Genomic DNA, 51,299 nt, shown 5'->3' on the forward strand with positions numbered 1-51,299 from the left:
TATCTTTTAATTTTTATAGTTTAAAAGTGATTTTTAATCTCTATAATTTATATTTTAATTACTTTTTAGTCTTTATTAAAAAAATATATAAAAATAATTAGTTACAAATTAATTATAAATTATTAACTTTTTTATTACAAATTATTTTACAATAAATTAGTTATGGATTACGTGTCAGAATTCTTGTAGTTAATTGTAATTAATAATATTTTTCATATTTTGATGATAAGCAATAAAAGAAGATTGAAATATAAAGTATATATAGACTAAAAAAATCACTTTCAAATTATAACGACTAAAAGAGAATTAAAATATAAATTATAAGGATAAAAAAATCACTTTTAAATTATAGGGACTAAAATAGAATTAAAATCTAAACATATTAAAAAATCACTTTTAAACTTGTTTAGAGACCAAAAATTAGGAACAATAAACTATAGAAATTAAAAGAATATTTTAATGTTTTTTTAATATGATTATTTGAGTCCCAATGCTAAAATTAAACGTAAATAGTGGCGACTATCACCGCCGTCACCTCTCTATTCTGCCGGACCAAGGCCTTCGCATCTCCACTCACCCCTTTCGTAAGTCCACAGGATCTTTCGCTGTACTGCAAAGAGGGTGTCAAGGGCAAATCGGGAAAGACGATTATCTAATGGAGGAAGAAAATGATAAAATATATCAGCCATCGATTCATATTTTTGAAAATCTAACGGTTGAAAAATTTCTTCTGACGGTGCGAAAGGAGTTTGGCTTGTGCACCGTAGACACCGTCATACAATCCCTAAGCCCCTTCTTCTTCCCGCGCCTTTCTTCTTCCCATCACTCTCGCTTCTTCGCCGTTTTTTTTTCTGTTAGAAGAAAATGGTTACAGAGCACGGCATCAAATTCGGCGTCCACCTGATCACCAAGCACTTCGGCAAGATCGTTGCTGTATGTAACTCTTAATCTTCACGGATTTTATTGGCATTCAATTCATTAACGTTGAATTTTTGTGCAGAAAGTATGCGAAAAGCTATTTAGCCATGGACCCCTCACTTTGGATCAGTTGGTTCGCTACACTGACTTTACTAAGGACCAAGTCAGAAACTCCCTACTTGTCTTAGTTCAACACAATTGTGCCCAAGCATTTGTTTCTGCTCCTCAAGATGATGGTAACATACATAGCCCTATTATTTTCTCTATTATTGTTATCTACATGCAACAAACATGTTGCAGTAAAATAAAATTAATAAAAAAACGAATTCCTAACTTTAGTGGTTTTGATGCCGTGTCTTGATTTCATAAATTCATGTAATGTAATGCAATGAAATACTGCTCCATTACTTGGTAAAGTGACACGATGATGATGTTCTGAATAAATATAAATGCAGATGATGATGCAGACAGACTGAGAGTTAGAACTCAGTACTTGGTGTTGTTTGATAACATAATCCATCGGCTGAGGTTTCCCAAATTCTTGGACATTGTGTCGCGGAAGCTTGATGAAGAAGTCAGCTTGATCCTTATTATGTTTCTTTGAAGCTTTTTGACTGTGGCTTGAAATGCTGAAACTATTTTCCACTTGTTTTGCAGTGTGTGAAGCTGCTTGTCGGATTGCTTCGTGATGGTAGGCTTACCCTCAAACAAATGGTTGACAGAGAAAGCCAAGGAAAAGGCAAGTGTTTTGTGATGCATGTAATAGGTTGAGCACGGTTTTGCTTATATTAATTGATTTAATTCTTAAAAAAGGTATGTTTTACACAAATTAAGAGTTGTGTAACCTACTGACTAAATCATATGTGGTTTAATCATAATCCTTTTGGTGAATCAGATGAGTGAACTGTAGATGACTTTTGAAACTATGAAAACAAAGAGTATCTTTGGAGTGGGTCAAGGTACATGTACTAGGAGTGTGGTTCTCTTCGGGTTGAGTTATAGGAATGGTACATCATTCACAACTTAACATAAGGAAAGGGTTTAGTTGGTTTGCAATTGGAGGTAATGATACTGACAAAGAATTTTAAGAGTCTATCTAAATTACGTTACAGGGAGATATATTACTGGACCTATTGAACAGTATATTTAATTTAATCAAACATATACTTGGCTCTCAATAATATGTGGAAAGTACTATATTTAAAAGATGGTTGAGCTAAACTATATGTCTCAAAATCATGAATCCTTTCAAATTATTCTATCTCAAATCATGTACTTTCAGAAAATGCTGTGCCTACAAAAGTTGTACGAGAGACACTCTGTAAACTTTTGACGGCTCGATTTGTTGAACGTTGCCCTGCCCCTGAGCCAGTTGTTTCTACCTCATTTAAGGAAACTACTACTAAGAAGCGGGGTGCTAAGTCTGCCAAGGTAAATTAATTGTTCATTCAGGTCAAATTTCTTTAGGTAGTTGGGTTATCTTTGAATAATGATTTGGGGTAAGAGGCATTTGGTGTCTATTTAGTGTAAAGCACATGGGGTTTCACTAACAGCTATGTTGAGGACTTGAAGATTTGTTTCTTTGATTATCTCTTTTTCTTGTTTTGTTCTTTTGTTTAGAAGGATTTCTTGTCCTTCTTCTCTTTGTAATTTTTTCACTTCAACTTATTATATTTCTTCATCATTACTATTACTATTATTATTATTATTATTATTTAAATTGAGCTTACCTTAGTCTTTTACTTATTTTTCTTTTGACTTAAGAGCAAGACATTGTCCCTGCTAATTATCCAATTTTGTCATCAATTTACTAGTTCCTTATTGAATTTTGTATACGCCGATGACCCTTCATTTATGGCTTCCTGTTTAGAATGCTTACATTCAAATAAGTGCTTGAAAGTGGATAATTGATGAGCATTCAATGTCTTGTGACCTGGATATGAGTTTTCTCAGCACTTTCTTATTGATATTTGATAATATATGCCTTGTAGATATTTGAAGCACCAGAGACATTAGAACAACGCGTTGTAGATGCAGCAGTGCCTGGGGATGTAATCAGATTTTCACTCACTGCAAATATGGGATCTAATGTTGACAGAGAAACAAATTCAGACGATGTTCCAATGATTAGTGTTGAAGAAGATGTTGGTAAAGACTATTCTCACCTCATTAATCAGATCAACTTAGTAGTTCTCAGTTAACAATTTTTTCATGCAAGTATAATTTTTTGAACTTGGATACACAATTTGGTGCAGCAAAAGAGGAGCAAATTCTTTGGCGTGCAAATTTTGAGGAGTTTATACGTCATCTTAGGCATAAGGTGCATTTTATAATAAATTTCTTATCTGAACATTGAGCTATTGCTACCCAGTCTACTTTTTTTCCTTGTTTTTGTTAGAAATTCTTTTTTATTTAACTTACTGAGAAAGGGAATTGAACTTCAGAGTCGTAAAAACATACTACGTAGCCTGTGATAGTTTGATGTTTTGAATAAAAATTACAATTATTTTTTGTGCAGAGAAGATATATATACTAGGGTTATATAAATGATGAAAGCTATATTAGAAATCCCCTTGTCTTTCAAAGGGCAATAGTTCTGTCTAAAAGTTGTCAAACAAATACTAGTAATGATAGATGTCAATCTGAATAAACCAAGCATGAAATCACACACATTACTTGTTGATTGAAACTGTACGTTAACATTGGGCTAGGTCAATTTAAGTTGACAAATTTTTTTTGAGCTACGTTCAATGGCCATCTTTGACATACGCTAGCATCTATCTGATTCACATGTTACCTTAATACCTTCTATACTCTACTAACCCACAAATTTAAAATGTTTTATGGAATCAGCTAAAGTAAGAAACTCACGGTTTTGGGTGGCGGCTATATTTGCATCGCCGGATGACTGGATCATTATATAGTGCTTCCTGTAAAGCAGTTTGGCATTTACTTATTTTTCTTTGTCGATGCTACCATATTTCCTGTTGCTTGTGTGATAAATGTGGCAACAGGGATTTTGTACTATTGTTTCCATGCTCATCAGTTTTCTTTTTAATCGTATTAGTACAAGATTGTAAAATTTTCTTGGGCTAGTGTTTAATTGATTGAGATGATTTTTTTGGTCTTTTGTCTGGATATTATTATCAGAAGCTTACACTTAAATATTCTATAGGTATTGATTGAGAATGTAAGAACTCAGCATGATGATGGAACTGCTACTGTCTTAAGTGCAGTATTGGAGGCAACAGGAAGTGTAGAGAAAAAAGTGAAAATGGATAATTCAGGTGAACCAGATTCCTTGCTTTATGAATTTGGAAACTCTTATGGGACATTTTATACAAGGGAAATTTTTAGTTTCTTGGGAATTTTAAGTTGGGAAAGTTTATCTCCCATGTTTGGTTTGTTTTTTAAAAAATAACATTCCCCATGGAAATTTTTTTGCTATGTTTTTCACGAAAATATTCCTATGGGCAAAGGTGAGAATCTAACTTTCCCTAGTTAAAAAATAAGGTTTATTGCGGTAAAAATATCATGTTACTCTTATTAAATCATTTAATGTGGTAAATAAATAAATTTTGTAGTAAAAATACTATGTTACTCTTTTACTCCCAGGAAACTTATATGATAATATATATGACCAACCAAACAAATTTAGTCATTCCTACGAATCATGATTCCCAGGAATGATGATTTTTGAGCATGAAAAAATTGTTCTTGTACCAAATGCTCCCTTAGAGATTTTAGAATATGGAATATTATTTATAATTAAGATGATATACACATGGGTTAATATATACACCGACAACCTTAACAAAAATGGAAAGAAACTAGAGTTCCATGTCAGATTTGTGGGATTTCCTATTAAAGTAACAAGTAAAATGGACTATTTCTAGGGATACAATACGATAATTTTTTTCAAAAAATAACTAAAGGTATTTTTCCACATTCCCCCTCAATATGGTGAATAGGCACCGACAAATTGTTGGTCTGAGTGGTACTGGACCTTGTCCCCTAAAACATGGTTCCATTTCAAGCCTTCTGGATGGAAAAAATGTGGTTAGGAGGGGAGAACCCACTAGGTTCCCTAACAGAGATTAGTCCTTGGCAAAACCAATGGATATTTCATACAAATAACATGGTAATAAAAAAAAAATATGGTGAATAGGTATTCTCCATTCCTAACTCGTACAATATTCTAAAATGTTGGAATGTTTATATCATATCTGCAAGCTGACTTGTTTAGGCACATAGTGTATAAATTAATTTACTTTCCAATTTTTCTTTGATTAAGTGTGTGTCAAAGTCGATGTGCTTTGTTTGATCATCTTTTATTGTGGCTGGAAAAGATATGTTTTTTTGGATGGATAGAATAAGAAGGGGAAAGAAGGAGAGAAATTTCTCTACCACTACGCTTGTTTGGATGAGTGAAAATAAATAAATAAATTGTAGAAAAAAAAAGCTTTTTATACTAATTAAAAAATAAACTCAACTTAACAATTTGAACTTTTTACTATGTTCTTTTTGCCTAACATTGTTTTTGTTTTTGTTTTAGAAAGTCATTTAATTTTTAGAAAAGGTAAAAGAATATTAAATGCAACATTTTCCCCTACTTTATGTGGCAAAAAAAACTGGTGGGCTCTTCCCTCCCAACCATGTTTTTTTCATCTACAAGGCTTGAATTGAGACCTTGGTTTAGGGGACGTAATCCAGTACCATTTGGACTAACAACTTGTTGGTGCCTATTCACCATATTGAGAGGGGATGTGGAAAAACAGCTTTAGTTATTCTCATGCTGAAATACCATTAGGAATTTGGCTTTTAATCGAACTCAATCTATGTAGCCAACCTCACCTAGTGTGATAAGGTTATTGTTGTTTGGTGTGACTTGTCTATCAACTAATTCATGTTGATCATCTTCCTCGGATTTTGGTGGAAGTAATGTGGCTATATATATATATATAGATGTGTGTGTTTTGGTTCTGTCTCTCTGGTTGTTCTCTGTTTTGTTCTTTTGTTAAGAAGGATTCTTTATCCTCTTCTTCTCTTGTAATTTTTTCTGTTGTAATGAATTTCTTCTTTCTTTCATCATAAAAAAAAGACCTCCACAGCACCACTAGTATCTCATAGTTCTCTCTTGACTTATACTATATTTTCCTATGTTTCAGTTCCCTTGTCACTGGATACAATTATCACAGAGGTGATGAAGACTGATACAGGGCGAACAATGACCATAGATCGTATTAGAGCTTCCCTTGTCCAGTTGGGTTGTTCACCGAGCATGATTTTAGAGGAATCATATTGTATTGGTAAAATTGATACCTATTTTCCTCATGGTAGACTATTTCTTGTTCTTTTGATATAAAACATCTATCATTTTATTTTGTTACTTGTTAATGTTGAAGAACTCTTCCCTTTTCAGATTTGAAGAAAATTATTGAACCGGCTCGAAATGAAGAGGTTTTTATATCTTTATGTTCTTTGCAATTATATATATATATATATATATATATATAGAGAGAGAGAGAGAGAGAGAGAGAGAGAGGGATCAACTTACTCTAACCATTAGATTTCAAGAAAATGAATGATGAGGATGAAGATGAGAAGTAACTTTAAAAGAGTTACTCTTAGAGTAAGTTGATCTCTCCTCATGTTGCTCATGTAGATCTGTCTGACTTTTTGTTCTATGTTGCAGGTTGAGTCAATTGTGTTGAAAAGGTATGGAAGGGATGCCTACAGAATGTTCAGGCTACTGGCAAAGGATTGTTGTTTTCACGACACAGATCAGGTGATTTACTCTTGCCAATGAAGTTGACAGAGAATAATTTTGCTAATATACAGAGTGGATTCTATAAATCTTCTTTCATCAATGTGGGCAGTCTGAGATTTTAGTCCAATTAACTTGATGCTTTAGAATTATTGTACACTGCAGTAACCCCATGTGGGTTTTGAAGTTTGAACTATTAGAGTAACGACATTTAGTGTATGTTTGATATAAGTGAAAGTTTTGGCAGTGAAGATTTAGTGATGTATTTTCATTTTTGAAAATTTAAGCAGCAAATGTGTAATTTTTACAAAGACTTTTATTTCTATTGCCAAAAAAATTTGAAGTCCTCAATGTTTATTAAATGGTACTATTGGCATTTAATAAAATAATGAGACTGTATAAAAGGAATGCATTATCATATAATAATAAATGACTAGCATACTAAAATGCAATAAGTGTTGTTCTATCTTTTTTTTTTTAATTTAAAAATAAAGAATAAATAGTTTTAGAAAACAACTTATTAGTTATAAATGTCTTGTATTTAGGATACAATTTGTTTTTTGGAGACACCAAAGAGACCAAACTCATGCTTGTCCTATTAGATAGGATATATATAGCGTGAGTTACTGCTAGAAACTTTCAGTGACCTTTGATCTTGAGCTGTTTCCCTCTCAAATATATTTGTAGTTGGGTATTAACCACCATCTAAATCATTTTGACGGCAAATATTTTATTTTCAGCACTGAATTGAGTTATCAAACTGGTTGTCCGTCTTGATGAAGCATAAATGCTGTATTATGATAAATTTTCACTTACTGTCTTATTATACTGTTACTTCTTTGTTTGCCTTGTCAAGTATTTATTGTTTGTTGTTCTTGTTAACACTAGAGGTGCTAACTGTTGGAAAAATTGCCTTAATTGCAGACACCCCTTAACTTCTTTAGTTGCGGTCTCTTTGGGGGTTACCTAAAGTGCAACCATGAGGGTGGTGGTTTAGTCCCACATCGACTAGTGATATGGTTAAAATAGTGTATATAAGTGGGAGGACAACCCTTACCTTACAAGTCATTTTGTAGAGTTGAGTTAGGTCCATAACCCACTTTCTTTGTAGGGTTAAGTCCAAAATCCACTTTCTAAGACAAACATTTGGTTAGGAATCTAGGAGAAGGGAAAAGGTATCTTGGTTGAGGATTCTAAAGTATTGAAACTTCATTTTTTATTTTTGGTTACCATGATATTAGTGTAGAGTATCCACCAACTTTGTTGATGACTAATTTTTGCTGGAAAACCTAATTGGTCACCTTTAGTGGGGTCTCCCTTTTCAATCACATTTTTTCCATCCACAAGACTTAAACCCAAGACCTTGCTTAAGGGAACCGAGTCCAATACCACTTAGATCAATGACTTATTGGTTATTAGCACTTTATTTTGTCAAGCGTAACATTACTTGGTGTGTACTTGGTACTGGTACCCATTGAGTACACTTGAGTGCTCATCAAAATTAATTTGAAAATTGTATGTGACTCGAGTAATAGCTAGGTACGCCTTACCTATTAGCTGGATCTTTTTTTACCCTTCAAAAAGAATGACAGTTTCTCAAATAAATATATGGATTTTTTTGTCTTTTTTCAATCTACCTATGTTTTTTTTCCTATTTAATTAAATCCATTCATCCTTGCTTGTGAGATGTGAGTTTGTTAATTCCTTTTATTATAAATGTTTCTACAACAACCTATAAATTTTTTGTACTTTTCATTTGTATTATTTAAAAATTATATTAGTGTACCCATACCTTTTTTCTTAAAATTGGTGTATTCTCCTCGTACTTGTAGTGGATACGAATACTGTACCCGTATTAATGCAACATGAGTGAGTAAAGGATCAAACCTCCTATGTTAACATTGCAGCTAGATGTGGACCAGTTCCTGTATGATATTTTTGAGTAAAAAAAAGACATTCAAATAACCAATAATCTCATACAAAAGGCTGTTAGATTAGGATGTAACTTCATCTACGTTTACAGTCCTCTTGATGCTTCACATGTGCCAAAATCCAATGAAGGAGATTGCTAAGGTGATATTATATGCCAATGATTATGACCAGTTAGTGCTTTTCTTTAATTTGTAGATAGCAGCATCTACTCTGGTTGAGAAAAAAGAAGCTTCAAAGCTGCTATACAAGCTATGGAAGGACAACTACTTGTATATGGAGGTGACCAATCTCTTCAATATTTACACACTTTAGAATCAGTTGATATTTGTGTCTTGATATTTAATCTTCCCACAACTTAATCGTCCTTACAGAAAGTAGGTGCAACGGCGGGAGCCAAGCAAATAACTATTTTGATGTGGAAAGTGAATAAGCCTCTGCTTTGGGAATATGTACTGGACGAGATGTACCATGCTGCCTTAAATTTGAGCCTAAGAATGGCTTTTGAGCAGGAAAAGGATGAAGAGGTTAGTAACTCTAAAATTGTTTATAAATTGACCTCCGTTAAATAAAATTATGTATATAAGATTAGCTTATAATATCTAAAGCATGTGTTAGTTATTGTGCAAATCTCGATGTGACGGGCGAGAAGGAAGGATGTGGTTGTGGTTCCCCATCTTCAATGGGCTTCTTCTAAGAAGTCTTGTATTTCTTTATTATTTTTTTTAATATAGCTGATATTCATATTGATTTGCCATCATTGTATTTTTGTTGGTGTTAATGTCTTGCAAAAAATATTGAAAAAACATAATTGTAGCTGAATTAATAAAATGCCTTATTAATGATTCTATTATCTGGAAGAAGAAAAAACATTAAAACGGTTGTAGATAAACCAGCCTAGTTCTGATATGTAAACATGCATATGGATTTGCCATCTATTTTAAAGTACACATACATCAGAGCTTGCAACTACTAAGAATGTCTTTCTAATTTTTTTACATCCAAATGACTGTAATGTTTGCACTATATATATATATATATATATATATATATATATATATATATATATATATTTCTCAATTATCCAATATTCCAGTCTAATCTACAACTTATGGGAGTCTACCAACTATTAGAAAAGGAAAGTTTGTCAGGAAGCAGTCCTAGGTGCTATAATACTTCTATTTGAGCTGTTGCCATGGACTTTTGGCATAATGACAGTTTCAGCTGGGAGGATTGAGTTCCCCCATTGTTTCACTTGGTCTGATCCTTGGAAACAAAAATGTTTATCGTGGTTGGTATTTGGTGGTAATGGCATGTTGTACAGCAAACGGTGCTTCGCATTTATTTCAATATATTAATTACATTTCCTGCCTTGAGTTTCATTATCTGTCGATGGGTTCGTACTAAAAGGTTGTTCCTATTGTTTCAGCTTTTAAAGGTTCCTAAAGACAAGCTTAGGGAGCCAGGGCCACTGCAGAAGAAATACAAACGGCTACTAAATGTCCGGTTACTCATGGGATCATCATTGCTGAAACTCGATGATGCTCTGATGCTTTTCCATGACTTTTGAATATAAATTTTGGGACATTTGTTATTTTTTTCATTAAAGGAATGACCTATTTATATTTTAATAATCGAAAAAGGTATTACGAATGTCATGCCAGTGTTCATTATTTTTTCAAATACAAGGAATTCGATCTAATTGGCATGCAACTTTGAACTGAGCATAATGTAATTTGAAGTGGTATTTTAAATGTTGAAAGGTTCTTTATATTCGATGGATCTACGCCATGTCCGTTACCTATCATTATCACCGTGCCCATAAAATGTGTTTTGCTAGATTCTTTTACATTCTAAAATAAAAAATATATATATACACCCGTAGGCTTTTTTTTAAATACTAAATTAGTGTAATTTGTTTTCAAAATTAACAAGCTTAGTGCATGTTTTAGAGAGAAAAAAAAAATCAATGTCGGTTACCTATCAACAGTGCATGTATTATGACATTCTTCTGATTTCTGGCCGTTAATGATATATATTCTGGAGGTTCCGGGCTGCAACAACTTTCATTGCCCTAGGGCGGTACTTGCAATATTTTGGCTTGCGATGTATTTTGGGTTAGTATATTTAAATTTATTTATTGAAATAAATACTTATTTTAATAAAATAAGTATTTTTTTTATTTTTTTAGTGTGTTTGTTTTATATGTTTCTTTAAAAAGTACTTATATAAAAAGTATTTATTTTAAAGTTATTTTTTAAAATTTAAATAAACTCATCCTTTATTTGATCATCTTTTGGATGCTAAATACCATCGCGTGGGTAAACCACCGAAACGTGCTTGCATGAATATAACTTAAATATCATCAGGGACCACAAGAAAGGCCTACATCGAAGTGAATACTTTCTAATAGAAAAAAAATGGACACGGTTGTCTTGATTTACCGTGTTTTTTTTTTAAATCCTCCACTTTATTATAGAAATATATTATATTAATAAAATTTATTGAATGACTGATATCTCATACAATAATAAAGTCATTGCAGGGAACCCATTTTCATTGATAGAGATAGAGACTTTTCTACTATGTTGTTTTTCTTTTAATTAAACTAAGCATATTAATTTTAGCTTTGAATTAAATGTATTATGTAGTATATTATAAATTTTCAATCTTAACATATAAAGAAAGATTACATAAGAAAATATAAAGAAAGATCATATGAAGAAAAAACAATATAAAAACAAATAGAAAAATTGAGCTGTAAAGTAATTAAAATTATTTTATTTGTTAAAAAATAAAAATAACATATGAAGAATCAAATTAGGCACGTTTATAATGTTTTGTATTGGGGACTGATTATAATTCCCGTTGAAAACGTTTCTAGCCCCGCCGGCTAGGGGGATATTAAATAGGTGACTGGCTACAAAACACTGACATTAATTTACGTAACCAAAAATAATTAATATATATTACTATTTTAATTAATTTTTATCCCTTCAATATTCTCGATATATGCAATCCTAGAGATTTTCTTGAACAAATTTCTCAAAAACACTTGTATAAATAAAAAATAAAAAGTAAGATTTTTTATAAGTTAAAATTACCATTGTTGAATTTAATTATCCTCGCTTTTCCCAACAAATTGCCTAACATGTTTTAAATTATTTCATCCATCTCTTTCCGTGTATCCTTTTGCACTTTCCCCCATTCTCCTTCTTTCTCCGGCTCCTACTAACAAAATTATTTTTATATATGCTAATGATAATAGTAGACACAATGCTCTTTAGCATATGGTATATATTTTTCTTGTGATGTGCATGTATATGATTGAGTGGGTTGTTGTGGGTCCAGGATTTTACAACAATTCGTCGTCGTTCACTGATTCATCAGTTTAATCCACTTTTGGGCAGTTAATTTGATGCTAAACGTGATTCTTTACGAAGGGACATGATTGGATAGTCAGCCATTTCACACAGTCAATTTAATTAAGGGCATGCTTTATTTTTCGTTTAGGGCACCCAAACTTAGTGTAGAGATGAATTTAGTTTCGTGACATATTTAATTACCCTCAAAAACATATTTGCATATTAAAATTTTACATAAAAACTCAGTTCTGAAAACATAAGTCTTTGTGTTGCTTTTACTAATTTAAGTTTTATCTAAACATACACTAAGTTGTTCGGTGTATTCCAGTATGCAAGCGTCTTTAAATTCTCATATTCTTTATATGCATGTATGTATTTGTAATGCGGGAAGAGTTTGCATCTGATACTCTTTCTCATTTTACTCATAGTTATGCATGGTTGTATACCTGAAGAAACACCCACATGCGCCAAGGCCACGAGAGGTATTATTTATATATAGTATATAACTAATTCCATGCAAGTATTGAATTAGCCCAAATCATAAAATGCTTTAAACAAAAGCTTACGAACATAAACCTAATTTGACAACTTTGGTAGAGAAAAAAGGAATATTTTACTTCATAGACAAATTAAGAGAGATAGATTTCAACACCAAAGGGATATATATGCTTTAAAGAATAAAACTGGTAAGCAGTAACTTTAAGTGGAGACAGTGGATTATGGGGTGCATAAGGTCCGCTTCTCTCATCAGCTATTTTAGTAAAACTTTAACTATATTTAACTTCAGGTATCTTTACTATTTAACTTCATAATCATATTTTGGTAAAACTTTAACTATTAATTCAAACCACTCACCTTTATTATTTTATACGTATAGTATTTGATCTTTCTATGATAGTTTAAAAGCATCCCTCGTTGTCTAAAATGGTTCTTCTGAATTAATGATGAAGTTATAACTTCACAAGACTCTTGTAATATTTATTTTAGTTTAAAACAATTAAAGCAAATTGTGTAAATTATCGATAAATTAAAAAATATTTATGTTACACTAAGAAAATAAACAAACATGATTATTTACAAGGAAAACTAATTAAATATCTGCTGCTATTGTTAAGGATTTAAAATATTATGATTATTGTAAAGTCCTTATAATATTTACACTGTGACAAACCATATAATGTACATTGTAAATCATTAAATGAATTTTAAAATTAATATTCACAACATCTTAATAAAATAAAATAATATAAGTGATTATCTTAAATCATATTTTTTATTCATAGAAATTAATCAAAAATGAATATTATAAAGATTTACAATAACTTATATAATGTTACATTCTCTTAATAAAAGAAAATAATATAAGTGAATAAATTTGAGTTTAGATTCAAAAGGATTGGGATTTACTTTCTAGCCAGCTTGGAGTATATATAATTTCATATTAATCAAGTTATTCTTTTCTAAAATCTTTTAAGATTTAAAAATTACATTAATATATATATATATATATAATTAAAAAATAAATAACATATATAATGATAATATAATTCTTTTATATAATTACAAAATGATATAATTTATTTACTTTTAAAATAAAGAAATATCTTAATTAAAAGTTGCCATTATTTTTGGACCTCATGTATCTCTTGTAGTAGTGACAAAAAACTCGTGACTGAATAATTAATTAAGCCGCGGATTCACAAAGGACGTAGTAGGTTTTGTTCCTTTTTAAGGCAAACAAACACGGTGACGGTGGATTTTTGTTTTGTTTCTCTTACGTATCGCGTTGACTACAACCATGGCGGATTGCGACAGAGATTTTTTCTCACTTTCTTTTTATGTTTCATCCTCAGCTGCAATTTTTCACTTACCCACAAAGTTAAGCTGCGTGGATTTTTAAACGAAACAAAAACCGCCCAAAACATATTGAAGCAGAAAGAAAAGTTGGACCAAAAAAGAGACAATATTCAAACATAACGTGAGTCAAAAGGTCAACCGAGGATTATCAGAGGATAAAAATAATATTATGTTGTTTTCATAGTCAAAAGCCACGCATTCTCCTATATATTCAACACTTTCTTATAAAAATACCCGACATAGACACAACACAACCATAACTAAGAAGCATAAGATAGATCATAGATACACTGACTCAAAGAGATCAGATAGATGGAGTTTTTTCTAGGGCTATGTGGGGTTCTTGTTGCCTTCTCAGCAGCACTTTGCCTCTTGTTGTTCTCGATACTAACATTGTATTGGTGGGTTTTCCCTAACCAAAAACTTAAGAAGCTTAAGAAATTTGGGTTGGGAGGTCCAACCCCAAGTTTTCCACTTGGAAATATTGGAGAGATGAAAAGAAAGAATAGCATTCAATCTTCAGTTGTATCCTCAAATCTCTCACACGATATACACTCTAATGTTTTCCCCTACTTTTCCAGCTGGCAGAAATCACATGGTAATAAGTCTCCTATTACTCATATTATTGAACAAAACACAACTCATTTGGTCTCATGGAAGATATATATATATATATATATATATATATATATATATATATATATATATATATATATATATATATATATATATATATATATATATATATATATGCATTTTTTTCTCTCGACAATCATGTTTGAAAGACTGTCAAATATTAATCCTAACGGTAAAATTCTAACTTAGTTTGTCATGTCGTGAGAGATTAGTTTTTTCTACTATACATATCCATGAATATGAAACATAACATAATAACTTAATTGGTAATTATTAATGAAGAACTGAAGATATATATATATATATATATAATATGCATGGAGCTAGTTCATGTTAAAGATGCATTTTGATTTTTTGTTTATGTAGGTAAGGTTTTCGTATACTGGTTGGGGACGGAGCCATTTTTGTACGTTGCAGAGCCAGAGTTCTTGAAGAAAATGTCAACGGTGGTGATGGCCAAGAGTTGGGGAAAACCAAGTGTGTTTAGAACTGACAGAGACCCTATGTTTGGGAGTGGTTTGGTTATGGTTGAGGGCAACGATTGGGGTTCGTCACAGGCACATTTGTTGCTCCCCGCATTCTCAATCCCATTAATTTAGAAGCGTATTAGTTCCCTCTCTCTTAATTAAGTTGCATTTAATTTGGTACCTCAGAAAATCTCAGACGAACATGAAGATGGATCATAATTTGGCATACAATTTCATAATTAGTTTTGGATTTTCTTGGTGCTATGTGATATAGGCCATGGCAAACATGATGGTTGAATCTACGAATCAAATGATTGAAAGATGGGCTACCCAAATAAACACCGGCAACCCCGAATTGGATGTGGAGAAGGAGATTATAGCAACAGCTGGAGAGATCATAGCAAGAACAAGCTTTGGCATGAAAGACGACAATGCTAGAGATGCCATTGCTAAATTACGAGCCTTGCAAATGACTCTCTTTAAGAGTAATCGGTATGTGGGTGTTCCCTTTGGCAAGTATTTCAATGTCAAGAAAACCTTGGAGGCCAAGAAACTTGGGAAAGAAATCGATGAGCTCTTGTTGTCCATCATTGAATCTCGGAAGAATTCACCGAAGAAAAATTCTCAACAAGATTTGTTAGGTTTGTTGCTTCAAGGAAACCATCAGGTTGATGGCCGGTCAGGAAAGACATTAACATCTCGAGAAGTGGTTGATGAATGCAAGACCTTCTTCTTCGGAGGCCATGAAACCACAGCACTTGCCATCACATGGACCTTGTTGCTTCTAGCCATGCATCAAGATTGGCAAAACCAGTTGAGAGATGAGATAAGAGAAGTGGTGGGTGGCGACAAGCTTAATATCACCTTGCTCTCTGGTTTAAAGAAGGTACGTTGATGTGTGTATTTATATTATGTTTAATTTATTCAAGTTTAAATATATTTTTGCTCACCAACAAATTAATGCTTGAATTTTGTTTTTATCTTTAACAATTTTTTTTATCCTGATAAATTTAAAATTTGTTTTTATCTCTAAATATATTTAGATAGTGCTTTTAAATAAGAAATAAGATGATTTGGAGAATACTTTAGGGATAAAAACAAAAATTTAATTTTATCACCGATAAGAATGTAATTTTTTTTATTGAAAACAAAAAAAAATGATCATCAGAAATAAAAAATATATTTAAGTCATTTATTTATTTATTCTATTTATTATGATCCTGTGCCTGTCCCTGGCTACATTAAAATCTGACATGTAAAATGTCTTGATGCATTTGCAGATGAAGTGCGTAATGAATGAAGTCCTAAGACTATACCCACCAGCACCGAATGTGCAAAGGCAAGCAAGGGAAGACATTAAAGTTGATGATATAAGTGTGCCTAATGGAACCAACATGTGGATAGATGTGGTAGCGATGCACCACGATCCTGAATTATGGGGAAAGGATGCCAATGAGTTCAGACCAGAGAGGTTCATGGATGATGTGAATGGTGGGTGCAACCACAAGATGGGGTACTTGCCTTTTGGGTTTGGAGGGAGAATGTGTGTTGGTAGGAACTTGACCTTTATGGAGTACAAGATTGTGTTGACACTGCTTCTCTCTAAGTTTAGGTTTAAGCTTTCCCCAGGTTACCATCATTCACCATCTATCATGCTCTCCCTGAGGCCTAATCATGGACTTCCTCTCATAGTTCAGCCCCTTTAGAATATTCAACTCAATTTTACGAAAAAAACATGTGTAGAGTCTCATATATAGTTCAGTCTTCATGGAACTACTATTCAATTGTAGATAGTAGAAGTCTAGTAGTATGGTCCATTGTATTCTTTTTGCTTATATGTGTGTTATATAAAAAAGTTAACTCAATTTTACAAGGAAGATCCTGTATGTACTTACTCTTTCATAGTTCAGTCCTTCATATAATTAAAGTTTAGTAGTATGGGATTGTCACAGTAGGAAAGACACAAACAAATTTTGAATGACTATCAAAGCCATATTAATTGTAGAAAGGCTAAGGTAATTATTAATTAATTGGTTAAATTGATTATTAGTTCTCTAAATTATTTATTAATTTTTATTAAGTCTTTGAATTATATTTTTATTTTAAATTGGATTATTAAACGTGTTTTTGTTTTTTTTTTAATTTGATCCATGTGTCTAAATATTGTTATGAAAAATTTACTACAAGACCTAATTAGTCACTAATTAAATGTAGTATTGTCGCCTTTGCAAGATCTACATTGAGTATTCCACCTCCCCGCTCAACCCATATTATCTTATATTAAAATAAATGAGAATAAATTAAAAATTAAAAACTATTAATATATATATATATATATATATAATATTATAACATCCAACAATATTACAATATACTATAAATAAAATAATAATAATAATAATAAATAGAACCTAAAGGATAGGTCTTCATGATGATTCTCATCAAAGTAGTCACAACCGTGATGAAGTGGTGATGGTGAAGGTTGCTATTGAAATTATATTTATAATGCACATTATTTGTATCACTAGTTACTCCCTATGCTCCTTGGATTCAATCTGTCTTAAGTTTAGCAATATACTTGTCAGTAATTATTGTATCTAAAGTGGTCATTGTTGGACGCCATGACATCTGGCTCTTAGAATTCTAATTAAGTACATGGACGTTAGAAATAATTCGTCGATATAAATTGCTAATTTTCTTGCTTTGAAAGTTCATATAAATACATGGACGTTAGAAAAGATTAAAGGTGATTTATCTAGATTCTTGGTGGAATTTCACCATAATATCAAACCAGCCATTTATTATTCTCATTCTATAAATATCGAGCCCTAAGACTATATGGAGATTATAGGCGAATTCAACTTATAGAGTAAATGTACAAGGTGCTGTAAGTGATTCTTGCGAATAGGTTGAGATTTGGTTCTTGCATAATATTATATGAGAGATTCAATTTGCGGCTATTTATAATAGACATAGACAACTGTTGGATGGGGGTGTTAATTATTAATGAATCGTGAAAGAAAGCTAAAAGGAAAATAAATGAGTGTGTGGTATTTAAAGTAGACTCTAAAAAGGAATATGATGCAATAAGCTATAAATATTTGGATTTCACTAGGTTGAAAATAGGCTTCTTTACTTTGTGAAGGAGATTAATTATTACTTATTAGTGAATTCATTAATAATGTAAACGCAAATAAGGAATTTCCTTCAGGCAAAGAACTTAGACAAGGGTATCCCCGTTCCTTTTTGTCATTGTAGCAGAAAGTCTGAATGAATTTATGAAGAAGCAAAAAGCTAGGCTATTACTTTAAAGGATATATACCTGCAGGTATGATCTCAAAAAAGGTGTGACTGATTTTTTAATCAGCAAAAAATATATATCATGCTATATATAAAGGTACCAGTGGTACCACAATTGTGTACAGAGCAAAGACCTCTACCAACTTGATTTCCTACAAATTCTATATTTTGTATATCTAAGAGGAACATAGTTACAGAAAAAGGTGTGATTGTATCCCACTTCACTTATATATACCAGCGATACATTGCAATATTATAGATGAGGCACGGAGAAGCAATATTGTGCGATTTGGGTCCATAAAAAAATATTCTGAAACTATTTGAATAATTGTGCTGATGAGGCTTCAAGTGAATTTTCATAACAACTCTAGTATATACATAGCTAGGTGTCCAAATGTAAGAGAGGAGTAAGGCATCTTCATGGGAGCGAGTTTAGCTTCCACATGGCGTCCTGTCATGGATTTGTTGAAGAGATTGTTCAGACGGAATGGAAAAACCTTATCAATGTATATTAAGTTTTTTTTTTCTTTTAAGAAAATTTGTTTGGTTTTTTGTAAGACTCTTCAAATTAATGTTTGTGTTATTTTTTTTACCAAAATAATTTTAATTAATTTATATTTTAAGTCAAAAAATACTAAATGCTAGCTATAAATTAATAAGATAAACTAATTTAAGCAACAATTACTCATTTAAGCTATTTAAGCAACACATTATCATATCATATACACTAATATCAAACTTGTTAAGTGCTTAACTTTATCTAACTCATATAAACACTCGCGTTACAAATGATCTTTGGTTAGATATATACATAATACGATTTATGTATATATATTGGTAAAAATTAATTTTAGATTTGTGTATTTCATATTGAATAGATCTTAATTATTCTACTATATATGTATATAAATATACAATAATTGATAAATATACTAAGAAATCATATAAATATTAAAGCATAAGAGAAAATAAAAATAATTAGATTAATTTCACGATTCTTAAGGAAGAGCCAAACTTTAATTATTCTTTAACTAGAAAAGAAGATTTAGTTGCAAATCATTTGTATAGAAAGCACAGAGAAAAACAGAAGTTAATTTTAATAATAAAAAACCAGAGAAATGAGTTATTGTCCTCCTTCCTCGCCTAAATGTTTCTTTAACTCTCCAAAATTCTTTGAACCTAGCTAAGAGAAACTGTCCCCATACAGCAGGTAAATCCTAACGAAATAGAAAACTAATATCTAATTTTATAAGAATAGGAAATCATATAAACAAACCCAAGTTTATAAGTATTCTTCACAGAATAAGTCTTCTAAAATATCTCTTAATTAAAACAAAAGTCATTAATCCATCATTCGGAATATTTTTCAAGATAACTGAATGGTCCTCATATCTCCTTAAAAACACCTCAATTGTCAAATTATTATTAGTTGACTGTCCAAAATCTTCATAAATTATACAATGATAAGATAATAAATCATTATCTTACTTGCTTTGCTTGGTCAATTTTAAATATAATATTTTTTACGTATAATTAAGTCAAAAGAGTTATTAATTTTTCCAATTACAAAAATTTATGAATTAAAACAAATTTATTTAATTTATAAATATTTTTAATTTTATTTTATATCATTTTACATATTTATTTTGAATATTTTACATATTTTAATTTTTCCAACATATATTGAATTTCATAAATTATTATGTAAATTATTTAGATAAAATGTTATATATAATTTATACAATTTTTTTTTAAAATTGGTTTACATAAATTCATTTTCATATGTAAATTATTTTTATTATAATTATATAAACTAATAAAATTTTAATATTTATTTTTTAAGAAAATTTACATGTTAATATTTTTTGTTTTAACTATAAGAAATTACTTAATAAATAATTGTATTCCAATTATATAAAATCAAGAAAATTACATAAATTAATATGCAAGTTATTTATATAAACTATTTAATTATACAAATTATGTAAATTTATTTTAATATATAACTTATACAATATTTTATTTTAATTAATGAAATGGTTGCAATAATCATTGAATGAAATGCATAAAGTTGAGAGAGACTAAAATGGTGCTCTGCAATAATCCTAGGTTTTCTTCACTTGCCAGCGAGACATGAGAGTTGATGGAGATTGAAAAACATTCGCACTTTCCACTTTGGTAACGTGACTCTGACTCACAAAAGTGATAGAGTGAAATGCACGTTGCATTGCTTTTACCGGTGAATATGTGTTTCTTTCATCAGTTCAATGCAGTATGACGTTATTAAAAATATGAGTTTCTTTTATCAGTTCACTACAGTGCACTGAACTATTTTCTGAAATAGTTCAGTCTTATAAATTGATTTTTTAAAACAGTTTAAGTTCAGTTTATATTTAAATAATTCAGTTATTAAAAGTTTTAGTTCAATTCAGTTATTTTGGCCCGCCCTAGATGCAATGGTTCTTTTAACTTTTGGCATATATTCTGCAGAAAGTAACAAAGGGCGTATGATCGCCGTGCCTTCAGTGTGGATTTGCATAGGGAATTATTAAGGGGATGTTTGATTTAATTGTTTTTTATTTTTATTTTTATGAAAATAGAAAATGGTAATGAAAATATGTTTAGTTTGATTTTTAAAAATATTTTTAGTGAAAATATTTTTTGAACCAAAAATTGAAAATAATAAAATCTTATTTTCAGTGTTTTGAGTTGAAATCAGAAACTTTATTTTAGATAAAATGAAAATGAGATGACAATGTAATTTTAAGCAAATCTAAAAATACATTTTTTTTTAAAATACGTTTTCATTATTTTTATTTCTTAAAAATAAAAAATAAGAAGTCAAATCAAACATGTTTTTAGAATTCTAATCTTTTAAAAATGAAAATAATTTTCAAAAAATAAAAATATAAACAAAACACGCGTTAAGATACTCTCACCTTATGTTCCGTTTGATCATGTTAGCCCTGTACACCAAAATTTTTGGACCAAAAACCCATCCATTTTTGTGTTTTAGTATATATAAATACTTTTCCAAAATTAAATAACTAAATAACTTCTATTTCTTTCACCTGAATCTTATACTTTTCCAAAATTTGTAATCATGCTTGCTTCTTGTGAAAAATCCAATTTTTAGCCTATTTTAATTTAATTAATCCTCCAACTTGTTCCACAAAATACAATATATATAATTATAAGACTACCATGGCAAACGTTACCTAACAAAGCAAAGCAAATAGATATATAATATATGTATTTTTATGTATTGTGAAGAAGCCATCATACCAAGTGATCCACACATCTGCTACGTTCACGATATATGTGAGAGAAGACATTCAGGAAAACGTTTTTTAATTTGACACGCATTTAAGTCATCAAATGATAAAAAAAATCCGAAACCTTTAAAACATGAAAAGTATTTTCTAATCTATTACATGGGTAGAAAAGCTAGGGTCACACTATCCTAGAGGTTTTACCTTAAATAAGCCACTTTTGTCAAGAAAGCACATAATTAATTTTTAATTCTAAATCAATAGACCGTTAGGAAGTCATGCATGAACCTTGTTAAATTAAGATCATCATTGTGTGGTTAATTGAAAGCGAAACATCAGACAAAATTTTGTAGTTAATACTATAATCTTGCAGCATGTTTGACATTTAACCAGTAAATCTATTTATTTAGATTAATTTGATTTTAAAAATTAAATTAAATTAAATCAATTTGATTTAATTCATATGTTCATCTTTAAATAAAATCAAATTAATATTATATAGCTATATTTTTTTTAGGTCTTGGTTTTATGATTTAGAAATTGATAATGCTATATTTTATTTATATGTACAATATTTATATTGGCGAGAATAGATGGTTACCTGAACTAATTAACCCAAAATTTCTCTCTAATAAAAGATATAATGCTACCTTTTAATGTTTATTAAAAAAATACCATTTAATATTAAATTTTTATATTGTATTAGTTAGATGGTTGATTTAAGTGATATATGTTTGATTTCTTTTCAGCAAATGATCTGCAGGTTTGCATCTGTGTATGTAAAAAAAATCAATAGAAGAACTAATTCTATGTGCTCTAAGTAAATAATAATAATAATAATAATAATAATAATAATAATAATAAAAATAAAATCTTACTTTCACATGCCAAAGAATCAGATATCATCAGCTAAACTAGTAGGTGTCTTCTTTAATAAACAAAAAATACAAGTTAATTCATTAAAAAATGCAAATTACTTTCTCTTTTGAAATATACTAAGATATAACATCAGAAAAACTGAGTAAAATTTAATACGTTGATTTTATGCTGTGAATATTTTACCAAAAGATTGTGAAATATAGTATTTCAAATATGATGTGTCTCCCGTTGTATACATTGAATAAAATCTATAAATAAAATTAACGACTAATGCCAGGGAAACAAACTAAAATCAAATTAATGAGCATTGCTCAATGCTGAGGGCACCAATATTAAAAATAAAATAAAATAAAGCACCTTTTGATTTTGTCTAACATAACGTGTGAAGAAGCAGAAGATATATGCACGTTTGTAATGTTTTGTAATATAGGCAATGACCTTCTTTCAGAACCAGCTCTCCCTTTAAAATCGTTTCGTCCCACTCTCCGGTAAAATAGGTCACTGACCGACCACATTATTAAATTCTTCTGTATAATTATAAAAACCTAATCAACAGTGCCTATTTGTAGCTAGGTAGAGTGATTCCAACGAAAGGGAATAATAGTTAAAACTTAAAAGAATGGAAGCTTCTTCCCACATTTGAAAAACTACTCAGATAAAGACAAAAACACTCAACTATATATATTGGGGTGTCATGAGTTTTTTCTATGGTTTTCTTTATGTGAGTGATTTCAGCTCATATCAACTTACTTTCAGTGAAATATTATCATATAATTAACATTCTACTAATAATTAGTTTATTAATTGACAGATGATTAGTGTGAACAAACGATCAACTGGGGTTTATATATCCCAATATACTAAAGTAAATGATAGTTAAATTACAAAGTGTTGATATATATTGGAAATGTGATAAGACAGATAAAAAGTGTAAATTATAAAGTGACTGTGAAAATTATTGAGTGCGAGTTAATTAGTATGAGGTTGTTCGAGTTGAATAAGTTATTAAAAATTTGAGTTTTAGTTTAAGTATGTAACTGTGTTGTTAAATATTTAAAAGAGTAATTTTATTGCCTTTAATTATTTTATTTGATTAAAAAAATTGTTTTGAGTAAAAAAATGTCTATCCTTTGAAGAAATGATAAAAATAGAAATAATAATTATTTAACAAAAATATTTATTGGATAAAATATAAAATATAAAGAAAAATCTTATTTTTAATAAAATAAAAATTTGTTAATATTTTATTTTTATTTATAATTTTAATAATTTAATTAAAAAAAACACCATTCCTGAATCTATTCAATTAAGTAATTGTGCGCGGGGGCTGGTACATAGATTAACCAAAACCATGATTGTAATGGTGTTAATTGCTCCTCTTCTCCCTAGCTATAAGTGGAATTTGAACACTAATTAAGTTCCAATCCAAGGAGACAATGAATGGAGGGGGTGAATAGTTATAAAAGGCATTCCAGTATATTATTTAAGTTAGTAGTAATGCTCCAACATAGGAGTGTTGTATGCCTGAGAGTATTAGTTAGTTGTTCTCGTCTCTTGTTGTCTTTGTCCTCTTGTAGGGAGAGTGAGAGACGCAATTTACATAGTTTAAATATAAGTTCTAATTACGAGATCCTATATCTATATCTAGTAAGAGTATATAAATAGTTTATGCAAATAATATAAAGATTTTTTTATATTATTATTTAATTATAAACTGTTATTTATGATAAATTTATTGATTTTTATAATAATTATTTAACAATTTTATTAATGATCCTTTCTAAATAATGGCCTGGTGATAACTGTTTTTTTTTCTTATTTTCTTTCGAACTAATATCGTTTGATTAAAAGGTTAGATACCAAGTGTGAAATGCCTTTAGATATTCAAATCTTAATTTATTATGTTTTAATTTGAGAAATTAACTCCTTTTAATAGGCACAAAACTTGGTTGATATAGTTAGTGGGCGATAATTTTAAAAGGATGAGAATATTAGGTTATATATATATATATATATATATATATATATATATATATATATATATATATAATGGGAATAATGGATTCATTGCTGCAAAATATATTTAGAAGAAAAAAAGTTGTTGCAGAGCTAGTGTAATAAGAATTTTTTAAAGAAATCACTTATCTTAATACTATTCTTTCGTTGACTGTAAAATTCTGATGGGATCCGATATGTTATTATTGGTATATGATCGCACCTACGAGGACACGCTATCAAAGCTATACTAGTACTCTTATATAAAACATAGTCAAACCATGTGAGGAAAACATGCGATAAGGATTACGGGGTAGTATAAACCTTATAAAGCTCCCAAAGGCCTATATGTTCTTTCCTTTAAGGCTATAATAATTAATTAACCTCTTAAGCACCACTCCATAAAAGGAGAATTCTTTGGCAAATAACCTTGCGTTGTGCTGATATGTAGCCAACCACATGATAGAACCTGGATGTTTTTTTTCCAACGTGTTCTTTTTTTAGAGTTTTCCCAACGTGTTAATATAGTTGAGTTGTTTAATTTTTCTATATATGACATCAATCACATCAACTGTAATTTTTATATCTATACAACAATATACAAGCTCGTGAAGTGTAAAATTTATATTTTTGTCCTACTCTTAAAGTGAAATGATCACTTAGATTCTACAGCATTTCTCTCAGAAAAATCTAGTATTTATTCATATTTTTAAAATTTTAAAAGTTAGTATTATAAAATTAAATATCACAACCTTTTTCTTTCCCCATTATTGTACTAGCTCGTGTATCTCTTCAAGTAAAAATAAGGCGTGATGTCCCTCGTTCATGCGCGTAGACCTCGAGTTCCCAATGCACGAAGTTCACAAGTTTTTTCATTCTTATTTCATTTTGAGGCAAACACAACGATTTTTTTTAAGTAATATGAGTCGTGAATTATAAATATAAATTACTTTAATTCCTAAAATTACAATATATATTTTTAACTCTTAAAACTACTAAATAACAATTATTTTAGTTATTTAGATTATCAAATTAATGAATAATATATATACCGTCACTCACAAAGGAAAGTAATGGATAAGCATCCACATGCTACTTGATTTTTTTTCTTGATATTACACTACTAGAAATCTAGAGAGATAAAAGAGAGAAATATATATATATATATATATATATGATCATAAAATAATATGATATATCATGAGTCATGAGCCTCTAAGGCGTATAAATCATCAAATTAAATTGTTTTTTTAACTAAATTTTCTCGATACTAATGATGGGAAATCGAACTCCTATGTAATAGAAATATGTTCACAAATTATTACTCAATCACATAACAAATTAAAGATTCAAACGACTGACATTTATTTTTTAAAATATTAAAATAACATTTTCATAATTTTATATGGACTGATATAATGTTTCGCATATATCCTGTATTTGGAAAATAAAAAAGCATAATGGTCAACCGTAGTGGCAGTGATTGTTTTTTTCCCTCGCCCTTTTCTTTTCATCCGATCCAAAAATAGCAAATTTGCCACCAATAAACTAAAGCTCTTTGGTCCAGCCGAAAATGTTCAAAAACAAAAATGCGACCAATACATTTGACACGAAAATGAAAGTTGGACCGAAAAGGAAAAGAAAATATTCAAATATAAGGAAAGGGTCAAAAGGTTCAAAGGGTCACAAAAATATAGTAGTAATGAGAAATAAATGTCCCACTCGTTTACAAAGTCAAAACCACGGAATATTTCGCTGCTCAAGTGCCATCTATAAATACCAATACAGCATTTTGCTTCCAACAACACAACCAAATCCTATATTGAACCGTGAGACAGATCGATACAAAGAAAGCTTTTTAACAGAGATATACATAAAAAAGAGAGAGAGGGATGGAGTTTCTAGGGCTAGCTGGGGTTCTTGTTGCCTTCTTGGCAGCACTTTGCCTCTTCTTGCTCTTGATATTAACATTTTCTTGGTGGGTTTTCCCTAACCAAACACTTAAGAAGCTTAAGAAATGTGGGTTGGGAGGGCCAACCCCAAGTTTTCCCCTTGGAAACATTAAAGAGATGAAAAGAAAGAATAACATTCAATCTTCATCAGTTGTACAATCCTCAAATTTAACACATGATATACACTCTTACGTTTTTCCCTACTTCTCTAGCTGGCAGAAATCACATGGTAAGCCTCCTATGTCATATATATATATATATATATATATGCATTTTTTCTCTCTCGACAATCATGTTTGAAAGACTGTCAAATATTAACAGTAAAATTCTAACTTAGTTTGTCATGTCGTGAGAGATTAGTTTTTTCTACTATACATATCCATGAATATAAAACATAACATAATAACTTAATTGGTAATTATTAATGAAGAGCTGAAGATATATATGTGTGTATATATATATATATATATATATATGCATGGAGCTAGTTCATGTTAAAGATGCATTTTGATTTTTTGTTTATGTAGGTAAGGTTTTCGTGTACTGGTTGGGGACGGAGCCATTTCTGTACGTTGCAGAGCCAGAGTTCTTGAAGAAAATGTCAACGGTGGTGATGGCCAAGAGTTGGGGAAAACCAAGTGTGTTTAGAACTGACAGAGACCCTATGTTTGGGAGTGGTTTGGTTATGGTTGAGGGCAACGATTGGGTTCGTCACAGGCACATTGTTGCTCCCGCATTCAATCCCATTAATTTGAAGGTATATCCCTCTCTCTTAATTAGTTTCATTTAATTTGTACCTCATAAATCTCAACGAACATGAAATGGATCAAAATTTGGCATACATTCTAATTAGTTTTTCATTTTCTTGTGCTATGTGATATAGGCCATGGCAAACATGATGGTTGAATCTACGAATCAAATGATTGAAAGATGGGCTACCCAAATAAACACCGGCAACCCCGAATTGGATGTGGAGAAGGAGATTATAGCAACAGCTGGAGAGATCATAGCAAGAACAAGCTTTGGCATGAAAGACGACAATGCTAGAGATGCCATTGCTAAATTACGAGCCTTGCAAATGACTCTCTTTAAGAGTAATCGGTATGTGGGTGTTCCCTTTGGCAAGTATTTCAATGTCAAGAAAACCTTGGAGGCCAAGAAACTTGGGAAAGAAATCGATGAGCTCTTGTTGTCCATCATTGAATCTCGGAAGAATTCACCGAAGAAAAATTCTCAACGAGATTTGTTAGGTTTGTTGCTTCAAGGAAACCATCAGGTTGATGGCCGGTCAGGAAAGACATTAACATCTCGAGAAGTGGTTGATGAATGCAAGACCTTCTTCTTCGGAGGCCATGAAACCACAGCACTTGCCATCACATGGACCTTGTTGCTTCTAGCCATGCATCAAGATTGGCAAAACCAGTTGAGAGATGAGATAAGAGAAGTGGTGGGGAACACCCTAGAACTTGATATTTCTATGCTTGCTGGTTTGAAAAAGGTATGTTGTTGACATATAAATGATATAATATGCTACTAGCTAGTAATGTTATATATCATCTAATGACTTCACCATAGAAAACGATAATAAAAAAAATACTTATGGCTATTTTAATAATGAAGTCCGCTATATATAATATGCTGGTTTGAATATTTTTTTATTTAATTGATAAAAACATTCCTTAGCCGCCATTTTAGTTATGTATCTGTGGTTGGGTTGAATCAAAATATGACCCGTAAATATTTTCAGATTATATTACGGTTAATTTCCTAATATATTTGTGACTGTGAATTTATATTTATAAAATATAAACAATATGCAATTCTTTTTTGTATAAAAGAGGAAATTTCCTAATATATTTGTGACTGTGAATTTATATTTATAAAATATAAACAATATGCAATTCTTTTTTGTATAAAAGAGGAAATTGTATTTATATGATAAAGAGATAGGGAAAAAAAAGTAAGACACAATCATTAATGTATTGAAAGATAGAAAACTATTATAAATAATATAATTAAGTTAAAGCCCGTGGCAGCTGAAACACCAACCATATATTTCTTTTTATATTTTTTGTGTTGTACAAATTATATTTATTTTATTTTGTTGGATACACGGGGTGCTAGAAAGAAAACGGCTATCTGTGGCAGGCAACATGTGTACCTCCCTATGCCCTGGGGCTAATCCCACTACGCATGAGATACCCACAAAACACGACTTAATTCCAAAGAACAGAAAAATGTCACTTTCTTTCTAACTTTATTTTATTTTACAATAAAGCGTCAGCTTTTCCTAACCTGACGTGGTGTATCTTTATAATTGGCACTTGATTACAAAATTGACTTTAGATATATGTAGGGTTACTCTCTTCCTTGCTTTTCCTTATATAACTAATTGATTAAAATCAGCAAATGCTCATTAATATCCACAAGACCACAGGATATTTATGTAGACGACAAAATTGAAATGACTGTTTTTGTTCAATTTTTTTTAATGCATGAGTTTATGTTTCTTCCTAAATTAAATTATGATCTGACGCGTAAATAAATGTCTTTGACCACGCAGATGAAATGGGTCATGAATGAAGTTCTAAGGCTATACCCACCAGCACCAAATGTGCAAAGGCAAGCAAGAGAAGACATTAAAGTTGATGATATAACAGTGCCTAATGGAACCAACTTGTGGATCGATGTGGTAGCTATGCACCATGACCCAGAAGTATGGGGAAAGGATGCAAATGAGTTCAAACCAGAAAGGTTCATGGATGATGTGAATGGTGGGTGTAACCACAAGATGGGGTACTTGCCTTTTGGGTTTGGAGGGAGAATGTGTGTAGGTAGGAATTTGACCTTTTTGGAGTACAAAATTGTGTTAACCCTACTTCTCTCTAGGTTTACTTTTAAGCTTTCACCAGGTTACAACCATTCACCTTCGATTATGCTCTCCCTAAGGCCAAGTCATGGACTTCCACTCATAGTTCAGCCCCTTTAGAGTTTAGACACTCAACTCAGTTTTAGAAAGTAGACATATATATAGACTTTCTCTTAGTCCAGCTCACCCAATCGTAGAATAATTATAGTTAATTTACAAGAATCGGCATTAATTCCCAAACTGGGCACTTTTGGGTTCTTAATGATCCAAATTTGTGGACAATTGATGCCTTTGTTTGCTTGAATTACACATGATGGAAATATCTTTAATAAGATATACCTATATTATATTTGATCCTTGTCTATGATTTTTTTATTAATAAATATTAATTTTATTAATAGAAAAAATCAAATTCATAATTCTTTTTCTTATTTCATTTTCCTTTAATTATCTAAATTATCTTATATATATATATATATATTAATCCAATGCACTTGGGATTTGTCTATGGATATTTGCATATATGAGAACCTAGACATGTGGATAAAGTTGATCGGATTCCCGAGGCTATCGATCCGTACAATTATCACGCTTTACATGTAAAGGAAAAGGTAAAACTATATATAATTAAGCACGTGAAATTGCTTCAAATTCCTGCAGTGATTATAAGGACTTGTTGTGAAATTTCACTATTTAAATAACACAATTCATCGTAAAATATATAATTAGCTATTGAATTGTGCAGAATCTGCAGATCATAAATTATGTATGCATCAAACTAAAAAAGAAATAGACAAAAATTAATGCTATGTTTAAAACCAATATTTTTAAAAGTAAGACCGACTATTAAAGTGGTAGAAGTTCACAGTTTATGGGTTTAACTTAAGTTATATACTAAAGTTGAATCAGTAAAAACAAAGCATATATTTTAATTTAATATAATATATTAAATAATAAATATTATCAATTATAAAAAATAATTTAAATGCATTTTTAAATTAATTTAAAAAATAACATATCATATATCTTATAAGATAAAAATTTGTAATAATTAATTAATAATAACATTTTATACATATATATCATATATGAGACTATTTATTTTCAAGGCTTAATTCAACTTTTTCCCCTTAACTTTTAACTTTTAAGGGAATTTTGTTCCAAAAAAATTATTCTTGTCCATTTGTATTTCACTTTTAAAAATTTACGAATATTTTCTTTCGTCATTTATTCATTAATCCACTAATGATACTAACACTTTTTAGCAATTTTTAACTATCACTAAGCGCTCTTATCTAAAATAATAAGAGTGTTTGTAACATTGTGGCAACTAAAAGTTTTGATTATTATTAAGTTTTATTTTCCCCCTAGCTTTTGTCATATTCTTGTCATTGCTCTTCTTCGTCACCTGCTTCCTTTGCCTTCTTCACCCTCACCAATATGCCCCATGCCACTCCTGATCTCATCCTGTCACAAACAATCTTCTTTCAACTCCAACACAAACAAGCTACAAAATCAAAGCAACAATCTTAGAAGATGCTATCAAGAATAGCATAAACAACAAAAGGAGCATCTCGTGCATTATCTTCAATAGTTTTACACTATAACACTTATTTTGCTCTGGCACTCGAAGTTAAACTACAAACCCCCTTGAAATTCATTTAAGAGAACATGAAGTTGGTCCTAAAGTTCATAGAGGACAACCGTAAGTATTCAACAAAAATAGGAGCAGGGTCGATGGGTTTTGAAAAGGGGAGTTATGCTTTTATGAAACTTATGGTTGGAGTACAAAAACAAAGGGAAAAAATGTGTTTTTATTAAATAAAATTTAATAGTGACAACTTTCCTCTGTCACTATTAAAAATACATATTTTAAATATACGTTTGGTGATAGCTAAAAACTATCAGAAAGTGTTAGCGTCGTTAGCAAATAATGGACAAAAAGTAAAAGGTAAAATTGTGTGTTTTATAAAAGTTGAGGATAAAATATACTAGAATAATTTGTTAGAATAATTTGTTAAGGATAAAATTTGTCAAAAATAAAAATTAAGAGAAATATAACCATTGGTTTAAATATAATTTTTTTATAAAAAAAAAACTTCACATTTGGTTATTTATCTATAACCATTGGTTTAATTAAGAGAAGATATTTTTTTACGACAAAAGTGAAATATTTTTTATTATCTTTTTTAAAATATGTGAATATAAAGAATAAAAACAATTATGCACAATACAGACTATCCAATCTTAAATAGACAGTTAAGATTAAATCACAAATTATATAATTTTTTTTACTCAACACAAATTATTATTAAGTGGTGATATAATCATTATTAAATAACTTTTAATTGAAAATCGCGAGTAGTTGCAATGATATTGACATTTGACAGCGTAACCACCTATGCATTTTTTTTAGTGGCACATCGAGTCGGATCTGTCATCACCACAAACTGATAAAGTCACCTGATCTGCAATGCTATATATGCTAAATGCCTTTTTTTTATTGCCTATTTTTTTATGAATTAAAAAGTAGAGGCTCTTATGAGAGGATATAATTCATATTCATGTACCAAAAACAGGGGGATATAAATAATTCCCCGCAACCCTCTTTCCCTTATCCATCACAATCACCAAATTAAAGTTGCCTTCTCTACATTATCAGAATTTAAAAGTTCAAAATTAAATTAGGTTTGGAAATGGGTGAGAACTAATGAAACAATTTGGTCGGGTACTAAGATACTTATATCTTCATAATATTCATTAAAAGGACTACTGTCCAAATTCATATTCAATCCAACAATAATTTTAATTTAGTGCTCATGTTCATATTTAATGTGTATTTATATACTTATATAATGAGATTCGACATCAATACTTTATTTAAGAAAAATATTTTAATATACCATATTTTATATATAAACTAGTAAAACAAAAGGCTATTTCAAATTTTTAGTTATAGAATAAATAAATAATTATAATTATATGTATAATCATACCGTGCAGTTCAGGTACAGATAAGGGGTAGATTAGTATCTATACCACAAAATTTTGTGGTAGTTTACTAATGACCGTATCTAAATCTGTTTGATGAGTAAAAGCTTAACACATTGTAGGTAATTTTTACGATCATTAAATTTGAGCCTAGTTGTCATATCTTTGCTGATGATAGACACTTTATATTATTCTCGATCCTTTAATTTCCTTAGGATCCTTGAACAACTTTGGTTAGAGTACTAGAAAATTAATTAAAAGAACCAAGACATTCTCTGCCGTTAAAGGCACAATTGTTCTTTCGTGGACGTCTATATCTTATAAGTAGTTTCTCACTGTTTTATGCTTCACACTTGTTTTGTTGTTTCTAATAAACCGTATGGTTAGTTAAAAACCCATCCTTGCTGGCCTAATTTCAATTGCTTGAATATAGACTCTTCTAACTCTCACTTTTAGAATTAGCTTGTTATCGTTTTAAGTGGAGGCTTAAAAATGACATTGTATTTAATTATAGCATTTTTTTCTTTTAGTTTTTTGACGTTGAAGTATGGATATCTCATTTTATATTGTACTAAGAAGGAAATTAACAGCAAAGATTGAACTCATTATGTTGTCAAGAATCAACTAAAGATTAATACATTAGGGATAACGTATAAATAACTTTATATGTTTTTTAAAAAGTGAACATTAGTTATAGAACTTTATTAAAAAGAATAACTACGCCCCGGGCCACAAAAAAAAAAAAAAGAGTATATATAAAACGAAAAGGAATTCACAAAATTTTAAAACAAGATTCACGCATGCATAACCAATAAGGCCACATGAAGTTTCTGATTCCCGTGTTGAAAGCTCATATCACCTATATGTAGAACTGGTCAATCTCATATTCTTAAGTGGGATTTGATCCAATCCAAAAAAAAAGGAATTTTTTTAATAATCAAATGTAATGTACCAAGATATAACTCCGTGCTATGTGTGGGTGGGTGTTTTGTCCTTGTCAACGTGTATTTATATGGAGCATGAAAAATGAAGAGAAAGGGATAAAGACCTACATGGGAATGAGGATGGCAAGAAGACACCACATTTTAATACGATAATATTGTACTATTTAATAATTGCTATTGTACCTTTGTGAAGTGATTGTATACCATTTGATACGCTAATGTTGTACTATTTCATACATTTTGATACGCTAAATTAAAACCCAAATGTCATTTTCAAAGGCTCAATAAAATTGACGTGCACTATCTTATTTTTTCTTATGAAAAGAAAAGACAAGTACAGATGAATATTGGCGCGGGAACTTCAATATGCAGCTTGGCTAAGGGGCACTCAAGTGTTTCCGATAGCCATTTTGATACCGGTTAATTATCAGATTCGCTTCACGTCTTAGTTGTGAAATGGAAAATAATAAGCTTACACTTATTTTAGGTTTATGGGGTTGAAAGAAGAGGGAGAAAAACTTACACCTATAATGAAAGAAAAATGAAAGATTGAGATAAAAAGAAAATAGACTGAAAAATGAGATGAAACAAAAGGTGAGTGTATGCTTTTAGAATTGAACTTCTCCTCATCCTTCAAGATCTTAATTATGTATCAAAAACATAAATCCTTCGAGATCTTAATTTGCATTTGTTGGCACTAGGCAGAGTTCTTTATGTTCTTGCTCACGTATGGTGATAGTAGAGACAAAAGTAAAAAAGGGGAAGACAAGAGATTGGGAGAAAATTTTAACCTACATATAATATATAACAGAAAATGGCACTAAGAATAACGGATATTACAAAATCAACTTATATAGCTTAAACCAAGTTGAACGGTCTGTTTCATTGGCTAGCTAATAAAGATTATATAGGTAGATCAATATTCATTTTTACTTGTTTAATAGTATTTGTTATTAATTAGTAGCTACGGGTTAAATGGTACGATAAAGAAGACAAATAATAGATATGAATAACTTGATTTCTCATTTATGAAAAGAGATAAAGTAATATATGCAATAAATGATGTAATAAGTGTTTGAAATTCCTCCATAATTACAATTGATTCACATTTAACATGTAAATTCAAATACATAGGAAATTAAGGAATATACTTCAAGACATGCATACAAAATTGTGGAGCATTTTTCAAGAGTTTGGAATTAATTTTTTTGACCATGAGACATACACACTTCATTTAGGAAAGTGAAAATTAAAGTTGCAAGGAGTTTTGTGAATATAACTCATCTATTGGCATCCACCACTTACTCTTTAAGGAAGTCGCACTCTTTTATAAATAGGGAGACTTGTGAAGAGTTGGATTATCCCATCTCATCTCATCCAAAGAGAAGAAAAGAGAGTTCTAGTTTCCATCATACTCAGTGAGAGTTGAGAGAAATTGTAAATTATCCTTGTTGGATGAGGTTGAGAGATATTGTTTTGTATTGAGATAATTATCGTAATCCTACTTTTAATAATGGAGATATTTACTGGCTTAGTCCTGTGATTTTTTACCTTTCACATTGAAAGAATTTTTCATGTTAAAAATTATTGGTGTCATTGTTTTACCCTTTATTCTTGTTTTTTCCATTTTCGCTAACTGCCTATTTTGAGTCTACAATGAGAAAAATAGTGTTGGTGTTTCCCAACAATAAGAAGGGAAGAGAAAAAAAATGAGGTAAACAAATACACAGGAAAAAAAGTAAATGTTTTTTTATCAACAAAAATAATAGTATATTATATTAGAAAAGCAATACAAGGGGTATTGTTGTATATACAAGTCAACACCCTAGTATGCAAATCTATGGTTCCTTAATACAAGCTATATAGCACAAATTAAAAAACCATAAAACTGGCTGTAGAGTTATCACAGATCAACCCATCAATTATGTACTAATCCCCCTTGTTACAAAATCCCTCCCTGATATTACTTGACCAATAGTGGAAAGGTATGTCAAATCCTTTTTCGAGGTTTGTTAGCCAAGTGTAGCAGCAAAATAGGGCATTCTTCATCAATTTATCAACGTTGAAGTTGTAGTTTGAGAAAAACTATCATTTTTCTATGGTGCTAAATGCACCATGTTTGGAGATCCACCAAATTTGTCAGCGCTGAACCCTAATGCCAGAAAACCTGTAGAAGGAATGTTAGAGGAATTGTTGTCTTGGATCTTGCACGAGAGCTCCGACCATGTTTATCCAAGACATTGATTCCCACCATGGCAGTGAGACTTTGTGGCAACTGAAAAACAAATGAGTTGCCTCATCTTTCTTATCTCTGCAGAATGGACATAAGTTATCGTTAATCTCTACATTCCTTCTATGCAAATTGTTCTTAGTAGGTAATCCATCCCTTATTAATCTACATGCAAAAAAAGAGGCTTTGCTTGGGATTTTTAGTTTTCACAGTTCTTTAAATGCTCTGTCCTGATTCTTATCTCTTGAGTCCTTATTAAGCAACTTATATGTGTTACCTACATTATATATCCCAGTTGAGTCTTCCTTCCATACCCATTTGTCTTGTTGTTGAGAGTTGAAGGTGAAACCTTGTATTTCCTCCAGAAAATTGGCACCCATAACTATTTCAGCTTCAAAAAGGCATATCCTCCACTACACGTTTCACTCTCATGTTGCATTTGAAAAGGTCCCTATCTGTTGGATATATTGATTCTTCTTATTTGAAATGAGGTAGAGTCTAGGTTACTTTTCCATCAACGGAACATCATCTTCCTTCCACCCATCCTCCCAAAATCTCATCTTTGATCCGCACCCAACCCTCCATTTTATTCCGCTTTTAAACCAGCTCCCCTCCCCAGCCAAATGACAAATGGAACTAAGATCTTGCCACCATACAGATTTTGATGTGGTCTTTCTAACCTCATCTAAATTTCTCCATCCTCCACATTTTGAATCCAGCACTCTAGCCCACAGTTCTCCTTGGTGGTGAAACAAATTCCATTGTCATTTTTCGAGAAGGGCATAATTAAATTTGATCAAGTCTCTGATTCCCAAATCTCCTTTCTCCTTTGATAAATAGACTGAGCCCCAACCAATCCAGGTGATCTTCTTTTGCTCTGAGTCACCCCCCACAATAACCACCTTTGTAACTTCACCAACTTATCTACCACCTTCTTCGGTATCCTGAAAAATGAAAGAAAATAAATAAGAATGGAGTTCAGAATTGACTTTATCAAAGTCATCCTTCCCCCAAAAGAAAGATACTTTTGTTTTCACTTTGCCAATTTTCTCTCACATTTTGACAATAGGATCCCAAGTTGCACTACATCTTGGGTTTGCCCCGATCGAAATACCCAAGTAAGGAAAAGGTACAACCAACAAACTGCAATTTAAGTATCTTGCAACATTCTTCATCCACTATTATGACATCCCAATCGCCCCAAAATTACTTTTTGCAAAGTTTTTTTTTAACCCTTAGACCAACTCAAAACTCCTCGACATCACCTCGATTGCTCTCACATTTTCCATTAACGCTTCCTCAAAAAAAATCGTATATCGCAGAATACTAATTTCCACCTTATGTCTTCCAATAGAGAAACCTTTGAACTAGTTTTTTCTGCAATGCTTTTCATATCAAACCAGTTAAACCCTTTACAACAATATTAAACAGAAGCAGAACTAGTGGATCCCCTTATCTAAGCCCTTTTTGGGGAATGAATTCACCTTCTGGGCTCCCATTGACCAATATAGAGATAGAAGTTGATTTAAGACAGCCGTCAACAAGTATTTCAGAAAATCTCAACTGACTGAGTCATACACCTTCTCGCAATCAACTTTAAACACCATGTAACTCTTATTAGATCTTTTTGCTTCCTCAACTGCTTCATTAGCAATGAGGACATTGTGCAGCATGTGTCTGCCTTCTATAAAGGCAGTTTGTCTCTTCTCTATGATATCTGACATCACCCTCTTCAGTCTTCTTGCTAACAGTTTAGCCATAATCTTATAGATGCTACCTATTAATGAGATAGGTCTATATTGATTAAGGTTCTATGGATCATGAACTTTGGGAATCAGTGCTAGAAATGAAGCATTGCTTTCCTTCAGAAATCCTCCATTAACATAGAATTCATCCAAAAAATGGAGCACAACAGGTTTGATAACATCCCAAAATTCTTTAGCCCATCCGATTTAGGACACTTCTCACTCCCACATTCCCACACTGCATCCTTTACTTCTTTCTCATAAAAACGCTCTACCAAAAAATCATTTTGATGCTAGCCAATGACCTGGAATCTGACCTCATCTAATCTGGGTCTCACCCCTTTAGTCTCCTCAAATCTCTTTTTAAAGAACTAACGAACCTCCTCTTTGACCCCATTAGGTTCTTCGATCCAGCACCCATCAGCAGGCAATCCTCTCAGCATATTGTGTATGCGATTCCTATTGACAATCAGATGGAAGAGGTGAGAGTTACAGTCCCCTTCCTTGATTCATCTGGTCCTACCTTTCTGTCTTAGCAAGGATTCATGAGAGTTAGCTGCAACCCACAACTCCTTCTGCAACTGTTTTCACAATTTTAATTCATGATCGCTCAACTGTCTTTCATCCCCATTAGTTTCTAGCAAATTCAACTCCCTTTCAATTCTACTTAGCTTCTTATGAGTATCACGCATTGCTTCTTGTTCCAAGCTTTCAATCTCTACTTAATACCCCTTACTTTTTCTTTTAGCACGAAACCACCCTAGCACCTTATGGAGTTTGCTGATCACCACTCACGAACCACTTTTTTGAACGATTTGTCTTAAAACCAGTAGTCTAGAACCGAAAAAGGCTTCGGGCCCTAATCCAAAGTGGAGGATCTCAACAGGATTGCGCAATGATATGAAAAATTCATCCCCAAGATGAACTGGGTACTGCCTTGCCATTTATTAAGCCATTCAACAGATACTATAATTTTGCCTTCTTGAATGTGACAAGTGACTCCCAAACTCTTTGCCATAGCCCAGTTCATTGCTCCTTTTATCTGTTCACAAGTTGTAAAATTTGGTGTTATTGCTGAAACCCTAATTTCCTGTTGTTCACTACACTGTTCTTCCCATCCAACCGCTTCCTTCAATCCATTGCCCTTCGACATTGTTGGAAAACTATCATGTTTTCCTGAACCATTGATGTCTTTGCTGTTTGGTGGTATTATCTGTCCAAATTTGGGCCCAGAAGCTTTGTCGTGGCTTTTTTGCTTTTTCCACATGTGTTCCTGGAATAAACTTTCCAAGCAAGGGCTGGCTCATTAGTTTAGGATCCAGAACGTTATTATCCACTTCTTTGGATTCCACGTGAGTGTATTTAGCAAGGCCTAATAGGGGGCTATCACTCTCTGTTGTAACAATAGTTTATGGCAAACCGAAAAAATTATTGGCTGAGTCGCGGACAATGTCGCTTTCTTTAAGACATTTCGTGGCACTGCCAAAAATTGTGCAAGCAGACTATCAACCACGAAGTCCCCAGGATAAAACAATCCAGATCACTGTATAAGATTCCCACTGCACTGAGGAAACCTTTCTAGAATTACACCCTCTTGTATGACTTAAAAAGTCACTATTATAGCCAACCGAAAATATGACTTAAAAACTCATTTTTATAGCCAACCGAAATTATGACTTAAAAAGTCACTCTTATAGCCAATCAAAATTATAGAGCGACAGAAAAAAAGAGGGAGAAGTTTGCCGGAAATGCATCGGCTGAAAAATGGGAGGGAGAAAGAAAAGTTGAGGAAATGCTTCTCAAGGACAAGAAAAAATGAAGAAATGAACTCTCTATATACAGGGAGTGAAACACTATTGAAGTGTTTATTCTGAGCGATATGAGATTTGAAATTTTTTTTTTCTTTTTTTTTTCCTTTCTTTTTTTTTTCAAACTTCCATCCTTTTTTCTAACACCCTCCTCTGCATCTGGGACATCACAAGACCCTCCCCTTTAATTCAAAATTATCTGACATAGATGAACCCATTTCTTGCTCGTTGTTTTCATTTCTTTGACTTCTCTTCCAAAATCCCAGGCCTTTTTCCCCTTTCCGCTATATCCCTACCTGTCATTTTCCCATTTCTGCTTCCTGCTGTCTCCTTCGTGCCCTTAACCTCATAGGTTGTCAGCTGAGACACTCTGTGAACTCCACCAGCAGCTATATCCCATCTAGTTTTGTTTGTCCACGATTTACTACTTTATTGCTGGCTGGGTTTGGTCCGAGCCTAAGTCACTCTCGTCGGAGCTTACCTCATCCGAAGACTATCCGAAGACTATAGCAGACTCCCCGTGAAACATTTGTGCCTACATGGGTTGTAGCATGTCTCCTTTACCAAATGGACCGTGTACTCCACCCCATTAATCTACAGTGCCACAACATGTTGTATAGTAGGGTGCCGTGGAGTTTTGATTAACATTTGTGCCCTGTCTAGCCTCTGAAGTTCAGCCGCATAGCAGGAGCACATGATAATCTCCTAAGCAACCCTAAAAACACCAAAACAAATAAACAAAAAAGAGAACATTAGTTCTGTTAAATTTATCATGCATGTTAATAACATGTCGAGGTCATATGCAATGTTCATATTGCAATTAAGCTTCCAATTATGCTGTAAGTTAGCTTCTGATTAGCGCCTTTATTACTTCATTGACTTGGTCGTAATCATACAATAAAAAGATATCAGTGTGCAGTGCATAACACAGAATTTTGTCTAAACTACTTTACAGCTCCTCAATTTCTCTCCATACCCATTGTAGATGCTCCCATGAAGAAAGCCATAGACCAACATCCACAGTGAAGGAAAGAAAAAATTGTTTCCTATCAAAAGTTAAGGGTACAGTAATACATCATTCACCACCAAAATCTTACCATTTTACCACTATTATATTTCAAACAAAAAAAAATTTCAGCAATACAGAAATTCTGAATGTCATATAACTAAATGATTATTGGAATAAATTGCATGTTTCAAGAAGTGGAAAAAGCAGCAATATACAGAACAACAAAAATCCATAACAAGTTCAGCACCCACCACAGATTGCTTCCTCAGAAGATCAAGCCTATTCTGGAGGTCTTCACAAACACCTTGATGTGTTCCTAGAAAAGAAAATGAATCACATTTTGAGTTACATGGAATTAAAAGATATGATGGAATGCAAACAGGCACATTATATCTAGAGAAGCATTTTATCCGTAACAAAATTAGAAGAAATATAATCTGGCAACTGAAAAAAATCAAAAGAAAGATTTCATCTTTGCACATGAGTAGCCAAATGGAAATAATCACACTTCTCAAAATGCTAATATAAATTCACAGGCTCCATTTAATCTTTTCTTTCTCTCTTTTATTCTCTTCTACTCTTAAAGGTATGATGCAATTTTTCTGTTGGGTATTTGCAGAGAGAAGAAACTAGTACAACATAACATAGTGAAACATAACAGAAAATGTACAGCTGTCACCAAAAGGAAGGAAAGTTCCTTTTCTCTTTCCAAGAACAGTATTCATGTTATATGCATGCAAATAAAAAGGAGAAACAAGAAAGAAAATACTAAGAAAACAGGAAATGCATATTAAAAAAAATTAACACAACAGATGCATCAGCTTGCTTCTACAATATTCAATGCCTACTAAATAAAATTTTCAATTTTTATGAGTAGATCATATGTGTGGTTTGAAGTAATGGCATATAAGAAGAATCAAGCAAATTTTACAATGAACCTGAATACCTGATCAAAATCTGTAAGCTGTTTTACAGCCTTTGCAATTTCCTCCTGGTTTTTCTCATCCCACTTCTTCTTTCTTTCTTCCAATGAAAAATTTAGGAGAAATGGTGAAATTAGATCTATTAGCCATAGGTATTAAGTCCAAATTGCAACTATAATATTAAAAAAAGTTTAACGCTACCATCAAACGAGAAGTCAAATTTTCTGTAAAGAGCTCACAAACCAATTTATAACCCACATGCCAGTCACCTGATGGATTTTTCCATGAAGTATTGATAACCAAAGATGCCCCTGTACAAATTTTGCATGAACATTTAAGCACAGACAAGAGCTTAATGTGGTTCATATTCTTTGACTAGGAAGAAGAGAAAGAAAATTAACAGAAAACAAGAATGATAGATTAAAGATATTAGCATACTAAGGAAGCACATAAAAAATAAAAATAAAACACTCTTGAAACAGAGTGAGGTTAGAAGGAAAAGGAAAGAAATGCTTCATTCCTAACAATATTAATTAATGCGAAGAATAAATAAGGATTATAGGCACACATCACTCACAACAGAATAGTTGAAGTAGGCTTAAGCTCATAATTTTGTCACTTCATTCAGGTAATAGAAATCATGTATTCACTGCACATGTATTTATGGTATTAATTTGACCTCGATCAACTACTTTAATTTTATTTTAGTCATTTTCTTGTGAAAAAAATGAGAAGAGTGAAAAACCGACAATTGCCACTTCACTAATTTCAATCAAGAATTTAAGACTGATAAGCAGCTTGCAGTTATTACAAGCAATGCATGTAAAGATATGAAGTCTGTTATTCCAATATCTATGAAGGTACTAGCAGGTTGCAAATAGTACAATATATGGAAGAATTTTTTTACCACATTTTATTCTGTAGCACTAACCTGAAGCCCCAGAAGTACAACCATCAGCATTGGCCTTCACCACCTTTGAGGTATCAATATTTCCACTCCCGGTGCTGGTGGATAAAAAATTATCATTATTTATTGGTAAATCAGTTATACATAGCAGATAAAAATCCAGCATCAATTAGCTTCTACTTACCAACCAAGAATATCAATAATTTTTGGTTTCCCATCTGAGCTAACCTGTAATCCAGCAGCAGCCGGGTCTACCCCAGAATCTGAAAGCATGCCTCTCTTATGATTAAACTCATTTATATCAATGAACCAGTACAGCAGTACCAATTACAACGTAACATATTATCAGAATTCAGAATACAAGCACAATAGATATCAGTCAATGAAACTTTTTTTAAAGAAACAAATTAGATCAGCACTATGCCAATGACAGAACACCAACCCATGTTCAATATCTACCAGAAAAACAAAAAAGGAGAAGCTTTACCAAATGGGTACCGAAGATAGCGATGAGAGCACCGCGACCATCGTAGTGTGGGTGAGAATGGAGGAATCGGTCGGCGCCAATCTCCGTCTTGGGCATGAGGGAAGCCAGGAAGGTTGACCCGTTCAGCTACGAGTTGCAAAAAGAGGCACCGTTGTTGTTGTTGTTGTTGTCATCGCCACAGAGAGAAGTGCAATGCATTGGCAATGCCTTGGGGACAATCCAATTGCTTCTTCTGGTGGAGGAAGTGGGAGTGTGTTTCCTTCTTGTGCTTTTGAGCTTTGTCTTTGTTGTGGGGCGAAGGATGGTGAGAGAGTGAGAGGGCAATGTGGGGAATCTGCGTAAGAGTGTGTGTTGGTTATGCAAAACGTGGCGGGGATGGTGTTCTGCTAATTTCGGAAGAAAAGATAACTCTAATCTGTGTAGTTGTTGTGAGAAAGGAGACTCAGGACGAAACTGATAGAGAGAATAGGATACCCTCACTATTTTTTAAGGAGCCTAGTTTACTAACTTATAAACACTTTTATATATTAAACGATCTCATTACTATTTAATTTTTTTTTATCATATTTACACTGTCAATTAACCTTTAGGTAGACAGTGCCGTCCATGGGCATAGCCGAGCAATTACTTTTAAAGTTTGGATTGAAATAAATTCCAGAAAGGGAATAATAAGAATGCAATTAAGTGCAAATGCAATGATATAACTCACCAACGACATCAAGATCTGTAACGCTTTTCTTGGGATCACGAAACACCCTTCTGCGATAAGGTCTACTGCACAAGTCCACGAAGCATTATGCAGATCAACCTTTCCTTCCAATGTATCTTCCACCTTTCCAAAATTGTCAGCACATAATTTCCTAAAACCCGATCAAGAAGCCATGGTGCAGAAATAAACCATTGAAATTCAACACTCTGAGGTTTTATTCTTGATTTTCTTTCTTCAATAATCTTACTTGCTTTTGGAACTTACAGAGCACCAGAAAAAATAACGTTTTCACTTGCAAATGGACGTAAGCAAGATCAAAGAAGCTATTAGCCAATAAAAGAATGAACGTTTCTTTGAAAATCTTGGCAAATTTTTTAGATTAAAAAATCAAGAAGTACTGTTATTAAAAGAAACGCAAAATGGAAAACGGCAGTCAAACAAACGCTAATCGATATCGATCCCTCGTGGCTTGACCCATAATTCACACGACACGACAAACATGAATCTTCTACTGCTCCCAAAACATTAATCAGGTGAGAGAGATCATGCAGAAATCAATCATAGGGTGACGGACGCAACACTAGACAAAACGAAAGACTTAACATCTGAACTCTGAAGCATCGTCGAGGTTGTTATATTTATAACCAACGGACGCTGCTCCAGTGCTCCTCTTGACGTTAATTTCACGCCCCGACTTTCCTCATTTACCTTTTTCTTTTTTCTTTTTTCCTTTTAACTTTTTTTGAAAGAATTTTTTTCCTTTTAATATACGAACACTGAACCATTTAACGTTCAATATTATTAATACTTTATAATTTAAAACAAAGTGAGTAAAAAAGTAAAACATAACTCGGGAAAACTTAATGTTGAATGCGAATTAAAAATAAAATAAAATAAAAGTGTAAGAAAGTTTGAAAGGAAATAAAATATTTTTATTTTAATAGAAAAATAAGTATTTTTAACTGTAATATATTTAAATAAAATATTGCAAAAAATACAAAAATGTATTTACTGACTTGCATTATTATTATTGTTAGAGTTAAGAATATATTTACACTCCATTTTTTATAATTATTAAAAATATATTAATTATTATAATTACTAAATAATTTAAATTATAATAGATATTAAATAATAAAATTGAAATCACACAATTTATTAAACATCTGATTTCATTTTTAAATTCCATATTTTTAAGATTCATGCTGTTTATTAATTTTAATATATTAATTTATTTAAAATTATATAAGTAAATAATATTTATAAAAAAAAAATAGTGAGTTTTTCAACCTCAACCGTCAACAAGAATGAAGTTGTGTTTTAATTTTTCATATTAGTCTCTTCTGAACCCACCTCGTCCTTAGTAGGGGAGAGGAGAGTAAGGATAGGCAAACTTGCCCCTTGACCTGCCCTATTATCAAATCCTAATGAGCATCGTAGGTTGAATTTAGGTCATTTGGAACGTGATGCTTAACAGTACAAATAAAACAATGAACATTTCATTGAATGTAGGGTCAAATTTGCTTGTAACTAACCCATAACTAGTTGGTAGAAAACTCCTCGATGTTCATAGATTTACTTGAAGTGCATATTCATTGAAGTTATTGAATTATGGTGTGCCAGTAGTCGGATGAAAATAAGAGTGAAAGGGTTGAGGGATTGGGGACTGATAATATGTATTTACTTGAAGTGCATATTCATTGAATTTAGGTTCAAGACATGATGCATACAGTTGATGAGCTTTTAGACATAAGAAAGAAAATAAGAAAAACCAATTGATTTTATTAAGTAATAAAATATTTTGTAATGAATAAACAATAATTAACATCATTCAAACCACATTTTTTTTTCATTTGGTTTCTTTATCCCTTTCTTGTTCCTATCAAAGAATTTTCTATCTGTCTAGCATTCACTGTACTTGTATGGCTGACTGGCTGTCTACGAAAAATGTCTCTTAATTCTTTTTCAGAGAACTATCATAACTTCTCTGAGAAATAGAGAAGCTTGAGGAAAAAATGTTCAGTTTAATCTTCCAACTAACCTGCAATACTTCAAATTGAGTCAGATAATGGAGCTTAAAAGTCATAAAGATGTCAAGAGAATTTGTACATAATTTTATACAAGGCATTACCTGAGCTTACGGTATAAGATTATGACAAGTTGCATCACAAGGATATGCACAATCTATTTCCTTGCTTATGTTTCTACTAAAATACCAATCACCAATCGCTTCTGCAATAGTCTGTAAAAGATAGAGTAGTTTAATCATACCGCAGACTAAAAATTCGCAGTGCCAAAAGTTCAAACATGACCTTCTTTTGAAGCGTAAATTTCAAATTTTGGTCAAAGGACGAAATATCAATTAACAAAATACTACAATATTGACACATAGTTCAAAAATCTTATACTGACTACTATCCTTTATAACGTAAACTCCTTTTCCTATTTTCCACATATTAGGTATAACTGGTCATTGGAAGTCGGTTACTATGTTGCACTTTACACAATATAAATGTTCCCGACATATTAGTTAAAATTGCACACAAAATAAACAGGTTTATCATCGTGTCTTTCTGTCAAGGAGTAAGATTGGTACCTTATTGTTTATTCTTGGAGAATCATCCCCAAACCATGTTTCTTGTAGTTCACTCTGGCAATGAGCAAAACATGAATTTATGAACATCCCCCCTCTTCTTGAATTCATATAGAACGGTCTCAAAGCTCCAAGCATGTCAAGCCTAAAACCTGAATAAAGTGGATTAAGGAAAATGAGTCTTATTTACATCATGATGAGTTTTGAACACGTGTACTAACTACAGATTTCATTCTCAAAATCTAACATGTTTGTAAACACTAAAGACTTCTTCTGAGATAGAATGGGTGAAAGCTATTCCATAAACTGCTGCCAAAAAACTTGAAATAGGAACCTTGCAGTGTATCAATTTGGTCTGCTGTACACTCCGCCAGGTTCGCCTTGCATTGTTTCCAGTGTCCGTGCATATCAGCAGAGGGTGGCACCAAAATATGACTGAACTGTTGACGTTATAATTTCTATTCATCTCATAATTCGACAGTTATATGAATTAAGATAATGTGCAATATAGGATGTTAGAAAAAAAAAATTACCTGGAATACATCGTAGGCAGAGTTCAAAATAAAATATGGCGTTGATATGTATCTCAACGCATATTGTGGAAAGAAGCACTGCATGGAATTGTGGAAATGACAAAAGTCAAAATTTTGTTAAATTTTCCAGAGCTAATGATGCAATTTCATGGGAAAACATACCAAGTCAGGAAAGTACAGTGCTCTGGTACAATTTCCATTCAGGTTCTTCTCTATCCCCTGTGCACAAGATATTGTCATGTTAGACTGTTGAATGCATTGCACTGTCTTTTCTTTCTGTTATGCAATTTGAAAATTGAATGTAGAGAACAAAACATGCAGATTCCTTTCATTAAGACTTCTTTACATAACCAATTGCTCTGCTATCTGCTGCCTATAAAGTATGGTATATAAACATTTTCCTCTCCCTAAGCTCAATTAGAAGTTAATAAGAAAGTGATATCTACTACGAAATGGGGCCATTCGGCAAGCTGCATTATAAAAATAAAAAAAAATCTTAATAGTGGTTTCTAAAGCTTTCAAGTTCAAAAATATGAAAAATGAAGGGACAAACGGAGAGGGAAATTTAATCAGAAGTGAGAAATCATTAAAGTTAAGCAATGTAGTAGCTACACAACTTCTATTGCATTTTTAGGTAGGCTTCCCTATATCATTTCTGTGTTGTGTTGTTATTTTATACGTTATCTTTCTCCTATGTAGTAGCACTTCTTAACAAAAGGCTAATTCCAAGTTTCATGGAGTTGCTCCTTCATTGGTTTCAAGTTATTTTGGTGGCACTGCATCTTTGACATCAATACAGTGCACGGAGTTGACAAGATTCATGAAAACATGTTGCAAAAATTTGTGTTGAAATCATGGAATTAATGTTGATTTATCATGAATGCAACTTGCAGTTAGTAAATTTGTATCCGGACAATATGTTGCTTACACTTTTAAGCTTTAATAATTGGTAGAGATATGCTTTGTACAGTCTACTAATAATCTCTTTCAGCTTAGAAGATAAAAATCTGATATCATATAAACAAAATGCACACACCTGCCAGCCATTTTTGTTTTCAGTTCTCTTTTAAAAAACACGTGAACTATTGTCAAATGATTCATTTACGCTATTTTTAACGACAAGCGCGTATATATGATGCATTTATTGAAGGTTACCTGCAATTGAACTAGACTTTTGAAATTATACCTCATAGTATGATTCAAACTGATATCTCTTCTGCAAAAGGGGATATGAAACATTAATACTTAGATTTTGAAGAAGAAATGCAGATGAATATTATAATTATGTTGAAATGAGTCAAGATAGACAAATCATACTCGTCAAGAAAAAAACCGGCATCACTCAAGCATTTAACACTAGCATTCGTTGGCAAATACTTGGCGAAGTTGTCACAATGGTGAAAGGTCGCTAAACCTCCTGCTGAGCAACCTGAAAGCAAAGCCTACACACGAGAGATAGTATGTATTATAAATTTAGTTTACATCATATAATATATCTTTTTTTTACTTAAACTCATCTTCAGTTGAGACTTGAGAGAATAAACCAAAGCAAACTCCATAGAGTTGAAGTATACCTTCCGTGCCTTTCCCAAACCCAGTGGTAAAAGGTCGCGAATAATGGCTTCCCAAATCTTTTGCCCTTTGAAATGAAGAGTTGTTGTCTGATGTTCACCTCACAAAAACGAAGAGTTACTTAATGCAACAAAATTGGTTTAGACACATGAAAATGCTGATGAAACACAAAAGCCCGTAAATTAACCCAATTCCTTCCTGATTTTACAGCAATTTTCCTAGGGAAATAATTTTTTAATAACAACAAAAGTAAAATAAAATACTCTCTTAAAAAAAAGTAAAATTACTTTTGCTTTAGACTGAAGAAGATTATTTTCAAGATATGTGTGTGGAAGAGAAATAAAAAGTGAATGAATTTAGATCACCGTCACATTGTGTGAAGTATGCATTGGTTTGTCTAGGACTACTCACAAATGGTTTATTATATGAATTATTTAAAATTCAAATAATGAAACTTTGCTCTTTTTTTCTTTGTAAAAATCAGTGTTCTTTCTGATTTAGCTTGAATCCCTTACCATGCATTATCCTGATTTTACTGTAATTTTGGGTTAGAAGAGTGATTTAGCCATCAAATGTGACAATTATATATGATAGAGGAATGAATGGAAGACATTCTCATTTAACCAACGATTTGTATCCTTCTTTCTTTTTTAATTCCTTTGTTTGGGTAGAGGCGTTGAGAAAATTACCTTGTTAGTGAACACAGCATCTCCAGTAAATGAAGCCCCATCACAATATCTCAGCTTCACACGGTTCCAATTGTAAAAATCTGGGTACAGCACATTCACGGACAAACGCAACAATTTAATTATTTAAAAAAATCAAAAACACAAAGTCTAAAGGGGGAGGGGGGACAACATATTAAAAAAAAAAATTCCTTTCATACATAATTCGACAAAAAAGTTATTCAAGTTGCTTAGACTTTACTATCACGCCAGAGATTTGGAAAGTAAAATATATAAATAAAATTAAAAAATTATACATATACGACCAAAATGCTATATACGAAATAACTATATTAAAGTAGGTGAGAATAAAATCTACAGAATTTTTTTATTTGAATCAGAACTCAGTTTCGATATTTAACCAACTAAAACTTTTTTTGTACATTTTATTTCAATGTCCACATAGTTAATATTCGTTTTCCTTTTCAAGTGGGAAAATGCATTTTTCTTTTCATGCATCAAATGAAAAGAAATTAACAAGACAGTGTAACGGATCTAAGCACAAGATTTATCGGTTCACATGATGCTCATCACATCATCTCAAATAATTTAGATTAGCATTAAGAAACACGGTACGTCCACCGACAGCTGAACTGGAGATGATGATGATGATTCGAGAATAATAATATATTGAAATTTGCTCTTACAATTACTTATAATTTAGGAAGAATATTTTAATAATTTTAATTTTCTTAAAACATATTTAGAATGTAATTTCTTGAAATACTTCTTTTAAAAGTAAGTATACATTAAAAATTTCGTGCTAAACAACACACCGAAGTGAAAAATGTAAAGTAAAAAATCACGATAGTAATTAACTAGAAGACAAGAGTCCGTGAAAGGGAATCAGAAGGAACATGACACAATTGGGGAGTTACATTGTACATAACTGGATTTTAAACTCAAAAGACAGCTGTTTTAAGGACCACTGCGACGGCAAAAGTGAGGGATGAGCTAAATTGGTATCCCCTAAATAAATACCTATACTGTGATGTTAGCAATTACAGTAAAAAAAAAAATGTAATAGTCCCTACATTGTAATATATATATAGGTATATATTTTTATTTTTTATGAGTGGGAAAAAAATATATATATATATATATATATATATATATATATATATATATATATATATATATATATATATATATATATATATATATATATATATATCATTAGCCCTGAGAGAGTGAGTGGGAAATCGAATAATTTAGGGAGTTACTAGTATTTATTTTTTTTTTTTAGAGAGCTACTAGTCTTTTCTTTTAAAATTTCAAAATATTTTTTAGCATATACTTTTAAAATTTTAAACCATTTGAAAAATATTTCTACAATGCACAAAATATTTATTAATAATGATTAAAATGTAACGCAGTTAATGTAATTTGAATCATGTTATGAATATATTTTCTATTTTACCGAGTCCTTCCTTTTAAGGAAAAAATTTCAAAAAGAAAAAGAAAAACAAGTAAAATAAAAAAAGACCATAAAAATACGATAAATTTTTCCCGCTATTTTGTAAAATATAAAATGGGTAAAAAGAAGAGGAAATAGAAATAAAAAAATAAAGTAAAGTAAGGTGACAAAAACAGAAAAGAATAAAATATAAATCAAACTCCTTGAAACTAAGGCTATAAATAATACCCAACACTACTTAAAGGCGTACACCATATTCATCGTGTAATTATTCTTTTATCTAAAAACAGTTGGTAGAAGTGATTCAGCACTTGTATTTAACACTTGTATTGCTTAATCAAAGACTTAGTTAAATCCTTAGTTTGAAAATAGAGTTATAATTTGAAATATATCTTTATCAAGTGAGCCGACCCAATGAAAGGAGAATAATTAGATATCAAATAAAAACCTCAAATACTTTCTTGTTATTAAAAAAATTTCCTTAGCACGTAAGCGCACGTAATTGTTCTGCTCTAATTCATATAAATGCAGTAGTTACCATGCTTCTAATGCATCCAGCAGCTCTCAGTATTCGGCTTTTGATGGTGTGGACACAGCGTGTACTATTCGATTAAATCCTCCACTATCCGTTCTTCCCACATTTCCCTCTCTTGGTGCCCCGGTGGAACACCTTGAGTTGCACCCCACGGAACCTCGCCTAGTTGGTGGAGGCATAAGTGTAATGCAGGGTGGTTCAACAAGCTATGACCCAAGTTATAATTATTATTTACCATCCAGTCTGTCCTTTCAAGGATATATTTGTTTTGTTACTCATTATGTAGATTTGATAACATTTTGATCAAAAAAGTATAAGAAACATTTTTCATATTTGTTTGTTTCATAGGTTTGATGATATATATAGGTAAATTTGTTATCGAATCTACATCATGAGTATATATTCATATAAGAAACATTTTCTCATAAAAAAGTATAAGAAACATTTTCATTGAAGAAAGTGACATTCTATATCCATTTATATTTAATATAAACAAAAGGACCAATTCAAGTTATAATAATTCTCATACGATAGAAAAAAAAAATTAAACAAGGCAAAATTTGATTAACTTACCTGCATTAAGGGTGGCATTATTGCTTAAAATACCGGAGAACACCTCCCACTTGGTCATATAACGTGTTGAACCCCTCCGAGTTTTGGCTCTATCCAAGCATGATTTCAAGTCATTACACCATCCACCTCCCTGGCATGTACCATAAATAATTAATTGGTGATGGTCATTAATTTGGTCGGAAAAAAAATAATGATTTATGAATGTACTACTACGTAGAACCAAAAGGGTTCCTTCAATTTGTATTTAGGCTCCACCAAGCTAACTGAACTAACTAGCTGCTGCGCTATTATCTACTTTGTCCTCTCAATCAATTCTTTCAGATTTTCATTGCTTTGCTTGGATTCAAAGTTTCTATGAAACTTTATTCTCCGGACAGTGCCCTGTATGGGTC

General features: G+C 31.5%; 3 protein-coding genes, 1 non-coding gene and 1 pseudogene across 10 annotated transcripts in view; 3 read left to right on the plus strand and 2 right to left on the minus strand.

The window, feature by feature from the left end:
- The first annotated feature begins 526 nt into the window (after positions 1-526).
- LOC100784750 (DNA-directed RNA polymerase III subunit rpc3) lies at positions 527-10,267 on the plus strand. 2 transcript variants are annotated; one of them, XM_026127604.2, is made up of 14 exons: positions 527-933; positions 1,001-1,154; positions 1,374-1,492; positions 1,576-1,657; positions 2,201-2,349; positions 2,910-3,066; positions 3,174-3,238; positions 4,094-4,205; positions 6,087-6,254; positions 6,341-6,378; positions 6,614-6,706; positions 8,813-8,896; positions 8,989-9,141; positions 10,044-10,267. In XM_026127604.2, the coding sequence occupies exons 1-14, from the start codon at positions 865-867 to the stop codon at positions 10,182-10,184; spliced, it is 1,584 nt and encodes a 527-aa protein (XP_025983389.1). In that variant the 5' UTR covers positions 527-864; the 3' UTR covers positions 10,185-10,267. The 2 variants fall into 2 exon arrangements, with proteins under 2 accessions (XP_025983389.1, XP_003555382.1); XM_003555334.5 differs by having other exon boundaries at positions 529-933; positions 6,087-6,227.
- Positions 10,268-14,098: 3,831 nt separating this feature from the next.
- LOC100793932 (cytokinin hydroxylase-like) lies at positions 14,099-17,090 on the plus strand (annotated as a pseudogene).
- Positions 17,091-26,188: 9,098 nt separating this feature from the next.
- Positions 26,189-29,558, plus strand: LOC100785284 (cytokinin hydroxylase). Its single transcript, XM_003555335.4, has 4 exons — positions 26,189-26,566; positions 26,865-27,094; positions 27,221-27,835; positions 28,901-29,558. The coding sequence occupies exons 1-4, from the start codon at positions 26,278-26,280 to the stop codon at positions 29,324-29,326; spliced, it is 1,560 nt and encodes a 519-aa protein (XP_003555383.1). The 5' UTR covers positions 26,189-26,277; the 3' UTR covers positions 29,327-29,558.
- A 9,333-nt stretch (positions 29,559-38,891) lies between these two features.
- On the minus strand, positions 38,892-43,804 carry LOC102659731 (uncharacterized). 5 transcript variants are annotated; one of them, XR_005890297.1, is made up of 8 exons: positions 42,960-43,801; positions 42,251-42,584; positions 41,948-42,026; positions 41,788-41,861; positions 41,058-41,167; positions 40,880-40,952; positions 40,185-40,249; positions 38,892-39,639 (listed from the first exon to the last, which is right to left on the minus strand). It is a non-coding gene; the product is annotated as an uncharacterized protein (transcript). The 5 variants fall into 5 exon arrangements; XR_005890299.1 differs by having other exon boundaries at positions 40,880-40,956; positions 41,126-41,167; positions 42,960-43,800; XR_005890296.1 differs by lacking the exon at positions 38,892-39,639 and having other exon boundaries at positions 40,003-40,249; positions 40,880-40,956.
- A 917-nt stretch (positions 43,805-44,721) lies between these two features.
- Positions 44,722-51,299, minus strand: part of LOC100794453 (pectin acetylesterase 9) — a 9,957-nt gene continuing 3,379 nt past the window's right edge. Inside the window, exons 3-13 of one of the 2 annotated variants that reach the window (XM_006606059.4) lie at positions 50,908-51,037; positions 48,347-48,426; positions 47,660-47,746; positions 47,403-47,527; positions 47,241-47,301; positions 46,248-46,304; positions 46,086-46,163; positions 45,887-45,992; positions 45,556-45,704; positions 45,091-45,201; positions 44,722-45,000 (exon numbers count right to left, since the gene is read on the minus strand). In XM_006606059.4, the coding sequence (XP_006606122.1) occupies positions 45,097-45,201; positions 45,556-45,704; positions 45,887-45,992; positions 46,086-46,163; positions 46,248-46,304; positions 47,241-47,301; positions 47,403-47,527; positions 47,660-47,746; positions 48,347-48,426; positions 50,908-51,037 (978 nt within the window). In that variant the 3' untranslated portion in view covers positions 44,722-45,000; positions 45,091-45,096. Of the gene's footprint in view, positions 45,001-45,090; positions 45,202-45,555; positions 45,705-45,799; positions 45,993-46,085; positions 46,164-46,247; positions 46,305-47,240; positions 47,302-47,402; positions 47,528-47,659; positions 47,747-48,346; positions 48,427-50,907; positions 51,038-51,299 lie in introns of those variants that run through there. The other variant, XM_014772930.3, reaches the window with a different exon arrangement.

This window comes from Glycine max, chromosome 20 (assembly GCF_000004515.6).
Source record: "Glycine max cultivar Williams 82 chromosome 20, Glycine_max_v4.0, whole genome shotgun sequence".
Classification (NCBI taxonomy): Eukaryota; Viridiplantae; Streptophyta; class Magnoliopsida; order Fabales; family Fabaceae; genus Glycine; species Glycine max.

Excerpts from the sequence above, each read along its gene's own strand:
- LOC100784750 (XM_026127604.2), top strand. The coding sequence starts at position 865 with ATGGTTACAGAGCACGGCATCAAATTCGGCGTCCACCTGATCACCAAG. Across the intron at positions 2,350-2,909 it reads GGGGTGCTAAGTCTGCCAAG|ATATTTGAAGCACCAGAGAC; the intron begins GTAAATTAATTG and ends TATGCCTTGTAG. Across the intron at positions 6,255-6,340 it reads TGATACCTATTTTCCTCATG|ATTTGAAGAAAATTATTGAA; the intron begins GTAGACTATTTC and ends TTCCCTTTTCAG.
- LOC100785284 (XM_003555335.4), top strand. The coding sequence starts at position 26,278 with ATGGAGTTTCTAGGGCTAGCTGGGGTTCTTGTTGCCTTCTTGGCAGCA. Across the intron at positions 26,567-26,864 it reads TAGCTGGCAGAAATCACATG|GTAAGGTTTTCGTGTACTGG; the intron begins GTAAGCCTCCTA and ends TTGTTTATGTAG. Across the intron at positions 27,095-27,220 it reads TCAATCCCATTAATTTGAAG|GCCATGGCAAACATGATGGT; the intron begins GTATATCCCTCT and ends TATGTGATATAG.